Source organism: Ambystoma mexicanum, chromosome 8, assembly GCF_040938575.1.
Source record: "Ambystoma mexicanum isolate Mex_15411 chromosome 8, UKY_AmexF1_1, whole genome shotgun sequence".
Lineage (NCBI taxonomy): Eukaryota > Metazoa > Chordata > Amphibia > Caudata > Ambystomatidae > Ambystoma > Ambystoma mexicanum.
In genome coordinates, this window is record NC_090929.1 from 1,335,570,525 (window position 1) to 1,335,642,613 (window position 72,089).

The window sequence follows — 72,089 nt, forward strand, 5'->3', positions numbered from 1 at the left end:
GCTGCATAGCTAGTGTCACTGTTATATTAATGTGTCAAGACAAAATGCAGAGCGACAATGAAAAACTACCTGTACAAATATACTTGGACCCAACGAAAAATTGGCAGACTGCCATAGATGAGCACACATTACGTTTTTATTTAAAAGAGAAAACATGCAAACAGAATATTGCTCCTAAAACAGATTCAGAAAAACACATTACCACTCTGGCAGAAATACACATGGAAGATGAGCAACCATGGGTTCATGTTGGTATAAATGACTATTTTAAAACAATAAAAGCCACTTTAGCGCTTGGACATGAAAGGAGTTTCATTAATGAGAAATTATTGCAAAAAATAATGGAGAGGGAAGAAATCCCGAAATTTCGGATTAAAAACCAATATGTTTCTGGGTTGGACAGTCCAGACTTTGAAAACCGAATTGCAGGCAGATGCATGCTTAAAATTAGCACTGGGCAGAAAACAATTTACCATAATGTATGGATAGTGAGTGGAGCACAAAATGTATTTTACATGGGCAATGACATCATGCACAGAATGTGTATGGTGTTAGATTTCCTTAATCAAAAAATATGGTCACACCTAGGTGGTCCGGCACCTCAATTTGAAGACAAAAGAAGGGCTTATCATTGTGCACAACTGGTTCCTTATGCAATCGAATTACAAATGAGGAAAGATACTATTATTCCTGCATTTACAAAACAGGTTGCAATAACACTGAAATGCAAAAATGGACAGCAGATGAAAGGCTCTGATGCATCAGTATGCCTGAATGAATCCATAAAACAGCAAGGCCTGTATTATGAATACATTGCATTGGTAGACATTGGTGAAGGATCTGTAAAAATTATGGTAAATAATAAAGGTTGTCAGGATATTCATTTAGAGGAAAACTCCCCATTAGGAATGGCCATACAAAAATCACATTATACGGCAGATTTAAATAACATGGTGATTGGAAATATCCCTGAAAAATGTAGATGCCAAGGGTGAGTTGCCAGAACACCTGGACTCTCAGCCCAAAGGAATATTTAAAATTCATTCTGTGTATCCTTATGATTCAAATGAGACAGTGTGCTGCCATCAAGAGGATTGCATAATATTTAATTTAAATGAAAATGAAACAGAAAATCAGCCCATTGAAGTGGAAGCTGATATGGCAAAATATTTAAAAGTGGCAGCTTTACAAAAAGACACAGCCACACAGTTAGAGGAAAGCGCCGAGATTCCCTTACCAGAAGATTTTCCAGAATTTTCCAAAATGGTAGAAGAGCAGATCTCCTTAGCGGATGCGTGTGAAAGCAATGAGGATAAGGACAATCTGAGGGAGATATTTATGGAGTTTAAGGATGTATTTGCAAAAGATGCTTATGATTGTGGTTTAACTGATTTACATGTGGCCACACTACCAGAAGGGTGTAGCAGAAATCCAGTGTTTGTACGCCAGTATAGACTACTGCTGGCATGTTTAGAATCATTGGCAGAGATTATTAAAAATTTGGAATCGCGGGGAATCATCAGGCCCATTCATAGCACATCCAATACACCTATTTTAGGTGTGTTAAAGCCAAATGGTCAATGGCGGCTATGTGCAGACTTGAGAGAGTTAAATAAAAGAGTGTATCTAGATGACCACTGCCATTCATTGATCAGGGCCTAGCTCAGGTACATGGTTCAAATGTATTTACCACATTAGATCTCACCTCTGGATATTTGTGCGTGTCATTGGCAGAGGAGATACAACATTTATTTTCCTTTACATTTGACAGGACTCAATACGCCTGGCTTAGAGCTCCGTTCGAGTACATCAATAGTGGGAGTGAATTTGGCATATTTTTGAGAAAGGCCATGCCGGATGCAGCGGAAAGAGGAACAATAGTTTACGTGGACGATGTCCTGATAAAAAATGAAAGCCTGAAAAGCCATTTTGATGAAATAAGACATGTGCTTGGCCAATTGCAGAAAGCAGGCGCCAAAGTATCTTTGCAAAAAGCACAATGGTGCAAGAAAAAAGTGAACTTTCTAGGGCATGAAGTGACTGAACATGGGCTAAATCCACAAAAGAAGAAAATAGAGGACATACAAAGATTAAAAGATCCTAAAAATGTGAAAGGAGTAAAAAGTTTATTAGGGATGACAGGCTATAACAGAAAGTTCATTGAAAATTATGCAGAAATCACTCAACCATTGACTAAACTGCTTAAACTGAATACTCCCTGGAAATGGGAAAAAGAGCAGTCTGATGAGGTGGCTAAATTAAAGGAATGTCTTGTAAAGGCACCATGTTTAGCATATCCCATAAAGGACAGGGATTTCTTTATAGAAATAGGTTTTTCTGAACATTGTATATGAGCAGTGTTATCACAAAAACATGATTTGAATCACAAAACCATTGCCTATGCAAGTAAGGCATTTTCCCAAGTTGAAATGAAATTTAATGAATGTGAAAAGGCCCTATTAACCACTGCGTGGGCGCTAAAACATTTCCGCCCCGTTGTTTAGGGAGAAAAGGAGATTATTGAAACAAATCATCAACCTTTGCAATTTTTAGAGAGTAAAAGAATTAGATCAGGTAATCTAGCGCAGTCCAGAATCACTTCATGGACGCTGGCATTACAAGGTTTTCCCGTAGAAGTGAGATATGGACAAAATAAAAAGAACCCAATTGCTCAAGGGTTAGCTGACTTACATGACTGCGCAGCTGAACAAATACCAAATGAAATGGAAGTGGAAACTAGTTTGCAGGAATTTGAACAATCATCACACAAAGCTTTTGATGAAAAAACATGCAAGGATTTGCCAACTGTATATGTGGATGGTTGTGCTTTTCACATTGAAAATGACAGTAATAAACAATTAGTGGCAGGAATAGGAAATGTCTGGTTGAAATGTGAAGGCGTCCCCAGTATAGGGATGAGGATTGGAGCTAGGAGCAGTCAGGTGGCGGGATTGGCAGCCATTTATAAAGCAATTGCTACTGCAGTTGATAAAAAGTTCAGTGAAATTGTCCTGGTGACTGATTCCGACTATGCACGGAATAGCTTTGTGGAGTATTTGCCTGGTTGGAAAGCAAGAGGCATGGTTACATACAACAAAAAGCCACTTAACCATGGAAAAATGATACAAGCCATAGACAAATTGGTGTCAGAGAATAATTTAACAATATACTGGAGAAAAATTCGTGGGCATTTAAAAACACCAGGAGAGGATAAGGAGGGAAATGATAAGGCAGACCACCTGGCTAAGATTGGGGCTTTGATGGGAGAATTGCTACCTATTGATTATTTAATGGGTGAAATACAAATTGATGCAGTAACACGTTCTAAAGCACCAAAGGAGGTAGATCAACCAGTGGTACAGTGGAGTCATGACATGCCAGATCAAGATTTGATTGAGGCACAAAAGAATGATCGATTTTTGGGAATCTATTATAATCATTTGATAGATCCTGAACAAAATCCTTTATCAGAAAATGATTGTATGGGAAAAGAAGAGTTGAGGTTGCTATTGAAGAACAAAACACAAATTAGATTGCAGGATGGACTCATGATTAGAGAGTCCATAACAGGACAAATACAGTGGGTGGTACCCCTTTCATTCAGAGGGCTAATGCTACACCATGCACATGATGCCATAACTGCAGGCCATAGAGGTTCACAAAAAACATTAGAAATACTAAAAGATTATGCTTACTGGCCTCATATGTCCCAAGATGTGGAATTATATACTAGAGGATGTCTAGTATGCGCCCAATTTAAACCTGCTTCACCAATGCATAGAGCACCATTGATGAAAAGAGGCCTAACTCTCCCATGGTCAGATTTGCAAATAGACTATGTAGGTCCTTTAAAAAGGTCGAGCAGGGGAAACCGTTATATTTTAAGTGTGGTATGTTTGATGTCGAAGTGGATTGAATGCATTCCTGCACCAGATTGTAGTGCGCAAACAGCAGCCACATTGCTGGTGAACCATGTGTTCTCAACGTTTGGGTTGCCACAAAGAATTGAATCAGACAGAGGAAGTCATTTCACAAGTACTCTAATGAGTAAGGTATGGCAAATACTAGGTGTGAAAAGGAAACTACATATCGCATATCTGGCAACGTCTTCAGGTACAGTTGAAAGGAGCAATAGGTCTGTTGTGGATATTTTAAAGAAATTCGTGGCAGAAGCAGGTTCCAGCTGGGATTTACGTTTACCGTTGGTTTTGATGGCAATAAGATCAACTCCTGCCAAAGCAACAGGTGTTAGCCCCCATGAGGTCTTGACCGGTAGGAAAATGGTGTTACCACAACACCTACTATACAGAACACATGAGCAGACACTTGTGAGTGCATCCACAGTTCATGAGTACATTGATGAACTGAGGAAGCATTTGCAACATGCATTTGCTTTTGTGCAGAGAAATCTGGAAAGGGCTGCTGACAGTGCTAAAACATACTATGATAAAAGAACATCAGTGAGAGAATACAGTGTTGGGGATCAGGTGTACAAGTTTCATTTTGGAAAAAGTAAACAGAAAAATTCTAAATTTCTAGCAGCCTGGCAGGGGCCATTTCGAATTATAGATAAGGTCTCTCCTGTAGTTTATAAAATTTTGAAAAATGAAGGTGAAACGGCAATAGAGCAGTTCGTCCATGTAAATCAAATCAAACCATGCCATCCCAGACATGAGATCAGGCAGCTTGAGCATGTAGAAACAGATAAAGTCCCTTGAACACAAAAAGAGAAAATAAATGGGTACAATCAGGAGGCAGTGACAGAGAAGTTAAAAAGTTGATTGTTATAATGGTACATAAACACTGTAATATATGTAAAATATATAATATAAAATAAGTAAATAAATAAATAAATGGTGAAGACAAGATAACCAGAATGCCAAAAAGATGACTCCTATGGATCCAAGATTGCAAAGATGAAAGTGTACTCGAATGAACCAAATAACATTGCTGGTCGGGACATATCAGAGGCAGACAAGAGTTCTGACATATGGAGTTCCACGTATTTATTATTTTAATTATTTATTTTAATTTGTTATATTAATTATTTGTTTTAGTTAGTTGTTTTATTTTATTGTTTTTAATTGACTTGTAAAATCGAAACTTAGAGTAATGCCACTTCCACTGAGAAGGCAAATGTAGAACATTTTGTAAACTAATGAACTCAGATGAATACTGTGTTGATTGCAACTTTTTCATTGATGCACATGAATATTCATTTTGTTGGATTGCTATATTGTGAAAAGAAGAAAAAGAACAAGTTGTTTTTAGGAATTGGCTTGGATCGTAGCCAAGTTCTAAAAACAAAAGGAGGGTATGTAAGGGTATTTGGCGTGTTACAGCACAGAGTAGAGCACTACTGCACAGGTAGCATTTTTTTTTGATGCAGCACCACCACATGGGTGTGGTGCATTGCTATATGTGTTGCCAGAGTAACATGGACATATAAGTAAAGACAGGCTATTCAGTCAAAAACGATTTTTACATATAAGATGCAAATCTATTTTTACAGTTAAAATCACACATGTGCACATTCAAACTGCACACTATTTTTCACCTGAAATGCCTATGTTGCAAGAGACACATTTGAAAATTAATAACTAACTTTATTAATAACTAACCTGACTAATAAAACTTCATTTAACATAACCCACTAATACAAATGTGTCTCCACTGCAGAATTAGGCCTACTCTGAAAGTGAACTTTTAAACGCACATTCATTTTTTTTCTCTGCTGCTCTGTCCACATAACTACAGGAAGCAAAGAGCTCGAAGGAACAGGAAATCAGTTTGTTACAATTTTTACTGTAGAAATGAGCCATTGTGTAGTGAGGGAGGAGATGACATGATTGATTCTGATTGGAGCAGCTTCATAGCAATTATGATGCTAGAGGCTGTGATTAGAGTTTCGCTGGGGAAGCTTGAGGAGAGGGGGAGATCAATCGAGATCTTGCAGAGCTGGGAGAAGGACCTGTTTCCTGGGTGAGGTATTCCTGCTGCAAAAGCTGAGAATTCCAGGCAATAACCCCGGTTTGAGAAAGGCAGACGCTTGTTTTCACTGGGGTTAATCTTCAAGGGAGCTAAATTCAGAAAGAGAATAGCCGGAGAAAACAGATAAGGTAATTACAGAAGCATGTGGGAGCTGTGCGAAAGTGTGCGAAACTGTTCAGTCAGTGTATTCGAGGGAGTCCCAGTCACTTATCAGCATATTTAATGTTACCAATTGAATACATTCTCGCAGCTCTCTGTTCATTTTATCACAAATGATGTTGTACCATTTCATTTATTTCTGTAAAAAAAGTTAAACTGTGTTAAAAAAAAAATTCTATAATACAAAAATATCTGAAAACAGATAGCTAGTGTGTATTATTTCTCTCTTTCATTTTGCATGGGAAAAGGTTTAAATGTGGGTAGATTTTTAAACAATGCAATTGTCATTTTAAAACAGATGTGTGCATGATTATATTCAGTATGGACAGTTGTGAGTGACTGTTTATAGCATAGCCTGTTGGAGGTACATGAGCCAACGGGAAGAGTGACTCTCTGGAAATAGGTAGTGGAAATTACCACAGAAATACCACAATAGCCCATGGTGGCACACAACACTAACACTGAAAATGTGGTATCCCTAAAATGTAGGCCTGAGGTCTCTCTAGTGATCAAGAACAATCTAGATAAAAAACAAGGGATGTTGGATATTGGGGCCACAAATAAACCAAATACGCAAATTACCGCGCACATCATCTAAATAGGTCTGAATTCTGAAATAATGCAATGTATTATTGGTATGTGTGACCCAATATGAATACAGAGAGTGATTATTGCTAAAGGTATTTTGGCGGTAAGAAAATACCGCAAAGCCCCAAATATCCACAAAATACCCAACATAACTCAGCAGATTCAATATGCATGTTTGGGATTTGTCTAATATTAAGAGATAAAGGCTACAACCCCGCCTTTGGAAAGGGGGGAGTATCTGTCACATCTAATGCTGGCATAATTCTCCGATACTGCTAGGGACAGGGTAGGGCCAGATGCTGCATGTAGCCATGTTTTCGTAATGGCTAGGAAATCCAGGGCTTCTGTTTCGATAAAGTCAGTGATGTCTAGCGTGTGAGCTGGGATAGATCTAGCATTGACATGGGCACATTTCATCAAGGTGTCTTTTGCCTGGTGCAGAGTATTGTTTTGAGTCCCAGGTTTTTTTATACGTGACTGTCGGAGTAAGTGCACTTGAGTAATGGCAAGGTTTAAAGGTGGACGGCGAGGGGATGTGTGGTAGTCTAAGGGTAAGTCTAGAGCCTAATCTTAGGTTCTTGTAGTTAATGAAGTAGGGTTGGTTAGGTGTTGGTTTGGTTGTTAAGTGTTTGATCAATAAAGCTGGGTTATTCAAGTATTGATTAGTTCTGGCCATATTAATTGCCTTTCCATAGTGAGAGGGAGCGTTGCAAATAAGGGTAGGCCAGAAGGGGTGCAGGGCCAGTTATGTTTGGTGCCTAATGTGTAACATGTGAATATAGTGGTGAGGCACAGTATTGGGAGTGGTCCAAAGGTTTGACATGCACGGTACATAGTGTACTATGGGTGGACAGGTAACCAATATAATCAAGTGGGATAATGGGACTAGTGAGTTTGGGTACTAGTCAGTGCTGGGTGGCAAGGGCTGGTCCTCACTAGTATAATGTGACCTGGTGGTTAAGTACAGAGGCAAGTCCCAAGATGCAACAGTAGGCCTAATGACAAAGAACAAGATACAAGTACTAGCTCATTCGTATTGAGATATGCAAGTCTATCAGTGCGGTCTATTACATACGGTGAGACAACAGTAATGCAGTGTCAAAACCCACTTTAGCGGTAAACTAGGTTAGCAGTAGAGGTCTAGAGATAGGAGGCAAAATGCATGTACTGCATCAATGAAGTGGCACGGCTGAGCCGGCATACAGTGTGGTCGAGTAGTTGGGTACCTCGTCTGATCCTCAAATTGTGGCACCAGTGCCTAGAGACAAAAAGAAAATAATACATGTTCTACTAGAATCGGCAGTAATAGGCCTAAAGGTATGGTCTAATACTCAAGATAGATCAACCATGCAGTAATCACAAGACAAGTTTAGCAGTGGATAAAGCAGGACAATTATGAGATAAAAATCAGAGGCATTCTAGTACAGAAGTCTAGTGCTGAGCAGGGTTAGTGCAATGCTTACCATCCAGTAAACTGATCTAGACTAGGCAATGCAATAGATACAGTGGCTAATGCTAAGCAGGCGGTGAGGCAATGTAGGCCTTATTATGGTGTTGCACAACTGCAATACACAATGCAAGTATCATAACGTATTAGATCAATATAGCAAGGGCATCAACCAATACATTGGGTATGATGTTATCAATGGCACGACAATTGGCTCAGGACAACAAGTCGTAAGGCTAGTACAGCATAAAAGGCAAGGTCTGGGCGTCGCATACATGTTAGGCACGTCTGCTCCAAACTTGATTGGGACATGCCACGTGTATAGCGTGCAGATGTCTATGCAGCGTCTTTGGTTAATGCTGTTGGTGTTCAGCAATGGTGGTGGCAATCAGAATATAACGCAACGTCTTCGGATGTAGTTGCGACATGATACTCATTATTTTATGATCCAAAATTAGCAATTTAAAAATATTGTACTTCTACACTGCATGCTGCAGCCATTGCCTATGTGTATGCATAATTAGGTTCCTCTATTAACAACACTCCATTATTATGTTTTGTTGAGATGAGTACATTCTTTAATACATTAAGTAGTTCATGATAGATCTCCCGATCACCCCGCCCATCTTGTTACTGCATTATAAACACAAACCCTTTTAAAGACTTTTTATCACAAATAATTTCATCTGTGATGTCATCAACGACATTTGTGTTGCCTTCTTTGATGTCCTGGGTGTTAGTCTTAGCAGTGCACAGAGGTGGGGTGAGTTATGGTTGCTTAGTGTACCATAACTGATGACTTTCAAGGGTTTTTCAGTTTTACTTGTCACCATAATATTCCTTTAACAAAGAATTTTCAGTGAATATATATATATATATTACATGGCCACGGTAGTTATGGTTGAGTTGCTGTTTCCATAGGAAGAGCACTTTTTGGGCGGCTTATAACTTCGCTCTCCCTGGATGGATCCTCACCAAACTTTGCAAAAAAAGTAGTTGGGTCACTCTGAATTGCAAAGTTTGGTGAGGATTCGTTCAGGGGGGGAAAAGTTATAGGGGGGGGTCCCAAAACTTTTTTTTTTCCCATAGACTGAATGGGAAAAAACTTTGCGCACGGCTACAGCCCGAACCGCTGGACGGATTTACACCAAATTTGCGGCAGGAGTGGCGGCCTGATCCCAAAAGCGTGCTTTTGTAAATTTGGTGTAAATCTGTCCAGTAGTTTTTTTAAAAATGACCAAAATGTAAGGCAAAAAAATTAGTGACATCTGCGTTCGCTTCGCGGACGGACTTCCCTGTTCGCTCCGCGGACAGCACCCCGATTGGCCCATGGGCTTGCGTCATGTCCGCGGACATGCGACGTGTTCGCTGATTGGACGGCGAGGGGCGTGGAGCGCGTCAGATTTTCTGTGGCGCCCGCCATCTTGTATTCGCAGTCGACCGCGTACAGCGCAGTGAAACGTGGATAAAAAATTGTATTTAGTGCCGTGTGTTGGTGTGTAAGAGTGTTTGGGGAGGGTTGGGGAGTATGAGATAGGTTCAATGCTTTGTTTTTTTATGTGCTAGACCTTTTTGTTGCGTTTGATTTGTCCGCGGAGAACATGGCTGTTCTGACATTTTGTAAATAAACTAAATGGTGGGGTGTTTAAAGGAGTATGTATCATTTTTGTTCGCAAGGAAGGTAAAAATGAGCTATGAACACTCGCGGTGTACTTAATTGTTCGTAAATACACAAACTGGGGGTGTCCTCAGGACGCTGTCCATATTGTAATCTGTCTAGTTGAATGTGTTCTAAGAACACTCGCAGTGTCCCGAAATGGTTGCAATTACACAAAATGGGGGTGTTCTGAGAACGTTGTTTGTATTGTTCGTTGTCAGGGTGTCTCCGTGACGTTACAGGGTGCGTAATGAAATGCGCCCAGTCGTCTCCAGTACTACGCGACTTTACACAGAACCCGGAAGACAACACACATTATGTCACAACACAGCGCGCCACAATTCGGAATATGAAACTGTGATTTAAAAGCAAAGAGCAAGATTGTAAATGTTGTAAAGTACATTTATTTGACATCAAATGTTTAGAGAATATTCAGCAATTTGCATTTGTCTTTGTTGTCGATCCGCAAAAGTTCATGTTGAGACACGCGATGTTCCTTTGCGGTACAGAGAGTGTTAGATCAGCTTACAACTCAGTGCGCCACAATTCGGAATATGAAACTGTGGTTTAAAAGTAAACAGCAGGATTGTACATTTGGTAAAGTACATTTATTTCACATGAAATGTTAAGTGAATATTCAGCGATTTGCTATTGTCTCTGCTGTCGATCAGCAAAAGTTTATTTGGAGCCACGCGTTGTTCCTTTGCGGTAGATAGGCTGTTGGTTTATGATAAAAGCAGTAAATGGTCTCTCTGATAATCGGAAGGTTGCTCCAACTACGAGCCATTAGACCACCGTATTGGTTGGTATGTTGTTTGTAGCCGCTAGTACTGCGTAAGGGCATATTGGTCCTTGGCAATTGTCCCATAAAATGGTGAGGGTCATGAAGTTGCATATTTGGACTTGCACCTGGCAGTTGAAGACCCCATCCGCTGGAGTCTGTAAATCGTGACATAGACAAAATGGGGCCACGTACCTGTTTTAAAAAACATAAATTAGTCTCACCAGCCGATCTTCATTAAAAATCATCATTTTATGTATTAGGGCGTGAAACTATTTGCTATCGAAGATAGTGCAACAGAGTATGTTAATAATAAAATAATAATATTTTCCCATTCATATAGCGCTAAGAACTGTGAGGTATGTAAGCGGTGCTTATTATTAACCACGGTGTGTGGTGCTCATTTATCGACCACGGAAGGATGAAAGGCTGAGTTTCGCCTTGCCGGGATTCGAACTTGCGTTAGCAAGCTGTGCACGGATGTCAAAGCGAGCGCTGTACTCGCTGTGCCACTTGACAGGCTACAGTGAAGTGGCACAGCGAGTAGAGCGCTTGACCGCCTATAGACCGGTCAAATTATTTATATTAACCCACTCTGTGTCGTCTGTCTTTTTCAGAGCCCTCTAAACGACAGCGGATCAATTCGGCGGTGATAGTGCGCGGTAGAAAACATTATGCCATTTTCAACGAACAAGTTCAACTTCAGCGCTCTTTAATGCTACGCTATTGTAATTATATTTGGTATGAAGTAATCTAAAGGGTTACTTACAGTACAATTGCAATTTCCATTGTTTACGAGTGGTGCAGTCCCACAATACGACTCCGCGTGTGCCAACAATCTTTCGCATAGTGATATAATATGTAAAAGTGGTTTCGTTTCAGAAATTTCATCTTTATCTTCTCTTACGTTTTAGCAACACTCCTTCAAGAGAAGTCTTTCATCACAATCTCTGTCTGTCAAGGTCAAAACACAATACAACCTTATAGTCTGCTTCGTGAGCCTCTCCGGGGCCCGAGAAAAAAATGGAAGCAGCTGACCTTCACTGTGAACGAGCATAAATTCCTACTTTGCAACATTCTGTGTAAAGCCATCTGTAGACGTTGGTTTTTGCACGCCATGTTTGTATATTGTTTGCGTGATATTAAAAAAAGTTTGTTTAAAGGACGTTATGGTTCTAAGTACAGCCGAAAGACCCCTGAAAATAGCAAGTTATGGTAAGCTATGAAAAATAACTCGCGCCAACACCATGCACTGCTAAGACTAACACCCAGGACATCAAAGATGACATCGCAAATGTCATTGATGAAATCACTGATGACATCACATGTGTATGTACTTTTCATGGAATTTGTGTACTAGGGATTTTTATTATAATGTTCCGAAAAAAGTGTCAAGGATATTGTAATAAATATCATACCATTATTAGTGCTTTGAATGATGCATTTATATCAATAAATAGCATTGTATTATGGGATTCTCTGTAGTATATTGAGCTACTAATGGAGAAAGATAGCATTGTGTGCAGAGTACAAGATAAAAGTATAATATTTGTAATGTTAATATGTAGAATAATGAAATGATAATTGTCCTGAAATGTTCGAAAATTCACAAAATGGGGGTGTTCTGAGGACGTTATCCGTATTGTGTGATTGCTTAGCTGTATGCAATGAGGGAATAGTACAGAGAGTAAAGTGGACGCCGTCCGCGGACACCGCGGCTGTTCGTGGACAGGGCGTGGTAAATCCGGGTTTTCCCAGGAAATCCAACATGGAAAGAAGACTGTACGGATCAGCCAATCAGATGTCGAGCTTGTGGATTTGTGTTGAAAGAGACTGTGTGTGGTGAAGATGGCAGAAGTGGAGAAAGTCAGGGTGTTGGTGCTCGGAGATATGTTTGTGCATGGTTTACAGCAGTACGCTGAATGCAGGCATGTTGCAAAGAACTTTGATGTGAAAGGAGTAGATGTGGTGTGGAGCACTGTGCCTGATTGCTATGTACAGGGAATTGTACAAGTTTGTGCGGATATGGCCACGATGAACAGTCCGCATGTGGTAGTTTTGCACTATGGTGCTTTCCATTTGGGCAACGTCAGTGCCCCTACTTTGTTGGCTGATTTGGAACGCTTGGTTCAAGCCGTAATGAAGATCCTTCCAAATGCGAAAGTAATTTTTTCTGGATTACTACCTAGGGCAATATGGGACAATAGTTCAGTTTTTTGTCCTCAGCAAACATTGCTAGATGTGTCATCAACCGAGGCATGTGTGCCTTCATGCTTAGAGCTGGTATGTTCTTCTGTAACAATGAGAATATTGATGCCAGTAATGCTGTTAATTTTAAAGAAGATGGCATTTCTTTATCTTTTTACCGGAAATGCCTTTCTATTTTGGAATGTAAGGGTTGCTTTGGAGAAGGTTATGTGAAGATTTTAGGAGTAAAGTAAGAAAAAAAATATAAAATAACAGGTGACTGTCAAGCATCTGTAAAAAAAAAAACGGCACTTTTCAGAGCCAACTTCAAAGGGGAAATGGGGCACACTATTTAAATTTACATTCACCACGCTCAGATTTTCGATGTGTCCGCGGACATGGCGGTAGTCCGCGGACATGAAAATCACTACGAGGGGGTTAGTATGTTCTATGTTACATGTCAGGGATATTATGGTTAAGTTGTGCTACTAAAAACCTATGAAATTCAGTGAAAAAACTTTGTTAAAGGGACGTTATGGTTCCAAGTAAAACCGAAAAACCCTTGAAATTCGCCAGTTATGGTAACATAAGCAACCATAACTCGCGCCACCGTGCACTGCTAACACTAACACCCAGGACATCAAAGATGACATCACAAATGTCATTGATGACATAACTGATGACATCACATGGCTGGCTCTCCCTTTTTATCCTTTACTGACATATCGAAGCCACATAGTTTTCTACAGTAACAGTCAGGAAGTAAAAATTGAAAAGGTACTATATTTGTAGACTTGGGGTCCTGTCACATCATATGAAACATGTACATAGCGGAAGATACAGGCTTGAAAGAGAGCAATCCTTTCTGTGCATGAAGATAATCATTATGGTTATCAGCACTTTGTCATAGTTTTATTTTTATTACTCTACCTTCCCTCTATATGCTCATATTTGTATACATTATACTCACTCTCCATAGAGTGAATGGGAACATTTTTTTGCTCGCGTCTACAGCCCAAACCGCTGGACGGATTTCCACCAAATTTGGACCAGGAGCATCGGCTTGGTCCCGAAAGCGTGCTTTTGCAAATTTGGTGAAAATTCGTCCAGTAGTTTTTTTTTTAAAATGACCAAAAAGTAGTTAAAAAAAAATTAGTGATATCTGTGTTCGGTTTGCGGATACACTTCCCTGTTAGCTCCGCGGAAAGTATCCTGATTGGCCAATCGTCTTGCATGATGTTCGTGGACATGCAAAGTGTTCGCTGATTGGACGGCGTGGAGCGTGAAGCGCGTCAGATTTTTCGGTAGCACCCGCCATATTGGATTCGCGGACGTCCCCGGACAGCGCGGTGAAACTTTGTTCAAAATGTGTATTTTGTAGAGTGTGTTGGTGTGTAGGAGTGTTTGGGGAGGGTGGGAGTGTGTGAGATAGGATGAACGTTGTGTTTTTTATGTGTTAGACGTTCTTTTTGTGTTTGATTTGTTTGCGGACATCACGGGTGTTCTGAAATTTTCTAAATAAACTGACTAGAGGGTGTTCTAAGGAGTCAATATGTGTCCGTTTTGTTCGCCAGCAAAGTGAAACTGTTCTAAGAACACTCGCGGTGTCCGGGGAGTGTTCGTAGGTGGTGTCCTGAGGACGCTGTCCGTATTGTTCTCTGTCAAGTTGAATGTGTTCTAAGAACACGCGCAGTGTCCTGAAATGTTCGCAAATAAACAAAATGGGGGTGTTCTGAAGACGCTTCTAAGAACACTCGCGGTGTCCGGGGAGTGTTCGTAGGGGGTGTCCTGAGGACGCTGTCCGTATTGTTCTCTGTCAAGTTGAGTCTGTCCTAAGAACACTCGCGGTGTCCTGAAATGTTCGCAAATAAACAAAATGGGGGTGTTCTGAAGACGCTTCTAAGAGCACTCGCAGGCTCCAGGGACTGTTCGTAGGGGGTGTCGTGAGGACGCTGTCCGTATTGTTCTTTGTCAAGTTGAATGTGTCCTAAGAACACTCGCGGTGTCCTGAAATGTTCGCAAATAAACAAGATGGTGGTGTTCTGAAGACGCTTCTAAGAACACTCCCGGTGTCCGGGGAGTGTTCGTAGGGGGTGTCCTGAGGACGCTGTCCGTATTGTTCTTTGTCAAGTTGAATGTGTCCTAAGAACACTCGCGGTGTCCTGAAATGTTCACAAATAAACAAGATGGTGGTGTTCTGAAGACGCTTCTAAGAACACTCCCGGTGTCCTGGAATGTTCGTAGGGGGTGTCCTTAGGACGCTGTCCGTATTGTTAGTTGTTAAGTTGAAAGTGTTGTAAGAACTATCGCGTTGTTCTGAAATGTTCGTAGGGGGTGTCCTGAAAATGGTGTCCTTATTGTTCGCTGGCAAGTTCAAAGTGTTCTAAGAACACTCACATTGTTCGAAGACATTAAAAGTTTCCCATAGATCATAGTTGAAATGTTTGACTCTATGGATGTGATATGCTGCGGTGGTTGTTGCCAGGGCATAGAGGCATATGGCCATTTGGCCATGCACCCAAGACTCTATGCCCTGGCAACAACCACCGCAGCATATCACATTCATATTTGCTTATAACTTTGGGTGAAAAACAAATGTATAAGGAACAAAGGTATTAGATACTATGGATGTGATATGCTGCTATGGTTGTCCTTATTATTGTATACTTACTGTTTGGTCTAGTAATGGGAGTCCATGTTTTTCTTCTTCATTTCTGTGATGAAAGAAAATAGCATGTTAGTATTAGTAGTTTGTAATGACTTATTAAATTGTATAAGCACTATACTTTTATTTTTTTTCGACCCTCATATTTAGTAGAGTACAAATCAGAGTACTGTGCAATTTGCTCAGTTTCTGTATGTGTTGCTAAAATCATTGGGCCTGTGGGAGAAAAAAAAATCCATATTGGATTTAAAAAAAACCCTTTTTCTGTTATGCTACAGTTTATTTGTTTGTTTGTTTTCAGTGTTCACTTGTTGTTTCTGGCTAATGCTTTATACTTTGCTTTGTTGTATTTTTTTTGGAGCAGTAACAGATTCTTCATTTGTTTTGATATTATAAAATTTTGGAGCAGTTAGATACCAATTGGCATATTCTAACTGTCTATTTTTTTAATATATTTTAGTGGTTTTGATTTACCTATTTGGATATTGTTAAATTTTGGGACAGTTAGATACCAATTGTCGTATTCTAACTGTGTATTTTTTTGGCCTAGTTTAGTGGTATTCATTTATCTGATTAGTTGTTGTAGAATCTTTGAGCTGTTAGATAGCTTTTGGAGTATTCTAACAGTTTATATTATTTTAACACACATTTATAATTTTTGGACAGTTAGATACCAATTGGCATATTCGAACTGTGTATTTTTTGGTCTAATTTAGTGGTATTCATTTATCTGATTAGTTGTTGTAGAATCTTTGAGCAGTTAGATAGCTTTTGGAGTATTCTAAGAGTTTATATTTTTGTAACACAAATTTACTTAAAGGTTTAAATACAGTTTATTTATCAAATTTTCGTTTTAAGAACATCAAATAAGCGTTTGTAAGATTTGCTGGTAATCTCTGCTTTAGAGTAATGATACTATCATTACATTCAAACCATCCACATTTCTTTTTTATGTATGCAGTGTAGTGCCCTGAATTGGTTGTGGCTCCTGCGTGGTATTATACCTATTGTTGTGAAGGTTTTCTTACCAAGTGATATTTGACCATGTGTGAATCCAGTCAGCTTGCAGTTGTTTTTGGTACCATCTGCATTGTAACGTAGAAGCATTAGTATTACGTATTTACTATGTGTTTGTATTACTAACGTGGAGCGATTATCTGAATTGCAGGTAGAGCATAATCTACCATGGTTTGCATTTTATACAAGTTGCTGAAATGGAATGGATTCACAATTTGGTATTGATATATATATGAAGCGTTGATTGGGGATTTCTTCTTGTGTCACATTATTGCAGAGTGCATGTATGTTTCCACATGTATGAAATCTGAAAGATTTCATTTATAGGTATGTTTTTGTTTTCCAGTACTTGTAGTAAGTACATTAGAAATTCTTGTGGATCTTCCTGTGAGTTTATAGTGAATTTCACCATTCCAGCACAGTAGTCCAATTGTCGTCTTATTCCAAAAACACTATATGTGTTGTCAGGATTGTTTGCTGCATTTCTGTGAAGTACTAACATTTGCAAACACAATGGGTCTGTACTGTGTGAGTAAATGTTGTCAACAATTGGTGGTAATTGAAATAGAATATTCATTGCTACATTTGCATAGCAACTTACACCAACTATATTTGAGAATTTAAATGGTCCAGGTAGTTCTGTATCTAATTGCTTTTTTTGGAGTTTGTCTTCCTTCTTTAAAGAAGTACCTGGTTTACTTTCTCTAATTGATTCTTTTTTGTTTGTGGTACTTGATGAAGTATTAGTTTCTTTTACTCTCTTTGGAGGATTTGCAGTGACGTCCTGTTGCATTTCTGTTTGATTTAGTTTTCTTTTACAACGTTTTAGTTTTTGTGGAACAGAATATGTGTTTAGATGGGGAGTGTATAGTGAGCGAAGTCTATTATATTCTAAAATGCAAGGAATATCAGCGTTTACTTTACTTGCATCAAAGTTGATTAGAAATAGACCGTCAAGTGTACGTAAGCGTGATAGTGCTACGTAGCTCATGCCTTCTTTAAAGACTGTGTTACCAATATCTATCATTGCTTTGTCTAGGGTAAGACCTTGTGATTTATGAATTGTGACTGCGTATGCAAGAGTTAGAGAAAATTGTTCTCTGCGTACATACATATCTTTGAAGAGAAGGAATCTAGCTGTTGAGCGTCCTATCCGTTTTACTTCTGAAAGTTTGTCAAAGAGTATATTGACAAACTGAATTTTGTTGTCACGTGGGTATGTTTGAAAGCCAACAACTGTACCCAGTGCTCCATTAAATAGTCCTTGGTCCACGTCAAGGTTGCGTTTAAGCATTATTCTGCAATTTAAGGATAATTTTAACATCTTTTCTAAGCCTGCTGTGTTTGAGATTGATTTTTCTAAATTATTTAGTCTTGTTGTGGCTTGGTCACACATGGGTAGTGTCATACCATGTACATCTAGTTTTTCTGTGGCGCTAATTTCCATTATTGGTTGCATTTCTTTACTTAGCATGATTTCATTGAATTTGAAACAGCTTGCAAGAGTTGGCATTAAGGCCATACAATTGACATTTTTGTGGGCTAATTGTTCCATAACATCTGTAGCACATGCATTATCGCCATAAAGTGCATTAATGTGCTGGGTTTTCAATGTTGCTTCTGCTTCTTTAGAAAGTATACCAACTCTCAAACTTTTTAAAATGTTGGCATAAGTTAGATCTGCAGATTGGCGCATGTTTTCTGTTAATTCTCTGTATTGGAAATGTTGCCAAAGGTTGACATTTCCAATGCTGCCAACAGTTTTACGGCAGAGTTTGTGCCCTAATGTTTTAAAAATAGGTTCACCTTTTACTGGTGTTAATTGAAGCATATCTCCAAAAAAAATAATGTGTTTTCCTGCAAAGAGCTCTTCATAGTCTGTTTTGAGTACTTCTTGTAATCTGAGGTGAATCAAAGCTAACATCAGGTTGGAGACCATGCTCACTTCATCTATTAGAAGCATTTTCATTTGTTTCAATACTCTGCGTAATTCCATTGCAGCTTCTGCAGAAAGTTTGTAATAGTCTAATTTGTTCTGGTGTTCTACTGGTAATAGTAGTAATCGGTGTAATGTAACATCACCTTTGTTGTAGGCAGCTAAACCTGTGGGGCAGTGACAACAGCTGACAGTTTGTTGTTTGTCAATTGTTGAAGGAACTTACTAATGATTTTGATTAGGAATGTTTTGCCAGAACCAGCTTCACCACTGACGTACAGTAGTATAGGTTTATAATTATGGCAGGAACATTCTTTATTTTCATGTTTTACAACATGTGCAATTTGTTTTGTTACTTCTTGAAAAATGCTACTTTGCTCATTGTTTAGTTTTGATTGTAGTATAGTTAAGTCTTCCTTATCTTCATACTGAAACATGGTGTTTTCTACTTCTATCATAGCTAATTCTGCCTCATTTGTTATTAGTGGTTCTCCCAGTGGTTCTTGGCTTCCTGTTACAGAAGGTTGACTACTGTCAGGAGTATCCTTATCTAGTTGAGCTTGGAGTTCTTCTTCATGTTGCTGTTCATTGTGCAACATTGTTTTGTACTGTGTAAAGTTTACATCAGTTATAGTGCTTTCATTTGCTTTGAAAGCATCCTCATATGAGTCATAGTTATCTAGTAATTGTTCTTCTTTTCTCCATGGTTTGAAGAGTTGTAGCAGGGACATGTAATATACTTCTTTATGTTGAGGAGTCTTCAATGACAATTTGATATGATTAATTAAATTTGGTTTAGTGAGTTTAACTAAGCTGCCTTCACAGTCTGTCACTCTATATTTACCTTTTTTTTCATCGGGTTTCATATTATTTTTGTATGTGTAGTTTTGGGCTTTTTGGTATAGACACATGTTTTCCAAAGTATTACTTCTGTTTGGGTAGTATGTGTCCAATAAATTGTTTTTTAAAATGTCTTGGCTGTTGGGATCATGTTTGGCTATTGTTTCTATATCTTCATATGATTTTAGAACTCTTTTTCTAGATTTAGCTGGACCAAGACTTAGCCATACTATATTTTCAGATTTACCATACAATGAAGTACCAGTTAAACAATCAGCTGCTTCATAAGATCCACATTCTCTATGGGTGAGCATTTTTATGCCCAAGCTGTATAATTTCTGAGATACTGTTTTATCTGATGACAGGTCATTCCAGAGGTCTTGGAGCTCTGTCTTTTCTGCTTTAGTTAAGTATGCTGTGACATATCGTGCAACTGCAGTAGAATTGTCTGCAATGTACTGCACATCTATGTTTGCATTCCATAAGTGGGCAATGATTGCATTATAATCATTGATATATTTTTCTTCTTCTTTTCTTTTTATGTAATATGTATTTTTAGGTGACTTTCCTTTAACAGTATGTCTAACTGAAGACATGAGGTTGTTTGCTTGACCTGTATTTGTAACTGGTCTAGGGAAACCAAATCGGCATATGGTGTAGTATTTGCCTTTGTTTTTGTATTTGCGACGACAATATTTTCCACATTTGTGTCTTTGAAATTGTAAAATGTGTGCACAAAGATCACTATTTGTGGCTTCTGATGGAATTTCACAAGTGACATATTTTTCAATAAACTGTAAAACAGTGGCATCACTGTCTTGGCCAAATTTAGGAGCATCTTTAATCCATGAAAGCATGTGGATACGTGGTGCTCCTCTGGCTTGGTATTCTTTTCTCCAAAAGAAGTGTTGCACTTCCAAGGGGAGGAACAGTTTTATTACAAATAAAATGTAGCATAGCAATGAAGCGATGGTGAAAATATCTTGAAACATTAACAGGGTCCAAAGAACAGAGTTCTCCAGGTGTTAGAATATCTATGTTTGTTTTGTTTTTATTTGATATGCGTAGGAAATCATGTAAATCTTCCCAAGCATATTCTGCACAACTTAATGTAACAAACCAAGTGGGTGGGCCAAGGTTTCTGATCATACAACGTACATCTCCATGACGTCGAAACCAGTACTCTTTAGTACCACGCATATTTGCTAATAGATTTGTAATATTTGATTGAAAAACCTCATCCTTTTGTTGCACTTTCTCTAATAATTGTGTAGCTGTTGAAAGTGTGATCCTGATTTTAATATGTGTGCAACTCCGTAACATAAAGTTGCTAGTTCACTTTCAAAGAGTAGGTGGAATATGTATTCCACATTTTGTCTAAATCTGGGATCTTCAGAATACATCCGTAATGAGCGGTATTCTGAAGCTGATATTTGAATAGGTCTATCATCATACCTTCCTCCTTTGCCAGTTGGAAAGAGTAGAGGAAAAGCATGTGCTTCTATACTTTTTTCCCATATATTGATTGGCGATCCTTTTGTTTGACGCATTTGGTAAGTTTCCAGTACATCTTGTACGGTGTCATTACAGTGCAAAGGATGAATTGTATACTGGTCTAAAGTATTTGATATTGTAGCAGGATCTAGTAGCTCAAATTGACCAGCTTCTTGTGTTTCTTGAATTATTTCAGTTGTATCTTTCAAGTTTTCTTCAATATTAATTTCTTTGTAATATTCATTATTCTCTTTAAGATATTGGAAGGCTTGTCTAACTTTATATAAGTCTACCAGCTGTTGCCATATTTTTTTGTCTTTTGTAGGTACTCCATTTACTAATATAATTAAAGATTGCTGCATTGGACGTTGCACTCCTAGAGTATGCACATTTTCTTTTAGATTTAATGGTAAATAAACTACTTTTCCACGAATGCCTTTTACCAATTCAGAGGGAGGTAATTTTGCTGTTTTTGGTTGAAGGCGTATTATTGCTTGAAATGGGTGTACTGTTTGAATTATGATGCTCTCATATAAATTAAGTTGTTGTAGAGGTTTTGGTACTGGGTATAATTATTTGTGATAGAACGTGAAGGAGTTTGGTTGTTGTCAAGTTTTGTAGTGCAATAACTGCAAAGTATTAAGGGCTCAGTTATTTCATATTTGTTTTCTGCTAGAAGGTAGAGAGCTAATTCAAACCATTTAGAATCTTCATTGTCTTCTATTTTGTATGATAAGTCCACAGTTTTTGTGTTACTTTTATAAAAAAATTCTACGGCAACATACACATACATGGTTTGGTACTTCAGCTGATGTACTTTTAAATTTTAGTATTTCTTTTTTGTATGTGTTTAGCAAAAGGTTGCCATGTGTAGAATTGTTGCTTAATTGGTTTAAAGCTATTTCATTCTGTAAATGGCTTTCACTTCCAAAATATTTTTTCTGGATATAGTGAATTTCTTCAAGTAGGTCTTTTGCTGTACCATGTAGAAGGATGTTATTTAACTTTGCTAGTGCTAAAGCAGGACTTTTAGCATAGTACAGTTTATAGACTAGATTTCTTATAGTTGAATGATGTGTTGATATCCTTTTGATATCATGGAAAGTGGTTTTACAAGTAGGTCCTGTAATGCAGGCCAATGAATGTCCTTGTAGTCCTGTGTACTTGCGCACTGGACAGGAATCTATATTTTGCAGTAATTTAATTTTGATTTTGTCTTTGCTTTTTACATATTTATTGAGGAATTGGTGTAAAGATTTGAAACATTGTTTGGGAATGTTACACATTGACGTGCATGGCCATTTGTACACTAGACGTTCTGATTCAGTTGAATGGAGGGGTAATTCTAAGTTTTCAGGGCATATTTTTGTAAGGAGTACTTCTTGTTCCATTATGGTATTATTCACTTTTTCATAACCTCGACCGCTGCTATTTATGACAATTGTATTTGTTTGTTTTTGTTTGTATGCCTCTCTGTGCTACTTTGGAGACAGAGCAACATCCAGACATAATTGTAATTCATTGTGGAGGGAACAGTTTAGGGCATGTGACTGGAATTTTTTTGCAATTTGCTATGAAAGAAGGACTGAGGAAGGTTATGGACATGTTTCCTAATTCTCAAATGATATTTTCACGGATTGCGCAGAGACAAATGTGGCTTCGTTCTTCTTCATTTGGTCCACAAATGGAAAAAGCAAGGCACAATGTTAATAAGGCTGTTTGTGGTTTCTAAGAGATTTTGGCATGTCTTCTTTTCACAATGAAAATATTATGTTTTGTAGTACATACATTTTTCGCAGAGATGGAGTCCATCTTACTTATGCTGGCAATCAGATTTTTCTGAGAAATGTACAAAATGCATTGCAACCTTTTTTGGAATTACAACAACGATTTTGAAGTAGATGTTAAGCATTTACAATTTTTGACTTACAAACCCCAACCAAAGGCTCTTTTCAGAGCCACCACTTCTTTCCAGAGAAAATTACAATGTTTGTGATGGAGTAGTAACCCAATTTTTTTAATGTTCGCGAACTGTTCGTGGACTTCTAAAAAATACAAAGAGCCCTGCTTCATTTATTTTCACTTCTATTTTTTAACTGGGAAAGGCGGCTCTGAAAAGAGCCTTATTTTTTTTTGATTTTTGTAATTTTGTATTTTTTTTGGTTTTTCAGACACGGCACACTAGGAGAGGAGGGTAAAGGAGGGTAAAGGGGGGACACCAACCACAGGGATAAGAAAGGGCGAGCTGAGAGAGGAAGATGTAGAGTGGGTTTTATTTGGGTAATGAGCAGGTCTTCTCGTGCTCTGAGACGATAGTCTCAAAAGCACTCCAAAGTCGCTCCCCCCTGCAGAGTACTGTGTCACAGTACATACATACAACTGTGACCCTCGAAAGGTAAGGGTCATCAGCATTCTGTATGGCCTGTGAGGCAGCTTGAGAAAGACGCTGTCCCAGAGAGGTGGTCCTTGTGGTGACAGGATCAGAAACAGAGGATGAAGTAGAGGAAATCAACCTGCTACGTTCTTCGCAAGGTACAACCCTGCGAATAGCCCCAGAGTGAAATGACCTCAGGTGTCGCTTCATAGTAGTGGTCCCAAAGCTGTAGTTACTGTGCTTCCCGCGACTGAGTATCATTTTGCACTCATTACAGGTAACATGGTTCGCACAAGCCTTAGGACCATTCCCATGAATGGTAAATAACTGCCACACCCAAGACTCACGCCTAGTGCGGGTACTAGGGATTTCCTCTACCTCATTCTCATCATCCTCTTCTTCCTCCTCCGCATCCTCAGTCCTGTTCCCCTCTTCAGGCCCTTGGGGAGGTGGTGGTGGTGGAGGGGGTGGTGGTGGTGCTGAAGCAGGTGCAGCACCAAGTGGCAGTTCAGCAGCCAAGGATGCCATGTCGATGATGGTGTAGTCTGCAGGTGGCAGCAAAAATCACTGTGTTATGAAGAATAGCCAGAAACACAATGGGAATAAGCTCTTGGGCGTGGTCTTTTATAGGGGTGCTTGTGCGCGGTCCGCGGACATGCGCACTCTGCGCGGACAGATCGAACACAAAAAAAGGATCGGAAAGTTTCAAAAGGTATATAGAAACTCAAGATTGCTATGTGGGACTTGTGGCATGGTGAGATTTTATTGAAAAATATTATGGATTAACTGAAAATGTACTTTTAAATTGTTCGGGGACACGAACAGTGTCCGCATTTCAGGACACACGATGAGCGTGGGCCCGGTCATATGATCTGTTTGCGAACTTGTCTGCGAAGGAAGCGCCTGTCCGCAGGACACCAAGTGCACGGAGATTGGTTAGCGCATGCGCATTGATGTCCTACGGACACTGTTCGGGTTCTGAAGTAATTAAAAGTGCGTCACACGTGAAACGAACATTTCAGGACATCGCGTGTGTTCTTAGAATAGTTTAAACTTGGAAGCGAACAGTAAGGACAGATATAGTGTTCTTCAGGACACGTGTAATTTAGTTTATGTATAAACATTTCAGGACACCAATTGTGTTCTTAGAACACTTTCAATTGGGTAGCGAACACTACGAACAGTTGTACTGTTGTTCAGGACACATCATTTTTGTTTATTTACGAACATTTCAGGACACCAATTGTGTTCTTAGGACAGTTTTAAGTTGATAGCGAACATTACAGACAGGTATAGTGTTCTTTAGAACACTTTAATTTTTGTTTCTTTACGAACATTTCAGGACACCACGTGTGTTCTTAGAACAGTTTCAACTTGCTAGCGAACAGTACGAACAGGTGTGGTGTTCTTCAGGACACCTCCATTTTCGTTTATGTACGAACATTTCAGAACACTCGCACTGTCCGCAGACACTTTTATTCTTTTTAAAAAAGAAAAACAGAAACTATTCACAATACAATATAAAAATTAAACTTTATTTAACATATTAATAATTTATGACAGAGAAGGTGAGGCAGAAACAGAAACAAAAACAGGAGATTTGGGGTTTCAACATGATTGGTATTAGGTGAGGAAGGGATGGAAATCTCATCAAAACGTTTTGGATTATGGAGAGGGTTTGGGGATAATTGACTGGGATATGGTGAGGAGGGACAAGTACATGTGGGGCCATGGTATGACGTTTTTGTTTTAAAATGATCTTCAACAAAAGTTTTCAAATTATTAAAATTGGTCAACAGTAAATCAATTTTTTCTTTTATGTTGTCAAGCGTGTTTTCCATAACAGCTTCTTCAGAGGTAGTTTCTATTTTGTTATGCTCTGTATAAAAAAAATATATATATGTTAAATGTATACAAAATAATAATATTTAAATGGTTTATATTATAAAGTGTTTACCATTAGTTTCACTATCTTGTGACATTTCTTCATGTGGGAAATTGTTCTCTAGCCATTCCAGAGTACTAGACATTTCTGTGAGAAAAAAAAAAAGATAATATATTTTTTAATCTAATACAGAAAGTTTATAAATATATGAGTAAAATGAAGTAAACTTACTATTTCTGGTAAGATAAGTCCTTTGTATTCAGTGGGTCTGGTCTTGTTCTCAGTTCTGTTGTGTCTGTGAGGTAATTATGTTGGAAGCCAATGTATGTTCTTGTGGTATATTCCATTTCAGAACATATTGTATTTAAATGAATGGTTAGTGTGTTACATATATGGGTTACATTTCTTATGTATTACTATATATAATGTGTTTGTGTGCTGCTTTTTGAATTTGTTAATTGTTCTTATATTATGATATAACAATCAAACATACCCCCCTAACCCCCCCACCCCCCACAGTTTTTAGGTAGTGGTACTGTCCACGAACATTAAATAAGTTCGCGGACATCAAGTTCATAAGAAGTTCCATATGACATGTATATAAAGTCAAAGTCATTATTGTTAAGTTTTGCTACTAAAAACCTATGAAATTCAGTGAAAAAAACTTTGTTAAAGGGACGTTATGGTTAAGTTGCGCTACTAAAAACCTATGAAATTCAGTGAAAAAACTTTGTTAAAGGGACGTTATGGTTCCAAGTAAAACCGAAAAACCCTTGAAATTCGGCAGTTATGGTAAGCTAAGCAACCATAACTCCCGCCGCCACCGTGCACTGCTAAGACTAACACCCAGGACATCAAAGATGACATCACAAATGTCATTGATGACATCACTGATGACATCACATGTCTGGCTCACTATTTTATAATTTGCTGACATATCTAGGCCACATGGTTTTCTTCAGTAGCAGTCGGAAACTAAGAATTTTACTTTATTTATAGACATATCCTTCTAGTAGGTTCTTACAGTAATTCCCTTAGAGTACAGTCACATCATATGAAACATATACATATGGGAAAACACAAGCTTGAAAGACAGCAATCCTTTTTGTGCATAAAGATAATCACTAGACTTATGAGCACTTTCTGATAGTTCTGTTGTTTTTTTTATGGCTGTACTTTCCCTGTATATGGTCATATTTGTATACATTGTACTCACACTACTTTCCTTAGGGTCCAATCACATCAAGTGATACATATACATAGGGTAAATAGCAGCTTTGAAACAGAGCAATCATTTATTTGCATGAAACTAATCAGTTAAGTTATGAATTGTTTCTGCTACTACTTGTGCTTTTTTGCTAACTTCACTTTCCCTGTATATACCCATATTGGTATGTGTTCTTGTGTCTTTGTGTTTTGTCTATAGTAATGCAATTATGTAATACATGGGTTTTATTAGCTACTTATTACATATTTCACAGTACACAAAAATCTGTTAAGAAAACAATTATCATTTCATTATTCAACATATTAACATTACGAATATCATACCTTCATCTTGTACGCTGCACACAATGTTATGTTTCTGTATGAGTAGCTTAGTATACTAGATAGAACCCCATAATAGGATGCTATTTATATCAATGCATCGTTCAATGCACTTATTAGGGTATATTTCTTCCAATGATTCTTGACACTTTTTTCGCAACATAATAAGAATCCCTTCTACACATATTTCATGAGAAGTACATACACATGTGATGTCATCAGTGATGTCATCAATGACATTTGTGATGTCATCTTTGATGTCCTGGGTGTTAGTCTTAGCAGTGCACGGTGGCGGCGTGAGTTATGGTTGCTTAGCATACCATAACTGCCGAATTTCAAGGGTTTTTCGGTTTTACTTGGAACCATAACGTCCCTTTAACAAAGTTTTTTCACTGAATTTCATAGGTTTTTAGTAGCGCAACTTAACCATAACGTCCCTTTAACAAAGTTTTTTTCACTGAATTTCATAGGTTTTTAGTAGCGCAACTTAACCATAACATCCCTTTAACAAAGTTTTTTTCACTGATATATATATATATATATATATATATATATATATATATATATATATATATATATATATATCTTTCAAAAACTTCTCATAGTGGCGCTCATGTCTGCTTAAGCGGGTGCTTGTGTGTCGGTTATAGGAGAGAAACCATTTTTAAATACACACACTGATTGTGAGGTGGTATATTAGGTGTTGTTGGGAAGGTGTTGCGAGTAAGAGTCTGCAACAGAGTGTGTGTTGTAATGGTGGTGTGTAGTTGGGAATAGTAAGCGTGTGAATGGTGGAATTATAATGGGCTACAGTGAAAGAAATGTTGGTTTGAAAAGAGTAGTCTGGGGTAATATATAGTGCAACTGTGCTGCTGTAATTACATACATATACATGTACTTACTTTGTTGGATACCAAGGGTATTTGTTTGTCCATTGTTGTCTTTGATAATGTTCTTCTTTCCTGTAATTGTAAAAGAAAGTTAGTGGGGATATGTGGTAATGGCGAAGTAAGCAAGGTTCATATTTATGAAGGAAGGAGGAGTGATGGGGAAAACAGTTAATACAATTAGTGGACGGTTAAAAATGGTTGCTTTTAGGTGCATTTTCATGAAAGTTAAGAAATGCATATGTGTATTTGTAGATCTGTAATGATTTGGAAAACAGAGAAAAGTTATTGGAAAAGAATTGTAGTACACTTTTAAATGGCAGTAGATGTGTGGGGAAGTTTAATATGTTAGGAGTATATGCATACTTGCCAACATGATTCATTATAATATGTAGGCATTTATGTAGTTCTGGATTTTTTGTTTGTGTTCTGGGACTTGTAGTTCCACTTTTCCATTGTGAAAGTTGGAGAACAAGTCACAGAATGTAGCGAAAAATGTACAACTGCATAAACAGCTGAAGATTGGAATGGGTTATGTTAGGAAGTATACATGTACAGTTAATATGTTAAAGTGCGACACACTGAGTGCTAATTACAAATGGTGTACACATCTATTTTATCTGCTTTTACTTTCTTTTATGAAAAAGTGACACAGTGCTACTGTAAATGCAGATATGCATGTTTGAACTTTCTTCAAAAGGCTTCCAAAAATATTTTGAAAAACATAGTATTTTATATGTTTGATATACATGTCACAGTTTTGAATTTTGAAGTTAAGTTGTGTTTTTTTTCATTGCATTCTCGGACTTGTAGTTTGAGTTTTATAATGGGCAAAGTTAATTGGGAGTGACAGAATGCAAAGGAAAAATTAAAGACTTAATAAGCATGCATAGATTGGAATGTGTGATGTTGGGATGTAGGCATACACTAAGTGCCACTTAAAAATGGTCTAAAGATCTATTTTATATGCTTTTCTTTTATTTTATAAAACATTGACACAGTGCTGCTAGTCATGCGCATATGCATTTTTTAACTTTCATCACAATGATTATAAATAGAAACATTTTGAAGTGCACAACAATGTAATTGTTTGCTGCTTCATGTGAGCAGGTAATGAATAGTGCTTCTTAAGGAAGCATCAGGATACGGACTGGTGCATCATGGCCCACTAAGACAGAGAAAGACCCTTAAACTCTGTTTTCAGATTTCAATATCTAACACTAGCAAAGACTGCTATGAAAAAACTTGGTACTCTGTGAAACCGCACCCAAAGGAAACAGTACCACAGGACATCAAATTGGACATCACTCCTGATGATCCGCTAAAAAAAAGTGGTGAAACACTTGTTGAGAGAGACATTTTTAGTATTATGAGAAAGGAAAAATAAACCCTTCTTTAATGAGTATTTGAAAACGGGACCAAAGTCAAAATTAAAGCATTTAACTAAAACTAGCAACTGTCTGTTTTCTTAAAAACAACTGGTTGGCACAATAGAATGTAATCCCTCCCCAACTTATTAATTATTGCATGGCATTTGCTAGATTGGTTAAAAAAAGAGAATACGCTTCTTGAGAAGTGTATTACAAGGTAAGTAGCAGGAACCATTTATATAATTGAAGATGAAGTCTAAATTCAATCCTTTATTTCAGCCTGGCGGACATATTGAGTCTTTCCAGGATCTAGTCGTCCAAAAAGGCTAGAAGATAGAAGAGCAAAACCAGGCCCAACCTGTCATCCAAAGAAAGAGATACGTTGAAAAAATTACACAACCTGAAGAATCTGGTGATTAATGCCTCAGATAAGGGTACTAACATAGTTATCCAAAACAAAGAAGACTATGTCAAAGAAGCTCTAATGCAGTTAATGGATGTTGGTTGCTATGAAAAACTGATCGCAAATCCAACTGAGGAAATCAACACTAAACTAGAGCTCTTTCTAACCAAATGGTCGGACTTAGGGATTCTGGACAAAGACAATTGCAAGTTCCTTTTCAATAAATTCCACACCATACCCACCATTTACTTCCTTCCCGAAATTCATAAAAATCCAACCTGTCCCCCTGGCAGACCCATCGTCACCCTTAATGGAGCATCCTTGGAGAATATGTACAAATACGTAGATCAATCTCTTCTGCCCTTTGGTATTCATTTTACCATCACATCTTCATGATACAAAAGATTTTCTGAGCAAAATCGATGGAATAGTATGGGAGGAGAATTTCATTTTTGCCACATTGGATGTAGTTTCAATCTGCACCTCCATACAACATATCTATGGTAAAAAGGCATGTAAATATTTCCTGGACATTAAATCCTTGAACTACCCCACACATGGACAGATGATCACGGAGATTGTAGACATGTGTTTAATGAATAATGTATTTCTATTTGATAACAACTACTACTACCAACTACGTGGGCCCGCCATGGGCACCAGTTTTGCAAATTTGACTATGAGATGGTGGGAGAAGTTTGTGGTGTGGACGGAGGCCAATGCTCAATATACAAATCAGGTTGTCTTGTGGCTAAGATTCGTTGATGACCTATTCATCCTCTGGAATGGGGAAGAAAAAGATAGGATTAATTTTGTGCACATTTGGAATGTAAATAATCTCATCATAATATTCACAGAGACGCACAGTAGAGAGTCCATAATATTCCTGGATGGTGTTGTTAAATCAAACCAAGAAGAAATTATCACCGAACTTCACCGGAAAGCAACTAGCTTTAATATGCCACATTTCTCTAGCAGTAACCATCCGACATAGCTTAAGTGGAGCATACCATATGTTGAACTTGTGAGGATTCGACGAAACTGTACCAAAGTGGAATGTTTTGACAAAGAATGCAAATACACCACCATGAACTTTGTCAAACAGAGATATCCAAAGGGCATTTTAGCAAAAGCTAATTTAAAAGCCTGCAGCCTTAATCGGACCTCTCTGTTATCGACTAACAGAATGCCAAAGGTACCAGAAAAGGACACAGAAACCAGACTAATCTTCATGTACGGCAACCACTCCGATATTGTACGCAAGATACTGCATCGATATTGGCAAGTGTTGGAATCAGACAAAGGGCCTCATTCTGACCCTGGCGCAAAGGGATACCGGGCAACTGTAAGGACACCGGTGCCAGTAATCCCTTTGCGCCCTATTCCGAGGTCCCCCAATGGGACCCGTAAGGTATGTTTGGTCAGACAAAACGTACCTCACGGTTCCCGTTAGGGGACCAGGGCGCAAATAATGGCCTTGGCATGCGCCGGGCCGTTATTTGTGCCCTCCCCATTCCCATTGAGCCCTATGGGGGCTCAAATGGGATATGGGATTGCCATTTTCAATGGGCACTTACCGGTCCTACAAAGGTCGGAATAGACCAGTAAATCCCCATTGAACCAGGGCGGACTCAGTACCGTTATTGGAAGCAGTCATGACCCTAATAGCACCATGACTACCTCCAATCTCGGAATGAGGCCCAAAGTCTTGTCATCAGTTCTAGAGGAACGTATTAACATAACATTCAAGAAATCAGCGTCCATCAAAAACTCATTGGTAAGCCGCTTCATGCTCTCAACTACCAAACCCCAAAACTTCTCTATGGCTCAGCACAAACTCCACTGGCTTCTTCAAGTGCATGCCCTCAAAAGCAACTATCTACACCCCTCATTGGGCCATATAGTCGAACTAAAAACTAAAATTACGTGCAATATGGAATATGTTGTATATGCTCTTGGTAGCTGTGGCTGAGCAGTCAGACTTCCCTCAAGAAGAGTTAGGCAGTATGTGGAGTATACAATATAGGTCAATTTACACAGTAGAACAAGCAAACACGGAGCAAGGCTTCGGTGTAAAGATATAAGGGTATTTATTTATAACAACACATCTATAGAAAACACTCCGGCACTAATACGGCAAACAATTTCAATCACAATTACTATACGAAAAAAAAGATCAATCCCCCTAACAATAGTTCGACAACTCTAGGTTCATCGGCATCACTTATTTGCAGACAGAGGTGTATGCTTTAACCTAGATGACACTCTAGTATTCGTTAGGTCGGGAGAGAAAAATAAGGCAGGTTACGAAATCAACTCGGTACCAATACTTTACGGACAAATGAAAGGCAAGTAGGCAGGGTCTACTGCAGATCACTAAGTTCAGAGGCCAAGCCCACTCGGAGAGAGGCAGGGCGATATGTCCCAAAAGTGTCTCAGTGGAAATGCGCTTCAAGTCTTTATCTCAAATTGTTATGGAAAGGTTGGACCAGTTCAGAACAGAAAAGAACGCTTGGAGGCAACCCAATGGAAAGGCGAGGATTCAGACACCTCACGCTATCCGGCAGAAAGCAAAGCCAGGCGGGTATGGTACCTTGTTTGTGGAGAGTCAGCTCCGGCGGGGGCAGTTGTTCCTGGTGGTGGATGCTCGTCGGGTCTTTGCCAAGAGTAGAGATGATCTCGTCGTCGAAGAAAAGTGAAGTCCGGTGCACCACCAGGCAAGAGACCAGCCGCGGAGTGCTCTGTCACAAGGCACCACCTTTTGGTCGTGGTACAGGGGTAGTGGCTAACCGGTTGCCGAGGTGCTCTGCACGGGCAATTCGACCACTGCGTCCTGGAGCGAAGAAAAAGCAAAGGTGACTGGTTTTTCCCACCAGTCAGGGGAAGAGACTCTCCGGCAGGGAGATCTCCTCTGTTGTCGGGAGGTGGTGAGTCGGTTCAGCAGGGCTCCACCGGAGGTGTCGTCGTTGCAGGTCGGCTCAGCTTTACCCTTGTCGGATTCTTAGGTCCTGTGGCGACTTCTCAAGATCCAGTCCCAAAAGCCCTGCTTTTATGCAGAAAACCCCCATTCATTCAGCCTAGCTGTCACTCAAAACACGCTAAGTGGTGAGCGGGGAGGCTCAACACTTGGGCCAATCACACCAGAGTGCAACCGGAGTTGGCAAGGCAACTCGGTCCAGGGTGCCTAAACCCCCTCCCACACCCCTGTGGTAACCCAGACAGAATGGCACCACTTTGGAGGGTCTCTGTACAGAAGCCCGCCAAAAGTGGAACAAAGGGCTCAACCTTTGGTTTAGGAGTCACAGAGACGAACACAGACCGCATTTTAAAAACTGAGTTCTGGCAGAAAATACCATCCGATAGACTTATTTAAGATAAGTAGACCGGTGGTATGTTAGAGATTAACGAGAAGAAGTATCAATCTCCAACAATGGGAAGAATCCCATAGGGTTATATTCGGGGTCGAATATGAGAAGTAGTTTCCACTGCCACCAGCCAAAACTCGACGAGGGGGGACGGGACAGTGCCCCCTCGAATAACAGACCCAGGAGTAATCGAATTACCCTTACTAGTACGTCCACAATAGGATGGTTTGTACTAGTTCTGTTAGTAAATTTAGGTCTAGTAAAGCCAATGGTGACTTTACATGCCCGGAGAGACAGTAGTCAGTCCCCGGGTATGGAGTCTATGATGGAGGTCTGCTAGGACGCCCCAGTGTTACGGCACGTAGGGTGCGGTGTAACACACATAAAAAAAATATGAGACCCTATGGAGTAAAAGAACCCATAGCCCATAGAACACATTGACATTTAAAGGAGTTACACACATTCATGTCCAAGAGTGGGAGAAAAAGAGTCTCACTCTTGGCAGGATGGAAAAAAACAAACACCAGAAATCCAGCAAAGCTGCTGGGGGACTCACTAGGTTAGGAAATTCAGCCTAAACAGAGAATTCTCCCTAACAGCTCCCATGTGTTTGTGTAACCTTTGGTACATCGGAAGCACCATTCGGCAATTAAAACTTCTAATCTTACAACACATGAGAGCTATCAAAAACTTTGATCCTTTGTATCCCATGGGCGTTCATTTCAGAGACATACATGAGGGGAAGTTAGAAAGCTTAAGGTTTTTGGACTACATCATGTCAAGGAAATTCCCTGAGAGGGCAATCGTGAACTTGAACTGCGCCAGATGGAAACAAAGTTCATCTTAGACCATGAAACAAACAAACCTAAGGGACATAATCTCGATGAAGAGCTTTATACATTTCCGGGGACATAAAAAAGTACAGATTGAAATGTATTTTTCTTTTCTCTAGTCTGTCTGTAGTTACTATCAGGGTGTATGTCTGTAATTACACAAAGGTCCATAATCCTCAGTAGTTGGTGTTTCTTTCATGCAATTCTTTGGCCTCACCAGATGTGCATGAGACTGCGCAGTCCCAATTAGATTGCGTTGTTTTTTTAAAAAAACGTTTACATTTCTATTTTCCCCAATTTCTCTCTCCTGTTATCTGGCGTATTATCTCACAAATACATACCCCTTTCTATCTTGTGTGCCCCGTGTTCGAGCAGACCAGAAGATACCCTACAATATTATATGGTATGCTTTGAAATCCTTATACGTTTGGCATTTTACGGCTATATTACTGACCCTGTAGCAAACCCATTGTATTACAGATTAGATCTAACAGTCTATAATGTGGCATTCATGCATTAGGTAAACACATATGCACTATGCATTTTATCGTTATGGCAAGCCGTTTTGCTCTACCACCATGCAATCTTTCATTCAAAAACATGGCATTCATACATTATAAAGTACCATGATAATAGAATGCACTATGCACTTTACTTAATTTACTGTAACATCCATGCATTATGCACTTTACTGTTTAAGCACTTTATTGCCGGAAACATATGTTGGCAGCTATGAACTGTATGCACTAATCACCTTGGCAGATTGTAATTGACATTTTGTTAAAACTGTTTTCAAATCTACAAACTCTATAGCATTTTAAATTGCTAAACATGAGATATTGTATTTATATTTATTTGATCTTTTATGAAATAGAATACTTTGATATAATCATTCTTATTATAAACAATTGTCATGCGTACCAGTGATCGTGTTACTGAGCAAACCGCCTTACTCATAGGCTTTGCATTCCAATGTTATCCATTACAAAATGGCCACTGCCCTTTACTGTTTCTGAAACACTTGTTTTTTAAGGCACTGAGAAGAAAGGGAAAAGGAACAACAAAACGAAAAAGAGAACCATATCAGTGTATACGCATATATTTTATGTCACAGACTGATCACGTCTAAGTATGTGAACAAGCAGCGGGACCTCTGTTAAAGGCATTGTACCATGTTTTACTCTTCTTTCTGACTACATGTCAAAATTAAAACTGGATACTACAAGGAATCGATCCTTTGTTTGGCTTCATCATTGAAGGAGCATTTCTGGCTTTTAATCTTCTGTGAGTGCCATCCCCTTGGGAGGAACTTTATTGGTTTTCCCTCTCTTTGCCAATATATATATATATATATATATATATATATATATATATATATATATATATATATATATATATATATATATATATATATATATATTTGTGAAAGAGTTGAAGAATTTTTTGTTGTTAAATATAAGCATACCTCTACTATGTTTTGTTAGATACAGATCTTGTTGAATCTGGAAATAGAAATCTTGGACAGTTGCACAGTAGTTTTGATGCAGATACCTTTCATTGATAGGAAATGTGTACTCTGAGAGTTCAAGCGTACATCTGAAGTGTTGCAGTGAGATGACAGGGTTAGGTGTAGAGTTTTTGGATGTAATTGGTGGATGGATGTGTTACTCTTTGAAAGCAGCCAATGAAGGAGTGTTGAGAACATGAAAGTGGAAAGGGAAGAAGGGCTGCCTCTGTTTTACAGGGTCTGTGGACACTGTGGTAGTGTGTGGATGGCCTTTTGCGGATGCCTGGTATTGAAAGGGGATTAGCCAATCAGGTTTGCTGGGTGTGGTGTACCGGAAGAGAGGTTAGCAGCAGTACTGTATGCAGGAGTTGTGAGAGCACTGACAATGGCTATGGCTATGTGTTTGAGAAGGCAGACTTTATGGATTTTGGGGGGACTCATGGAAAATCATGGCATCCCTCAGAAAGGATTGGCAGAAGTTGGACGTTTTGTGGTATGCAGTTTGTGGCTTAAACGGGGCACGCTTGTTTTCATTCTGTGAGAGTATGGCTCACTTTAAATGTACAGACATTGGGATTGTGCATTGTGGAGGGGACAGTTTAGTGTTTGTGACTCCAGTGTCTTTGCAGGTTGCCCTGAAGGATTTCCTTAAAAGTCTAATGCAACTGTTTCCTGCTGCTAAGATCATTTTTTCTGATCTAAATCAGAGACAAACATGGAGATGTCCAACAAACATTTTCAGTCCACAAATTGAAGAATCAAGGCAGCTTGTCAATGAAGCTGCATCTGCTTTTTTATATGCTGCAGGAATGTCATCCTTTGAGAATGCCAATATAAGCTCTGATGGTGTGAGTTTTTTTTTAGCAAAACAAAAGAGGTGATGGTTGGAAGGTTTAGAATAAATCTCAACCTCTGGCATTGCTCTGGGCAACCCTCCAGACCATCGTTCTTCGCCTGCCAAGCCATTACAAAAGGGGAAAGACCACATGCAAATCAGGCTTGGTCCCACCCCCAAAGGGGTAGTCCAGCCCGAACTGCTAGGTCACATCCCTTCTGCACAAGACCACAAGCATCCCCAGACATGTTTCAACCTTGTTGGGCGTCATCAGTGAGGAGTAGCTTGGGTCTCTAGGCCCAGCAGGCACGGGACCCACGTCTGGGCATACCCGTCCCACTCGGGGTGACAAAAGCAAAACAAAAGAGGTGATGGTTGGAAGGTTTAGAATAAATCTCAACCTCTGGCATTGCTCTGGGCAACCCTCCAGACCATCGTTCTTCACCTGCCAAGCCATTACAAAAGGGGAAAGACCACATGCAAATCAGGCTTGGTCCCACCCCCAAAGGGGTAGTCCAGCCCGAACTGCTAGGTCACATCCCTTCTGCACGAGACCACAAGCATCCCCAGACATGTTTCAACCTTGTTGGGCGTCATCAGTGAGGAGTAGCTTGGGTCTCTAGGCCCAGCAGGCACGGGACCCACGTCTGGGCATACCCGTCCCACTCGGGGTGACAAAAGCAAAACAAAAGAGGTGATGGTTGGAAGGTTTAGAATAAATCTCAACCTCTGGCATTGCTCTGGGCAACCCTCCAGACCATCGTTCTTCGCCTGCCAAGGTACTCTTGTTCAGAGGAGAATTGCCTCGCATTTCGGTGCTGGACTGCCCCAGGGCAGGACAAAGACTGATATGTTTGGGATATTTCTTCTCTGTGAAAGATAGTGAGCTAAAGACTCTGGGTAAGTCTCTCGTAACCAGGACTAATGTCTGGCAGAGGGACTCCCAGGACCCCCCTTGTTAAATCTGCATATTTAAGTAACTTTGGGTCTCACCCTAAGTTACTAGGGGAATCCAGACGTGGACCCCTTGCTCACTATTCTTAGAGAGGCACAGATCCACCCTACTGATGAGGTCCAACCAGACCGAAACACGTGTCTGGGGTTTCTGTTGGTACTCTTGTTCAGAGGAGAATTGCCTCGCATTTCGGTGCTGGACTGCCCCAGGGCAGGACAAAGACTGATATGTTTGGGATATTTCTTCTCTGTGAAAGATAGTGAGCTAAAGACTCTGGGTAAGTCTCTCGTAACCAGGACTAATGTCTGGCAGAGGGACTCCCAGGACCCCCCTTGTTAAATCTGCATATTTAAGTAACTTTGGGTCTCACCCTAAGTTACTAGGGGAATCCAGACGTGGACCCCTTGCTCACTATTCTTAGAGAGGCACAGATCCACCCTACTGATGAGGTCCAACCAGACCGAAACACGTGTCTGGGGTTTCTGTTGGTACTCTTGTTCAGAGGAGAATTGCCTCGCATTTCGGTGCTGGACTGCCCCAGGGCAGGACAAAGACTGATATGTTTGGGATATTTCTTCTCTGTGAAAGATAGTGAGCTAAAGACTCTGGGTAAGTCTCTCGTAACCAGGACTAATGTCTGGCAGAGGGACTCCCAGGACCCCCCTTGTTAAATCTGCATATTTAAGTAACTTTGGGTCTCACCCTAAGTTACTAGGGGAATCCAGACGTGGACCCCTTGCTCACTATTCTTAGAGAGGCACAGATCCACCCTACTGATGAGGTCCAACCAGACCGAAACACGTGTCTGGGGTTTCTGTTGGTACTCTTGTTCAGAGGAGAATTGCCTCGCATTTCGGTGCTGGACTGCCCCAGGGCAGGACAAAGACTGATATGTTTGGGATATTTCTTCTCTGTGAAAGATAGTGAGCTAAAGACTCTGGGTAAGTCTCTCGTAACCAGGACTAATGTCTGGCAGAGGGACTCCCAGGACCCCCCTTGTTAAATCTGCATATTTAAGTAACTTTGGGTCTCACCCTAAGTTACTAGGGGAATCCAGACGTGGACCCCTTGCTCACTATTCTTAGAGAGGCACAGATCCACCCTACTGATGAGGTCCAACCAGACCGAAACACGTGTCTGGGGTTTCTGTTGGTACTCTTGTTCAGAGGAGAATTGCCTCGCATTTCGGTGCTGGACTGCCCCAGGGCAGGACAAAGACTGATATGTTTGGGATATTTCTTCTCTGTGAAAGATAGTGAGCTAAAGACTCTGGGTAAGTCTCTCGTAACCAGGACTAATGTCTGGCAGAGGGACTCCCAGGACCCCCCTTGTTAAATCTGTGAGTTTTTTTTTGTCACGATGGAGTTCAGTTCACAGATGTCGGAAATGCAATTTTACTTTACAATGTTAGGAATGCATTGAAAAAAGTTCCCGTAAGAATATTGTAAAGGAACATGTAGAGTGTACAGTACTACTGTACATAAAAGCAAAAAAAGGAAAAAAAAGGTGTTTGTTAACAAACCCCCCAAAAAAGTTTCTTTTCAGAGCCCCCACTAAAGATGAAATAAGTTAAATTGTGTTTAATTTTCCCACCCACCCCTTTCAGTGGCCACAATGTCCGTATTCACTGCGGTAGTGTAGCTCACTGATTGCACATGCCATCTCCCGGTCTTTTAAGTTTGTCTGGCATGGAACGGGGACTGTGGAGACCGCGGACAGTCATGTTGTCTGTGGACATCAGACCATCAGCCAATTAGTTTTCCTGGGTGTGGTGTACATGAAGAGAGGGTAGCAGGAGTTTTGTTAGTAGGAGCTGTGAGAGGATTGAACATGGCCATGGCAATGTCTTTCAGCAGGCAGAGTGTTTGGATTTTGGGGGACTCTTGGGTTCATTGGTTGAATGTGTATGCCAAGCATTATGCAAAAGCCAAAAATCTTGGATTCCCTGAATTGGAAGTGTTCTAGCATGGAGTGCAAGGCATGAAGTGGGTGGACGTTCTCCCATTTTTTGCAAGTATGGTTGAATTGAAACATCCAGACATTATTATTGTTCATTGTGGAGGGAACAGTTTGGGGAACGTGTCTAGAATCTCATTGCAGTTTGCAATGAAGGACACATTGGGAAAGTTGAAGGAACTGCTCCCAAATTCGAAAATTATTTTTTCACACATTGCCCAGAGACAGATGTGGATGCATTCCAGTTAATTAGGTCCGCAAATGGAAAAATGAGGAACTGTGTCAATAAATCTGCATGTGCTTTTGTTTGAGATGTTGTCATGACATTGGGCCTCATTACAAGTAGGGCGGTAAGGGATACCGGGCACCGGTAAGGAGAATGGTGCCGGTAATCCCTTACTGCCCAACTACGAGTTCCCTTAGCGGGTCTGACCAGGCGTTATGCACGGGAACTGTTAAGGGAATTCAGAGCCAATAACGGTACTGCAATTTGCGATACCATTATTAGTGCCTTCCCCATTCCTATTGAGCCCTATGGATGCTCAAATGGGAATGGGGAATGGCTTTGTCAATGGGGAATTACTGGTCCCGCAAAAGTCGGACTGCACCGGTAAGTCCCCATTGAACGAGACTGGTGCCGGACACGTTATTGGTGGCAGTCATGGCGCAAATAGTGCCATGACTACTACCAATCTCGTAATGAGGCCCATTGTTTCATAATGAGAACATGAGCATGTGAAAGAGCCAAGATTTTTCTGCGTGATATGGGTAATCGGCTTTTTTGTGGAAAACATTCAAAATGCTTCGAAGCAGTTTTTGTGAAAGGGAGAGGAAATAATTAAGTTCAGTGAAAAATATAAAAGCCAAAAACACAAAAAAGTTGCTTTTAAGAGCCACCCTTTTTTAACACAAACAATTAAAATGATTTCAATGGTCCCGCACACACCCAACATTTTTTAGAAGTCTGCGGACTACTGCGCTTTTCATTGACTATAAAGGCTGCACAGAGGCCTGTGACTTTTTTTCTCACTTCTATTTTTTAACTGTGAAAGGAAGTAGTCCCGTAAAAATACAAGCCAGGTTTCCCTGACACAGTGCATCAACCCTTGCTTGCACAAGCCTTTGTGACATTTCCAACGGTCGTGAAAAATTGCCACAGGCAGGAATCACTCTGAGTACTGTTGACAGGAACTTGCTCCAGTTAATCCACTTCTCTCTCTTGATCCTTCTCTTCTGTATCACTGCAACTGTTCCCCTTTCCAGGCCCTCCAGATGATGATGGTGTGGGTGGCTGAGAAGAACCAATGGCCATTAGAAATGCCATGGTCTCCAAGAACAAGTTCTGCAAAAAGAAATGTGGCCAACAGTGAAACAGGGGCTCTCTCCTGGATAGCCAGATTGAGAATGAGGAAAAGTAATGGGTGGGTTCGTTCTAAGGAACCGTCTGTGGCCAGTCGTACTGTCCATGGACTACCAAGTCGAAAATATGTCTTGAAAAGTTGTAAAAAGTTGCCAGATCAGTGTAGAATGGGTCTTGGTGCTGGGCATAGGTAACATTTCTGATTGAAACACCCTAGATTGGCTGGTAAAGCACTTTTAAACTATCTGCAGCCACAGACACCATTTATGGACACCAGCGTCACGACGCATGGGTACGGTCACATGATGACATCTGCGTCCATCAGCAGTCATGATGGCCATCCACAAACACCCTTCGGCAGAAATCGCAGGGTGCATGTGCTGTATGTCCGTAGAACAGGTGCAGTGTCCACAGACTAATTAAAAGTGCATCACATGAAAACAGACATGTCCGGACATTGCGCCTATCCAGGGGCACCTCCATTTTGAGTGCAGACACCCCAGACAGTCATAGTGTACGCAGACTCATAATTGGACTCTTAGGTTTGTGATTGGTGCATTCCATTGTAATGTGTGTTAAATAAAACTTATTTTTTAAAGTCATTGTTTGTACACAAAGGTATATTTGTATGTTGTAAACATTAGTTGTAATTGTATGTATATCTGTTTGTTGATTGATCCTTTTTGGGTCTCCCCTAAGATTCTGAGCCTTGTAAAAGCTGCACAATATCATAATATAAGGGACTTGTAGCAGATTAAAGGCGCACTAGTAAAAACCCATGAAATACACTGAAAATCTTTGTTAAAGGGGTGTTATGATTAAATTGCATTAACAAAAACCCACAAAATTCAGTGAAAAAACTTTGCTAAAGGGACGTTATGGTTAAATTGCAGTAACAAAAACCCACGGAATTCAGTGAGAAAACATTGTTAAAGGGATTTATGGTTACAATTAAAACTAAAAAACCCTTTTCACGCTATTCCACACACTTCTTAGACTAACACCCAGGATATCAAAGATGACATCACAAATGTCATTGATGACATCACTGATGACATCACACGTGAAATTAATTTTGATGAAAAGTTTTGATAAGGGGTTGTGTTTTTAATGTTAGTAACAAGATGTCAGGGGTGATCGGGAGACCTATCATGAACTACTTACTGTATTAAAGAGTGTACTCATCCGAACAAAACATGAAATTGGAGTGTTGTTCTTAATAGAGGAACCTAGTTATGCATACACATAGGCAATGGCTTCAGTAAGGTTGAAAGAAACAACACCACCAAAAATTACACTTACATTAGACTTTCTCATGAAGTACAGAAATTATTTGTGTGTTTGAGGATTGGTTATTTCTCCATGTATGTGTACCATGAACTGAGGCCAAATCCTAAGGAAAGTGCCTTAACAACATACAACAAGGTAAATGTCTACATATCTAACACCTTTTGATTTTTAAGCTTGTCTCTATCAGTGAACAAACCCCGGTGGCCTAGATATGTCAGTAAACAAATAAAAGTGGCACAGATATCTGATGGCATCAGTGATGTCATCAATTACATTTGTGAAGTCATCTTTAATGTCCTCAGTGTTAGTCTTAGCAGTGCACGAAGGTGGCACAACTTATGCTTTCTTAGCGTACAATAACTGGTGAATTTCAATGTTTTTTTGGTTTTACTTGCAACCATAACATCCCTTTAACAATGTTTTTTCACTGAATTTTATGTGTTTTGTTACTGCAACTTAACTATAACATCACTTTAACACATTTTCTTCTATTACTTACATGGCCTGCAGTAGCAGCTGTGTAGTTATGGTTAAGTTGCTCATCTCATAGGAAGAGCACTTTTTGGGCGGCTTATATCTTTGGTCTCCCTGGACGAATGTCTACCAAAGTTTGCAAAAAACATATATTGCCCACTCTTAATTTGTTTGGTAAGATTGTTGAGGTTTCATCAAGGGCGGGTGGAAAAGTTATAGAGGGGGACCCACATTTTCTTTTCCATTGACTGACTGGAAAAAACTTTGCTAACGCCTACAGCTCAAACCGCTGGATGGATTTTCACCAAACTTGCAGCAGGAGCAGCAGATTGGTCCCAAAAGTGTGCTTTTGTAAATTTGGTGAAAACCATTCAGCAGTTTTTTTTAAAGACAGGCAAAATGTAGGTCTCTAAGAATTTGTGAAATCTAGGTCTGCTCCGCAGACAGGACTCTGATTGGGTAGGATGGTGGTGTAAAGTCTGAGGACATATGACATACCCACTGATTGGCTGGAGGGAAGCGTGATGTGTGTCACATTTTCCTGATGAGCCCACCATGTTGAATCCGCGGAACAGGGCAGAAAACCAATTTTGGGGAATCTGCTATGGGAAAGAGGGGCTGTAAAGGGTGGGGGAGTGAAAGATGGGTCATATGATGTATTTGTTTAGATGGAAGAAGGCTGTGCTTTGATCACAGTGTCTGAAGACACTGTGGTAGTTTGCAGATAGAACCTTGGGCGAGCAGCCTATGTGGTGACTGCAAGTAGGATTCATTAGGGTGGGGGAATGGAATGTAGACAATATGAGGAAGGGTATAAAAGTGGACAGGGATTCAGGTGGCTGGATTATGTGTGTAGGTTGTGGCCAGATTGTTGGATGCAAGGGTGTGTTATGCTGCGTTCATTGTGACCAACTATTACAGTCTTGGTTGCATGGTTGGAGGTGATGCACTGAAGAGTCCAGTAGTGTGGCCACTTGTTACAGTACTGTAATGGTATGTGTAGAAAAGTGTGGAGGGCCTCAGTTGGCTGGCTTATTGGACTGAAGAGTGTTCTGACTAGTTGCACATACTTGAATGGTATGTGTACTGTAGTAGACAGGGCTTTAAGTGGATGCCTTATGTGTTTGGGTTGTGGCCACTGGGCAGATTGTTGGGTATTTCATTATATAGAGTATTGGGTGGCGAGCCATGCAATGAAGAGTTTGTCCATTGGCTGCAAGTACTGTAATAGTACGTCAAGTGAAGTGGATAGGGCCTGAGGTGGCTGTGTTATGTGAGTCTTGGGTACATGCCCAAGAGTCTTTTCAGTGGCTGCAAGTAGTGTAATAACATGTGTCCAGAAGTGGATAGGTTGTGTGGAAAGTGGTTTGTTGGAGTGGCCTGTGTTTTTTGGGCATATCATAGACTGTGCAGTGGGTGGGAGTAATGTTATACTATGTGAATTGAAGTGGACAGGGGTTTAGGTGGATGCGTTATGTGTTTGGTTTGTGATACGGGTGTATGGTTTGTACAAATATGTGTACAGAATGAAATGTGTACATTAAAAAGGAGTATGACACTGAAGTACCGGAGGAAAGACCAGGAAATATGTGCGAGGTAAACAAGAATGTTTATTTAACTACTAGAACTAAAGTATATGTGGACAGGCCCCACCGACCATGGGCAGCAACTGACAGCTGCATTTGAAACGCTCGTTCTTGTCGCGTCATAACATTCCACTCGTCCTTCCATCACGAGGTGACCTTGCGCAGCGCCTCGTGATGAAAGGACGAAGAGTGTATTACATTACACATCTCCCCTCCTTAATTTCTTGCTATTATTTGAACAAAAGTTTGATAAGATCTCTTCTTCGTTCTGCATACTCCGTATTCTTAGACAAAGTCCTTCATGTGGTCTGGTTTGCGGATTATCCTTCCTGTTCTTGATACACGTGAAGAATCTGATTTTACTTTTGGCAAGGAAATTAGTGACATTGCCTTTCTATTCAACATTGGTCTCACATGTTCACCATTCTCTTTCATGTCTTCACTACTACTATGACTTGGTTGTTCTCTACACATGGTTTCTCCATTCATCCCACTTCTGCATGATTTCATCACACACACCCTTTCCATATTCCAAACTCTGCCATCTTGCACCCTCACCGCGTGTTTGAAAACAATCACACTCACTGGTTTGGACCATTTGCAAGGTCCATCTCTTAATACTGGAGGCAATTTAATTCTTACTAAACCACCCACTCTTGGGACCTCATTCTCTTTACCTTTCTTTACATGACTGTCATGAGCTACTTTCTTCTTAATCTGTGTATCCCTGATGTTTTCTACCGCTTCTCCAAAATCTTTCCTCACCACAGTCTCCCTCCCCAACCAGGATGGGGTCAATTTGGTATTTGCTTTGCGTCCTCTACTCAATTCAAAAGGTGATAAACCTGTTGTACTATGTGGTGTGAAGCGATGAGCAATTATTTTTCTTCTTACTGCTTCTTCCCAGCTAAGCCCATTAGCCCACGCCCAGCGAATGGCGTCTTTGAGAACTTTGTTGAATTTCTCAACTACTCCATTCGTTTGTGGATGGTATATTGCGCTTGTTTTGTGTACAATGGAATTATTGGTACAGAATTTCTCCATTTCTCTTGACCTGAACTGGACACCATTGTCCGTTAAAATGCTTCTTGGGAAACTTTCTCTGTCACATATTTCTGACAGAAATTCTATAACTACCTTTGCATTCATGTTAGGCCTAATTAAAACTTCCACCCATCTGGTTAGAAGGTCTATGACCACTAAGCAAAATTGTTGCTTACCATCACAATGAATAGGTCCCAGTATATCCATGCCTATCTCATCCCATACCTTTCCACTCTGTGAACTTTTAAAAAGGAGGATATTTGAATGGAACATAGAATGTGAGGAGGAATTTGAAAATATCAAATTGGAATTAAATAGGGCACCATCGTTGAAGAATTTCAAGAGTGGGAGGAAGACCATAATTACAACAGATGCAAGCAACTTGGGATTAGGGGCTGTTGTCACCCAAGAAGTTGATGGAAAAGAAGTTTTAATTGCTTTAGCATCAAGAATTTTAAAAGGTGCAGAAAGGTCGTACGCTGCAATAGAGAAAGAAATTTTAGCCATCAAGTGGGCGACAGAAAAATTCAGAAACTTCATCTGGGGAGTGGAAGTAGAGATTCGCACTGACCACAAACCATTAATACATGTCATTATGAATAAGGGTTTGGACAATGTATCTAATAGAATCAAAAGATGGGTTGTACTGTTGCAAGAATACAATTGTAAAGTAAGATATGTACCAGGAGTGAAGAATCGTGCTGCTGACTGTCTGTCGAGACTTACCAATACTTCTGAAGCAGACGACGAAGGTGAAAATAATTCAGAAGTGGTTTTGAATATAGAAACATTATCTATATCTCAAGCTGAGTGGGAGGAAGCAGACAGGCAAGATGATAATATGGCCAATTTGAAACAGATTATACAAAACGGTGAAAACCTGAGGAAAGTCAAATTCGAGGAATCCAATCTCATGGAATACTGGAGAGTAGCGGATTAACTCAATGTGACGAATGACAGAATCATGAGAGGAGATCGAATAATTCCACCTGTGGGCCTACGACAAAGAATCGTTGAATTAGGTCATGAAGGTCATCAAGGGATAGTGAAGACTAAACAGAGAATACGTGATGATTTCTGGTGGCCACACACCCTGGCTTCTATTTTTTCAATTATCTTCTGATCTTCCAATAATTTAATTTCCTTTTTTACTTCTTCTCTCATAGAGTGTGGGATGCTGCGCAACTTCTGCACTACAGGAACATGGTTTGTCTTCATTTTAATCTCATGAACAAACCCACGTAAGCATCCAATTTCCTCCCTGAAAATTTCCTTCATTATGTTAACATTATCTGTGGTCTCTTTAACACTTTGAATTTCTCCAGTACCACTTTCAATAGAATATACTGCTTCGTCAGATGCAGCATCTAACTTCACTTTTAATTGGCTCTGGTGAGTCCAGCTTAACAAAGGTGTTCTCCCCTTCTTTGTTATGTATATATTTCCGTTGGCTCTCCTCTCTTTGAACTTGAGTGCTCCCCAGAACCAACCAATGACATCTATTTTAACTTCCCCATATGCTCTGGGTCTTATGTCTGGTTCATGTAAATACTCATGTCTCTTTCTGTCCCAGAGACTTTGTGCTATCAGAGTGTATTTAGCTCCTGAGTCGATCATCATGTGCATGTCAGTACCATCAACACACACTACAGCCTTGGGACTTTCCATCTCTTGCTCATTTTCTTCATCTGTTACAACAAATACACATTCTTCTCCATCTTCATCACTACACTTGTCGTTTCCTATCCAATTAGTGGAAGTGTTCTGCATTCTGCAACATCGAGCATAATGTCCTTTACCTTTACATTTCCCACATATAATTTTCAGGGAAGGGCATTCTGGATTATCTGCCCAATGATCTATGCTATCACATCTAAAACATCTCCCTGTATTCTTCTTTCTAGGTTCATCTCCTCGTCTGCGTGGACTTTTCTTCCTCCCATCTCCATTGCTGACTCTTAGGCTAGGTTTCTTTCTTTTATCGTCATTCCAAGGCAGTCTTCCACTCCTTTCTGACTTGTATCTTTTACCGGGATTTTCTGTCACTTGAGCAATAGACTCATTATTCTTGATCGCTGTAGGTATAGTAGTCTTATCTTTGGAGATTTCATGTTTAATGTCAGTATTTTGTAGTCTGTTCTCCAACTTCTTGACACACTTTTCGGTGTGTTCCACCTCCTTGGCCACGCGTAAAACTGTGTCCAAAGTGGGGTCGTCCTCAGCCCACAACCTTTCTCTTACTTTACTGCTCCTACACTCCAACATGAATTGATCCCTTAATCTCTCATCCAGTTGGGCATTAAAATTACATGTTTTAGCCAATTTCCTCAAATTTGTAATGTATTGTTCTATACTTTCACCTTCTCCTTGAGTCCTCTTCCCAAACTTATAACGTTCTAGGATTGTGCTCAGTTTCTTTTCATAATGCTTGCCCATTTTCTTTACTGATCGTTCGTATTCATTCAGGTCGATATCTTCATTGGGAAGTAGATCCGGCAGGTCTTCAAACTTCTCCTGCCCTGCTGGGCCCAAACAATGCATCAAAAGGGACTTCCTCTTTTCCACGCTGCAGTTTTGGCCACACACAACACCAGCGTAATGTTCAAACGATTTAATCCATCTCTTCCATGGAATTGCCGGTTCGCCAACATCTGACATAAAAAACATGGGCGGTGGCACACTACTGAAAGCCATGTTGTAAGAGATTTGTCATACAGGTGTGCTGGGAAAATTATGTGTGTGGCTGTAGAAAATGGATTTGCTGCAGAATTTATTAACAAAATTCAGTAGCTGTACTACCAATATGCTGACAAAAAAAATATATATGTCCAGCAAATTGTGCTTGGTTTAGCACAAAACAATTGCCATCTGCATTATTGTCTTCACAAAGTCAAATACAGCTGTATTTGTAAATTCACTTGTCCTTATATGCAGTATTATACGGTAAGAACCTCTTGAATTATAAAACTGCCTGTCCTCGTGTACTGCGTAATATGGTAAGGATTCAATGCAGTATGCAACACATCCGGACGACATGAACTTGAATAAACATACGCAGCACAATGAAAACAATTTGGGGCCACGCAGGCACTCACTGCGGTAACGTTCCCGTGCTCAGGATCACGGAACAGGAAACCGAAGGGGCGGAGTGGCCACAGCTTTAAGTACAGCTGCAGGGCCTGCTAGACACCCAATGCACAGCTGACAACCCGAGCGGGGCGGCCACTGTTTCTGACAACTGCGCAGCCTGCTACACGCTCAAAGATGTGTCACTGGAAGTCGTCATCGCCGAAGGGAGAATCTGGAGGAAATGTGCAGGGCGGTGGGGCCTGAAGTTTATCCTCGTCGCCACTTGAAGTACCGGAGGAAAGACCAGGAAATATATGCGAGGTAAACAAGAATGTTTATTTAACTACTAGAACTAAAGTATATGTGGACAGGCCCCACCGACCATGGGCAGCAACTGACAGCTACATTTGAAACGCTCGTTCTTGTCGCGTCATAACATTCCACTCGTCCTTCCATCACGAGGTGAGCTTGCGCAGCGCCTCGTGATGAAAGGACGAAGAGTGTATTACATTACAGACACCAATCATTGTATACTTACTGTTTGCATTTTTAAGGCTCTCTGCATTTGTTTGCATGGTATGTGGAAATGTAGCAGAAATTGTTCTTTCATTCTGTGTGATAAATGAAAGCACAACATGTTATGGTAGGTACTTTGTAATGTGTTATTGCTTTGCATTGCAGACATTTGTCTACTTTGTGGACCCTCATAATTAGTACTTCACAAGTACTATGCTTCAAACAAGTGTACTGTGTAATGCGCTCAGTTCCTGTGTTTGTTTGTATAATCATTGGGTTTGTGAGAAAGAAAAATCCATGCAGGATTTGTTGTCATGTGGCACAGTCTGTTTCGTTGATGTGTGCACTAATTATAGCAATATTTACGGTGGTCTATTGTAGTGGAGGAATTGAAAAGGTGTATGATTTTTGTTTTGGAAGTGGTGGTACTTTGGTTGCAGTTAGATAACAGTTGGTGTATTCTAACTGTTTTTTTGTTTCTGCCTTTTAGCAGTATTTCTTTATGCGTGTGTGTTGTTGATGTTTTGTAAGTACTGTGGTATTGCACAGAAATGTTGCAGAATTGTGGGGGCAGTTAGATACCTGTTGGCGCATTCTAACTGTTTATAGTTTTGAAGTTGTTGATGGTATGTTTACACGTAATAAGTGTTGAAGGTTTCCTCAGAAAAACTTTCATTTTTGCTGGGGGATTGCACATTATGTAGTAATTGGAAGTTATATTGTAGTATTATGGTTGCAGTCAGATACCAGTGGACGTATTCTAACTGTTTACAGGTTCTCACTTTTACAGGGTATGGTTTCAAGCACGTTCATTCTTGTTGGCTGATGTACATTTTTCACTCTTGTGAAGTGGTTTTGCAGCAGTATGCGTGTAGTTACAGTAGATGTGTATTAGTTACATTGTGCATTGGGTTGGGCATTGTTAGATAAATGTTGCCTTATTCTACCTGTTGGTGGTTTCAAAGTTTATTGAGGACAGTTTGTAGAGACTCATACTCCGATTAGTGAGTACAGTTTGGTTCCAAGAATATTATGTAGGCGTTTGCAAGATTTGCTGGTAATATCTGCTTCAGAGTAATGGAAGTATCATTGGGATGTGAGATCATGTGTGTCAAAATTAGAACTAACCGTAACATTACACTCAATATTCTATTGTTCTATCGACCCCCTGACACCATGCTGGACTTTTTAGTATATCTTAATACTTTGATCCTTGCCCAGGTAAAGACTCAAGGATCAAATGGATCATATTGGGAGGTCTAAAACTTTGGAAGGATAACACAAATGACAAAACATCTAGTGAACTTGTCAGATTTACAAGGAATCTTGGTTTTACACACCATATACATGCTCCTACGCATGTCAAAGTTGATATATTACATTGGGTCTTTTCAGCAAATATGGAAATTAGTGCACTCAATATATCAGAGTGTCTATGGTCCGATCACTCATTTATTGAGTTTGATGTGGACAAGCCAACACAAACTACGTTAGAAAGCCCTACTTATAACTGGATTACCTCAAGAAATATGAAGAGGGTGACTCAAGAGTCCATGAGGTAGTGGATAATTCCCACAATCCAAGATGAAGTCCCTTCCGCTATGGGTGTAAAATAACTAACAGATAATCTACTAGACACATTAGCGGATGCCATAGAGGTACTAGCACCTATGAAACGACGTAAGGTGACCAACCACATAAAGAACACCTGGTTCATGGAAAACCTCAAACAATTTAGAATTAAAAAAAAAAGCATTTTATAAATGGAAGCAGACCAAAACAGAGGAGCATAAACTTACCTATGCAGAAGCTGCCCCTATTTTTTTAAAAGCAGTCATCAAAGCAAAAAAGTCATCCTATGAGGCTCGAATTTTCGAGGCCCAATATGATATTAAGGACATTTTTACGATTCTAAGAGCATTGGAAAAACCAGAATCCACACACCAAGTAAAACTAGAAAAAAATCAGGCCTGGTGTACATCAATTCAACATGCCATGATAGACAAGACCACCAAACTAAATGAAGGAATTGAAAATAACAAAAAAAAAACAGTTACAGCTAATGTCATAGAAGGGGCTCGAATCACCAACAAAACACAAACCAAACCGCAATTAAATTTTAAGGATATATCAGAGGATGATCTCCGGATCACGCTTGCTAAATTGAAGCCATTGTCATGTAAGGGAGACCAATTTCCTGCTGTATCTTTTAAACATGTCCGAACTACTGATTGATTCCCTTACCAAAATCAAAAACACCTCGTTTAGTGAGGGTATAGTTCCTAACAAGCTTAAAGGTTCTTGATGACTCCTCTTTTAAAAAAAGCTGACCTAGATCCTGGAGAGGCAAAGAATTACTGGCCTATTACCAACTCTCCTTTTATCTTAAAAATGATGGATAGAGTGGCATGTGGTCAACACCCTATCCTTAATAACAGACAATCAGGTTTTCATCCGGGCTATAGCACGGAGTCAGCCCTTCTGGAACTCAAATCCAACATGATGACAAAAAATAATGAAGGATCCACAATGCTGCTCATGTCCTTGGACCTCTCAGCTGCATTCAATTTAGTGGACCATCAACTCCTCTTGGAAAGATTGGAGGATAGAGCGAATTTTAGTGACAATACGAGGAAATGGATGCTATCTTTCTTAGGCTCGAGAACAATTCGGGTTTGCAGCAAACAAGCACAGGCAAACCCCATAACCATGAACTATGGAATTCCTCAGGGGGCAGCATTGTCACTGATTCTTTATAATCTATTTACCATTCCGTTTTTTGATGATTTGGAGAATAAAAACATATGCTTCTGCAATTACGCTGATGATTCTCAGTGTCTTATCACATTGTCAGGGAACTATGATTAGGATGTCATGACTGTAGCGGAAACGTATGATCGTATTCGTAAATGGATGGATGCAAACGGCATGGCCCTGAATCAATAAGTTGACATCAGATTACCAAACCTTCCGTATTGATAATCATGTGATTCAAGTCAAGGAAAAAATAAAAATTCTAGGTATCACTTTCGAACAATCATTGAGTATGTCAGCCCATGTCAACAACCTAGTATCCTCGTCTGCATACTATATTCGTCTTCTGGCACATATAAGACCTTTATTATCACAAGTAGGATAGGAAACCATTGCCAGAGCCATTATATCCGCAAAACTAGATTATTGTGGCTCTTGCTCATTGGCTTAAATAAAACTAAACCGAGAAAGCTCCAAGTAGTACAGAATAGTGCAATAAGAACTCTCATGGGTTTATGAAAATATGACCATGTTTCTGAGGCAAGAAGGAAGCTGCACTGGCTACCAATTGAACAAAGGGTGGAGTTTAGACTTCTCACATCACGTTTAAGGCCTTATCTGGTGCTGCGCCTCCATATATAACTAAGAGGCTAAAAATCAAGCAAGCAAAACGCTCACTTCGTTCTAACGGGGACCAGAAACTTCAGGTACCTAAAACCTCCTTAGAAATAGTGAGAAAGGGAGCATTCTGGGCAAGGGCCCCCATTATATGGAATGCCCTTCCACCTATTATAAGAACCTGCAGAACAATTAAAGAATTTAAAAACAAACTTAAGACTTATCTTTTCAGATAAACAGGCACCTGTACGTTCCTCTGGGATGAATATATCTTTACGATCTGCACCCGTATGCTCCCGGCCGATTTGGTTGCGTATAATACATAAATAAATAAATAAAAATAAAAAATTAAAACCACCCACATTTCTTTTTAATGTATGCAGTATAGTGACATGCATTGATTGTGGCTCCTGTGCAGTAGATTATGCCTACTGTTGTGAAGGTTTTCTTGCCAAGTTATACTTGTCCATGTGTGAAGCCAGTAAGCTTGCAGTTGTTTTTCGTTTCATCTGCATTGTATCATAACTGCATTACTATTACGTACTGGCTATGTGACAGTATCTGTAAGGTGGAATGTTTGTCTGAATTGCAAGTAGTACATAATATGCCATGGTTTGCATTTAGTACCAGCTGTTGAAATGGAATGGATTCACAGTTAGATATAGATACATACACAAAGTCCCCACATGGCTGCAGAGAGTGCATGTATGTATCCACATGTATGAAATCTGGAAGATGTCATTTATAGGTGTGATTTTAGACATTCTTGTGGATCTTCTTGTGTGTTTATAGTGAATCTCACCATTCCATTCCTGTACAGTAGACCAATTCCTGCCTTATTTCAGAAACACTGTAAGAGTTTTCAGGATTGTTTGTTGCATTTCTGTGAAGGTGTAAAATTTGCAAACACAATTGGTCTGTGCCGATAAAGTAAATGTTTTCAACAATTGGTGGCTATTGGAATAGAACATTGATTGCTACATTTGCATAGCAATTTACACCATTTGTATTGGAAAATTTGAATGCACCAGACAGTTCGGTGTTTGACTCATTTGATGGAAGTGCAAGTAGTTTCTTTGACAAGGTAGTTTTGTCTTTGTTTGTGCAGTTGGGTATGCATTTGTTTTTTCAGTACACAGAAGAGTCGCAGCTTCAGCTCATTGATGAGGCCCAACAATGGTGAAACACTTGTATGGGGTTGATGTTGGTACTCTTGTTCAGAGTGGAATTGCCATAGCATTTCGGTGCTGGACTGCCCATGTGGGCGGGACAAAGACTGATATGCAAATGGATATTACCCATCTGTGAAATGTACAGTGAGCAAAAATCGTGTGCTGCAAACTCTCATCTCAGAACAGGTTATCATGCCATGTTCTTTCTGGAGAGGAGTGCCTGCTACCTTTTTTGAAGTGTTTTCAGTACACCCTTGTTTGGTTGTGGTAATTGATTAAGTACCAGCTGCTTTTAATTTCTTTGGTGGTATTGTTGCGAGATCATGTTAAATTGAGTTTGCTCTAGTTTTCTTTTACAAAGTTTGCCTTTTTGAGGAACAGGGTACATTATGAGATGGGGTGTGTAGAGTGCTATTGTGCAAGGAATGTCAGCAGTGATTTTACTTTCATCGAAATTGACAACAAATAGTCCTTCAAGTATGCATAGGCATGACAGTGCTACATGCCCATGTCTTCTATAAAGACTGTGGTGCCAATATCAATCAATGCTTGATCTAGGGTTAGACCTTGTGATTTATGGATAGTGACTGCGTATGCTAGAGGCAGAGAAAACTGTTCTCAACGTACATACATGTCTTTGAAAAGAAGGAATTGCGCTGTTGAGCGCCATATCCTTGAAAGTTTGTCAAAGTGAATATTGACAAACTGAATGCTGTTGTCGCGTGGGTATGTCTGGAATCCAACAACTGTACCTAGTGCTCCATTAACCAAACCTTGCTCCACGTCAAGGTTAAGCTTTAGCATAACTGTACAGTTTAAACACAATGTTAAAATGTTTCTAAAAAAAACAGCTGTGTTAGAGATAGTGTTCTCTAAGGTATGTAATCATGTTGTGGCTTGTTGACACATAGGTACTGTCATACCATGCACGTCCAGTTTGTCTGTGGAGTAAATTTGCACTAGTGGTTGCATTTCTTTTGTCAACATTGTATCATTGAATTGTGCACAGCTTGCTAGAGTTGGCATTAAGGACACACAGTTTACATTTTTGTGTGCTAATTGTTCCATGACATCAGTAGCACATGTGTTACACCCGTATAGCTTATGGATGCGTGTTCTATTTAAGATAGACTTTGCTTCCCTAGAAAGTACACCAATACGAATGCTTTTCAAAATGTTGGCATAGGTGAGGTCTGCAGACCGATGCATGTTTTCCGTCAGTTCTTTTTTAATTTTTTATTTTGTTTTATTATTTTATTGTCCAGTAGCCAAAATTGACTTTTAGCACATTTAGACAAAACTATACATTCAGAAATTAAAAGAAATAAAATAAAACCATCAATGTACATACTCTGATTTCAAATACTTAAAACAAAATTATACATCACTAAAAGCAGAGTAGAATAAAAATATTTAAAGGAACAAAAACAGAAGAGAAAAAAATGTGGGAAAAAAAACAACCAAATCTCGCTCCAAATATATTTCACCGAAATCAGAGGGAATGGAGCCTCTGGATTTCCTCCCTTATCAGATCTCCCCTAGTGTCCCAATCTGTTATTAACTCTAGTTCCTTTAGGACTCTGCCCACCTCTACCGAGAGGGACATCTTGTAACCCGAAGATAGTCTCGCCCAAAATTCATCGGTATTTAACCAAGATTCATCATGAACAAATGTACTAAAACCTTTAACCCTCATACTCCATGTCCCAAGGCATTTAGACAGTAGGTGTCTAGTAGTCTGAACTTCATTACTATGACACTTATCACAGTTTGGCAAAATCTCCCCTTCCTTATCCCTAGTAGCTAGTATTTCTAGAGCAGGAAATAGATTTAAGCAAAATCTCAAAAAAGAAGATCTGAACTGTGGGTTAGGAGACTTTTTTAAGTAGGCAGGTACAAACGACAGTCATTTATCCATCACTGTCACGGAAGCTGATCTTTTAGCTTTCTTCATATTATCGATCGTGCCTATCCAATCACCCAACTTCATCTTTTCTTTCACCTTTAGTGGATTCTGAAGGAGCAAGTCAATACGACAATCACATCTAGACAATATTTCCAAACATGTTTGCCTAAATCTAAACTGAAACCTGTTCTTCCTAGATTGCAACTCAAGAGCCACTTCCTCAAAAAGGGAATTCTTTGGTGGATCTAGGATTAATCTATAAAGTAACAACCACTTCCATTACAACCATGAACTAAGTGATGGGAGACCAAGTTTATATTTTAGGCATACAATGGGTACACAATCCGGTAGGCTAAAAGTTGGTTTCCATAACCTGGCTTCTATTCTATTTGTAATCCATTGAATTGTAATCCAAACCGTACAGGACTACAGGAACTACCTTTCGTATATAGAATCTGAGAAGGGGAAGGATGGAAAATTTACCAAACTTGGAATTGATTTTTTTCATTTGGGTACCTAATTTCACTATCTTTAGGTCACTGGATATCAACAAGCTTTTCTTTGTTGGAATAGATCTTAGTGTGGCTCCCAGTGTCGGAATCGAAATAATATTATGCCTCCTATCGCATTGTTTGAATGTGTGTTGGCCTACGCCAAGTTGTCTAAAAACATTGTGTAAATAGATTCCGCGGCAAGGTCTTGACCTTAATGTATTGTGCAAATCGCCATCTTGGATTGAGCCGCCATTTTAGGTTCTCTTGTAGTGTGGAAGTCACCCTGAACAACAAAATGGAGGCCGAATGACATTTCGAGTGGGATTCTGGCCGTTGTGACCTCCGCACACATGAATAAGTAATATGCCTGCAGGCCACTTGTTGGGGTCGCGAACTGGGACCTGGTCCTCTCCCTGACCCATGTGTAAATGAACAACTGTATCAGCGAAACTGATCGAAATGCATACATTATGGGATCGACCTGGCAACGAACTCTAGGCCTGGTTCTAAGGAATGGTTAACCCGCGAGGGGGTTGGCCAGAGCTGGATAAAAAGTATAAAAACCTGAGTATCCCAATGTACGGTCTCTCAAACTAACACGGCGAACTACCGTTGATAGTTTGTTCTGTTATTCTGAGGGCCGAATAGCTATCCGTTTGTCAATTGACTTTTGGTAATTGTATCTTTGAATAAAGCGCTTTGTATGTTCTTTGTAACCTGTGTTGGTGTGTTTCCTTTGGGCTTCCCGGCCTCATATCAATTTTTCTGTTTCCACATTTGGTGCCCGAATAGGGACCCTCAAGATTGATGCCGGATCATTGAAGGTTGACGGAGACTATCGAACTGGGATCGGACGGTGTGATTCTGTGGGCCCGACCGATCGAGACACGATACCTCGGCAGCGCTGCACGATCCGATCCTTGGACGATAGTCGTGTGGTCTGACACGGCATCTTGACGAGGGTCCAATTTTGAGGCGGGCAGATTTGCCGAAACCACCAAACACAAGGTAAAATTCGTTTGGTAAGTTCTTTGGTAAACCGTACGGTCCTCCTTAGGTTTGGTCAGGTGCAGTCGTGACCCGGCTCTTAATTTAACCCTGACAATTTGAATTTGGCGTATTGTATCTGCAGACACAATTATTGAACCAGGTAACACCAATTTTTTGTGAAATGCCTGGGAAATTGTCTAGCTGCTTTAGGGCTCTGTTCCGCAGCGATCGACAATCCTTGGAATTTAGCCGCCCGGCACCACAGGAGGGGTCGCCGGCGTGCACTATGTACTGTAAGTATGGCATTGGAAGTTTAGTATTTAATGATATTTGGCACAGACAGACCAGACATGCCTCCGAATTTCAGTGGCCAATCAATGGTAGTTTTGAGATCCCCGTATTGAATACTTAGAATCGATCTTGTTAAAGAAAAAGGCTAGACCAGCAGCCTTTGATGTGTTACAGAATTGGAAGAAAGAAGCATTACAGCAGCTTAAAAGTAGGGATAAACATTCACGTCGTCATAAAACAAATGCTGAAAAAGCATTATTATATGATAAAGAAAAGCGGTCAGAATCAGTTAAAAATATGGATAGAGCCTTTTCACTCGGGATCCAGAAAATATACCCCTCTAAAGATTTCCATGTTTCTGAAGAATTTATTGAGAAGTTATTAAATGAACGCAGGCCTGATGCCTCAGCGCCACCTCCGTATGCTCCTATTTTGGGTGCCCTGCCCGTTCCTGTTGTCGCTCCTGTTGTTATTCCTGTTCCCCCTATACAACCTATTGTTCCTAGTACTTTGGTTGTTGTTCCTCCGCCTGTCGCACCGCCCCTTCCCTCTGCACCGATAGTTGCACCTTTATTAAATTTACCTATACCTCCGCTCCTGAGTGGCCCCGTATTGACTGAAGTCGATCCAGGTCCAGGATCAAAGATTGTGACTCGTAGTACTGTTTCTGCAGATAAGAAACAGGAATTGTTTGCATGGGCTAAGCATTGCATGGAGAAAGGTGATCAAGTAAAGATTTTTTCCACATTATCTAATTTGAATAGTTTTCCCGAGAAAAATGTTTTTATCAAAGGTTTGGGGACTCATTTGTGTGTGATGTGGGGTAGATTACAAAATTCAGATCTTCCACAAGGGGTGAGAGATCTGAATGCATTGGCACTTTCAAGGGACACGGAGCAGAAGGTATATGGACATGTTGAAAAATTGTTTGAGTTTAGGAAAGATTTTGAAAAATCGCGAGATGAGGACGATGAAGATGATAGAATATATGTACAGACACGGTTCCTTCCGTGCCGTAGATCGGCACCTGAGGAAGTATGAATTTGTACTAAAGATGCGGTTCGATGGATCTCGGATTCATCGATACCGCCAGACGAAGTGTATGACACGTATATTAAGTATACAGTAGAAATGCAAAGAAAGGTAGTTCAGGTGATGGTACAGCACCTGCAAGAGGAATGTGCAAGGAAGAGGGTTAGTTGCCCCATAGAATTATTGGGGATTTGTAAAAGGGCTTTTTCGCCCGACACTTCTACAGCTGCCTTAGCGCTCGACCTGGCTCTATTGCTTAGTAAGCGGCCGGAGGTACCTATATCTCAGTTGCCTATGAGAGAGGTTCCTCCGACCTTTGTCCCAAAAGTTGAGATCCCCGCCAACGCTGGGACTGGTGCCCCCGCTGTGGATATCCCTGCACATTATGTATCGCAATTTGTTCACGTCCCGTTTTCACGACAGGAAGTGAACACAATTAGACAATCAGTTCCCGACATTAGGAAAAACCCGACAGGGTTTTATAAAGAAATAGAGTCTGTCTTGCAGTCCTCTGTGTTCACCTTGAGTGACATTGACTTGTTATTCCCTGTACTCCTACCCGTAGATGTATGGAAACAGGTTCGGACAATAGACGATGTGCCGGGGCTGGGAGATACGTGGGCAAATATGATTAGAATCGATGGAGAAAGGCCAGCTGGCGAGAAACCACCACAGGTAATACTTACTTTACCTGATAGGATAGTTACGAAACTAAAAACTATAATTCCAGAGAAAAGGATTATTTGGGACAAGCTTACGGCATGTGTCCAAGGGAAAACTGAAGGCGCCACCAAATTTTTTAATAGATTCGAGCAGGTATTTTCTGACTTCAGTGGACAGGATTTAGGTACAGAGTCGGGGAAGAGGTTGTTCGTGGACAAATTTGTACGTGGATTGTTATCTGACATCCAGTCACAAATTATGTCCTCTGAGAGCGCTTGGCAGGCAAAATCTCAATCTGAGGTTTTGCACATGGCTCAGTATTATGAGAACCGTGTTAATAATGAGAAGGAGAAAATTGAAAAGAGAAAGGGAGATTTGAAAACCAAAGTATTATTGCAGCAAATTGTTAGAAACCCCAGAGGAGGTACGACACAGACTGGAGGTCAGTACGTCCCAAAAGGAAATGCTCCTTTGAGTCCTGTGAATATTAATCAATGTGCTTATTGCCGCCAGGAAGGTCATTGGCGAGCACAGTGCCCTGTCCTTCGCCAAAGGTCAAACAGTACGTTTGGGGGTATGGGTAGACGACCTAGGAGCCGCCCTGGAGCAGGGGGCCCTGACAGAGGTCAGCTTTTACAAGATTCTCAGCAACCTTTTTCACGGGAAAATCAGACCTCGAGTATGGACTCGAGAAACCTATTTGATCACGCTTCTGCTGCCTACCTTTCTGAAGAGCTTCCTTCTGACGAGGCTCTGTTCCATTAGGATTGCCCGAAGCAGGGTTTGGAAACTTCGCCTATTCCCGTTAATCAGAAAGGCCCCTACGTTGAATTATTAGTAGGGAATAGGAAACACCAGTTTTTGATTGATACTGGAGCACAGAAGTGCTCCATTGATCATTCTCGGGTTCCAAACATCCCATGTCAGGGCAAACAAATGTTTCCGTAGGGTTTTCTGGTGTACCAACTGTCTCTCTGGTTTCTGCACCGGTATCCGTTTCTTTGGGTCCCTTTTCGGACCATTGTCCCTTTCTTCTCACTTCAAACTGTGGAGAGAATTTGCTGGGGTTGAATTTGTTAAAGAAATTGAACGCAGTAATCCATTGTTCTTCGGATGGAGTACAGCTGACGGTTTCACCACAGCAACTTCCTAATTCTCAGTTTCTGATTCGACCTTTACCTCCCGAGTTTAGCATTGTCCCGGAATGTTTGTGGGCGGTGGACGACAATGATGTCGGAGTGTTACAGATTGAGCCCGTTAAAATAGTCCTGAAACATGGGGTGAAACTGCCACGCATCCCGCAGTATAAAATATCAGTCGAAGGCGAACGTGCTTTGAAATGCATTGTCTCCGATTTTGTACATCGTGGGGTGATCGAGGAGATTACAGGTAGTTTGTGTAACAGTCCGATCCTGCCCGTATATAAGAAAGGCGACAATGCAATTCCATACCGGTTTATAATTGATCTTCGTGCTATTAACCGATTGGTCGCCCCACAATTTCCAATTGTGCCCGATGTGACGACGATATTGACAATGATCCCTGCTAAGGCTACGCACTTCAGCATTGTGGATTTAAAAAACACTTTCTTTAGTATCCCTATACATAAAGAAAGCAGATATCTGTTTGCGTTCACCTTGGGGGGACGCTCATTTACATTTACAAGGGCACCTCAAGGGTATACTGAAAGTCCCAGTATTTATAGTAGAGCTTTAAAAGAGCAGTTCGACACCCTTGAATTGCCACCTACTTGCACGCTGCTTCAATATGTTGATGATTTGCTTTTGGCTGCAGATTCTGAGAATGCCTGTAAAGAAGGCACTATACTGTTGCTTGTTCATCTAGCTAAAAATGGTCACAAAGCTTTGCTTAAAAAATTTCAATATTGTTGTCAGGAGGTTGCCTATTTAGGCTACCTCCTGTCAAAGGAGGGGAGAAGATTGACACCTGAAAGAATAAAACACATTTCGGGCATGTCTGTTCCAAATACACAGAAGGAAGTCAGAGCCCTGATAGGTATGGCTTCTTACTGTAGGTTGTGGATCCCGAATTTCGGACTAGTGATAAAACCGATGTTGGCTTTGTTGACGAAGAAGGGCATTTCTCTGCAACTGCCATGGGAATCGGAACATCAACGATCATTTGAGCTTCTCAAAACCGTGCTATGTTCGGCACCGGTTCTGGGTACTCCAAATTATGACAAGGCCTTTGTGTTGTTTGTGCATGAATGTGATGGATGTGCTTTGGCTGTGTTAACACAGGAACACGGAGGGAAGAATAGGCCGTGCAGCTACTACTCCTCCGCCCTTGATCCTGTCGCATGCGCTTTGCCAAGATGTTTGCGCGCTGTCGCTGCTGCTGCCACGTCTGTAAAGCAGAGTGAGGGAATGGTCCTAGGCCATGATTTGATTTTGATGGTACCTCACTCTGTTGATATTCTATTGAACAAAACCCAAACGCAACACCTGACCTCAGCACGGTTAACAAGATATGAACTAATTCTGTTTGCCCCTCACATCCAAATAAAGAGGTGCTGCGTTCTTAATCCGGCTGAACTCTTACCTTTCCCGCAAAATACTGTTTGCGGTGACGAAGAATTACATGACTGCCTGTATACCACTGAACAAGAAACGAAGGGCAGGATAGATCTCATAGATACTCCTTTGGATAATGCAGAAGGGGAGCTGTTTTGTGATGGCTCCTGCTTCAAACTTTCGAATGGTACAGCTACAGCTGCTTATGCAGTTACTACATTGAGCAAAGTTGTCGAAACTAAAAGAATTTCGCATAACTCCGCGCAGGCCGCAGAGATTATAGCGTTGACCCGAGCTTGTGAACTTTCCCAAGGGCATAGAGTCAATATATATACTGATAGCCAGTACGCATTTGGGGTGGCTCACAACTTTGGAAAGTTTTGGTCAGAAAGAGGTTTCCTGACCTCACATGGGACCAAGATCCAGCATGGCCCCTTGATAGTGCGATGACTTTCAGCACTCTCACTCCCTAAACAGTTAGTGATCATGAAATGTGCAGCACATCGCAAGGTCATAGATGATGTGGGCAAAGGGAACGCTTTTGCGGATTTGATAGCCAGACAAACGGCCACAGACCTTAGCACGGACATGTATGCCTCGAGGGAAATGAGAGATGCTTGTATAATGGATGAAGGTATTGGGTCTGTGCAAGATATTCAAACTGATGCCACGATAGAGGAATCTAAAAAGTGGGCTGAAGGAATGGGGAAACTGGATGACGAAGGGTGTTGGGTGGATACATCCGAAGGGAAATGGTTGCTTCCTGATTCTTATGTATTGGCAATGGTTACGATGGCACACGGTCCTACGCATGCGTGTGCCCAGCAGATCACGAAAATGTTAGAACAGTTTTGGGTAAATGACAAGATTCTGGGAACTGCAAAGAGGCACGTCCAGAACTGTATGATCTGCCTGCAGCACAATGTGGGTAAGGGGACAGTGACTCCAAGGGGAAGTTTTGGGCTCCCTTCCGTCCCCTTTGAGGTTATCCACTTTGATTTTATTGAAATGGAGCGATGTAATAATCTAAAATATGTTCTTGTAATTATTTGTGCCTTCAGTAAATGGGTCGAGGCTTTCCCCGTCAAAGATGCTACCGCCATGACCACTGCAAAGATTATGGTAAAAGAATTCTTTCCTCGATTTGGACTCCCGAGGATAATTTGGTCGGATAATGGTCCTCACTTTATCGCAGCAGTAATTTTGCAAATATGTGCAGCCCTATGTATTGAGAAACGATTTCATTCAGCTAGGCATCCTCAAAGTGCTGGGTTGGTGGAAAGACACAACGGTATTTTAAAGAATAAACTTGCAAAAACATGTGCTGATACCAAACTAAAATGGCCAGATGCTTTGCCTATTGTGTTATTAGCTATGCGTACCACACCTCAGACTAGAACTGGGCTTTCTCCATTCGAAGTAGTAATGGGGAGACCTGCTAACATTTGGGGTCTCCTGAAACCTAAAGCCCTGAGAGAGGTGGAAAATGTATTGCTTGTAGACTACTGTAACCAGTTAACTAAAAACTTGTATTTCATTTATCATCAGGTGAATTCTGCTTTGCCTGTATGGTTCACTAGCCCAGGACACGATATACAACCTGGAAGTTGGGTCCTCGTGAAGGCCTACGAAAGGTCTTCCTGTTTTGTGCCTCACTGGCGGGGACCCCATCAGGTGTTGTTGGTCACCAGGACAGCAGTGCGAGTGGCTGGAAAGAAGAACTGGATTCACGCGACGCACGTCAAGAAACTTCCTCACCCGACGCCACACATTACAGAAGAAGCAGAACCCCTTGCTGATGCTACAGTCTCTGATCTTGGAGTAGCAAACAGCGCTGTGAGTGCGTCGGAGAAGTTCTCTGAGCCTGACGAGCTTGGGGAACAGTCCATTTCGTCTCCGCACTGCTTTGAAAAATCACTTCCGGAAAACACTGTTTCGAGCTCTGCGACTTCCGTCGCCACCGACACGTCGCTTCCCTCAGGAAGTGACGATACTTTGTTTCCGGACCAGACAATTTCGGGTACCATCAGGTACAACCTTCGACCAAGGAAATAGAACTACGGCACGAGTTTCGTGCATCTGGAAAAAAGGAAGTGATTGGAAAATTGTCTTGTTATGAGAAAGTTTTGTTGAACAAAAGGGATTCTGCTGGCTAGGGTTGGGAAGGACTAAGAAATCACGCGACCGTAGTGTCGCCAGCAACGAACATTGGGGCCGTCGATTGAGAAACTACGATGCCTGCCACCTTCACCGCTGCTCCCCGTACTGAACTTGTAAATAAGGGGGTGACCAAATTGAACAATGAACAATGTGCCTGGGCCCCGACAACGTACTGTTGTGTTTTGATAATGATTATTGTTATTTTTGCAACTGCTGCTGTAGGACTTTGGTATTTTGAAGAAATCTATCCTTTGAAACCTTTATTACCGACCGAGATCGTACCAATTGTTTTGACTCCCTCTGTACACCTTCACACTCTGTCCCCTAGAGACTCCCAACATAGACAGAAGTATCATAATAACACTCTGATGATAGTAATGAATGCTACTCATGCCATTTTTAATAAGAGTAATTGTTGGATTTGTACTCATTTACCGCAACATGGGAACAAGGGACTGAGATGGTATATACATCCTCTACCTTTAACGACTGCTTGCTATGCCTCTCTTAGAGCACTATTCTTTGGCCGATGGAATGATAGCATCTCAGGGAACTTTGATGGAACTAATCTGAATGATTTCGAGAAACGTGAATTGACTCCCCTGGGATGCTCGCTTTTCGCAAATAGAAGTAAACCTAACGTCGCTTCTATTAGGCCGTCTGACAAACTATCTCTTCCTTTTCAAACTCTGATTTCCTTTAAAATGGCTCTGATAGGCAATAAGGACGCTGAACCTCCTTCTTATTCTATAAATCATAGTCCTGACTCGGTTCCCTTCTGTGTACAGAGAAATGGCACTAGGCCAATGGGAGATTTTGAAGCTTGTAAAAACGTTGTAAATTTGACTGGGGAAAACAGGCCTCTGTATGTAGGGGGCCTGTTTATTTTGTTTGTGGTAGCTTAGCATTTCCCTGGTTGCCCAAGGATTGGCAGGGAACTTGTTATTTAGGAATATTGTTACCCGGGGTATTTGTAGCAAGTACATTAGAGATTTCTAAGGCTCGCCCGCGGCGAGACGACAACGTAGATACCCCTGGGCAAGTATTGGGGGACATAGCTAAATCAGTTGTGCCCTTTTGGGGACAAATAGCAAACTCAGAGAACATTAGGGGATTAGCAAGGGTACTGGAGAGAATGATCAACCGGACCACGGACATACTCTACAATATGACAATAAGGCAATAAGATTGGTAGCACTTCAAAATCGGATGGCAATAGATGTCATTTTGGCGGAACGAGGTGGAGTATGCAAATTAGTGGAGTCCGCTTGTTGTGTTTTCGTACCAGACTCCTCACCAACAATTTTTAAAGCAATTCAGAACTTGCATACTCTCAGTTCTGAAGTCCATATCCCTGTAGGAGACTGGAACCTTAGTACTTGGTTCTGGGATTCATTGCGATCTTGGGGATAGAAGGTGCTTTCCGTTATTCTGGTTATTTTAGGGATTCTGTTATTCCTTTGTTGCTGTTTTCAATGCCTCCCAAGTATGTGTGGAATGATAGGGGGATGTTGTGCCCAAGCAGTGAGCGCAATAGGGCATAAAATATATACCCCAGATACAGCATCTAAAGAATTCATGTTGCAAGAGGTTTTTATGAACGACCTTATGGCTATAGATATTACAGACAATGATGCGGAATCTATGGATGATAACACATGGAGTTATTTTCAAAAGTATTAGGAATGATGTTTTAGCACTGGGCATAGGCCAAAAGGAGGGTCTGTCGGAATCGAAATAATATTATGCCTCCTATCGCATTGTTTGAATGTGTGTTGGCCTACGCCAAGTTGTCTAAAAACATTGTGTAAATAGATTCCGCGGCAAGGTCTTGACCTTAATGTATTGTGCAAATCGCCATCTTGGATTTAGCCGCCATTTTAGGTTCTCTTGTAGTGTGGAAGTCACCCTGAACAACAAAATGGAGGCCGAATGACATTTCGAGTGGGATTCTGGCCGTTGTGACCTCCGCACACATGAATAAGTAATATGCCTGCAGGCCACTTGTTGGGGTCGCGAACTGGGACCTTGTCCTCTCCCTGACCTATGTGTAAATGAACAACTGTATCAGCGAAACTGATCGAAATGCATACATTATGGGATCGACCTGTCAACGAACTCTAGGCCTGGTTCTAAGGAATGGTTAACCCGCGAGGGGGTTGGCCAGAGCTGGATAAAAAGTATAAAAACCTGAGTATCCCAATGTACAGTCTCTCACACTAACACGGCGAACTACCGTTGATAGTTCGTTCTGTTACTCTGAGGGCCGAATAGCTATCCGTTTGTCAATTGACTTTTGGTAATTGTTGTATCTTTGAATAAAGAGCTTTGTATGTTCTTTGTAACCAGTGTGGTGTGTTTCCTTTGGGCTTCCCGGCCTCATATCAATTTTTCTGTTTCCACACCAGGTAGGTTAATTCTGAGACGACCTCTATCGATAACTGATCCAAGTTCCATGTATTGGTCTTAAATATCTTTTTCGGTGTCTTGAATATTAAAATCTTGGATTTTTTAGGATTAATGGTTAAATTGTTATTCCTAGTATAAGTTTCTAATGCGGTCAAAAGACATTGCAGTTTGACTTGAGAGTAATCTAAGACTACTACGTCATCCCCATAGGCTAACCAATATACTTTTGTATTGCCAATGGATGGTGATATTAAACCTATGTCCTGCAGCCAAATCTCTAGACCTGCCATTAAAAGGATGAAAAGAAAAGGAGCTAATAAACAACCCTGTCGTACCCCTCTAACTATCCTTATCTAGTTTGAGAGCTGGCCAGATCTACAAAGTCTGACCCGCATGATATTGTTACAATGTAACTCTCTCAAGATAGAAAGCAAACTAGGGGGAATCCCCCAGGCATCCAGTTTTTTCCACAGTAAATTCCTATCAATCATATAAAACGCCTGGGATAAGTCAATCCAGGCTCCAAAAAGGACTGGGCTTCCCTTCTTCAACAACTTTGAACTAAGGCAGTTTAGGGCTAGCCCATGTAATGATGTAGATAGGCCCTTCTTAAAGCCTAATTGCTGCTTTGGTATTATACCCTTGACTTTAGTCCAGGCTTATAATTCCCCTAATATGAGGCCCGAAAATATTTTGCTGTCGGCATCTAGAATGGAAATCGGCGATAGTTTGAGGCCAATAATCTATCGCCCTCTTGTAGATAGGAATAACTATGGACTGTTTCCATGAATCTGGTATTCTCATCTGAGTAATGATGTTGTCAAAAAGTTGTTTTTAAAACCTTCGCCCAGGTGAGTGGGTCAGATATGAGGATTGAATCACTCAAGCCATTTGGGCCAGCCGCTCTTGAGGATGAGGATTTATTTATTAGCAATTCAAGGTCTAAGACGGTAAATTCAAGAGACCAACTATGCTTTGTGACCCCATCCAAAGTCAGTACCTCAGAGTCATAAGCCTTGGAAAAGTGGTCGATCCAGACCCGCTCCTGGATAACAGAATCCTGCTTCTGATGTTGAATTACTAATTCCCACCATTGACTAAAAATGTCTAGATTTCCTAAGAGAGAGTGCATAAAGCATTCTCTCTCCATCGTGCTGGAACACTAGATGCCTATGGGCACAGAGCCAATTTCTATAGTTGTTTTTAAGGTAATTAACACCTTCCATTTAAGCTTTAACACTTAAGTGTGATCGCTTTAACTTCGTTCTTTGATGTCTTAGTTCTTACTTTTGAACTATGATTTGTACATTAAAGGAGTGTTTGTGGATCTTATGAGATTTCTGTGAGAGATGCTCCAAAGGGGCCAAATCAGACAGAGTGCAAAAAGACCCCTGGGCTACAACAATCTGACAGTTGTTGGACAGATAGATGATTCACCCTCTTTCTCAATTCCTCATTTAGCAATGTTCCCCCTTTAGCAAACCTCCTGATAGCATTGCCTGCACCGTTAGTAGAAAGCTTTTGATCATAAAACAGAGCCACTGGATCACAATCATAGCTCAGAGACACCTTCAATATTGTGTGATCATCGCTATTTCCATCCTCCACGTGAAGACTAAAGCAGCTCTCAAAGATATTTCTTGAACCAAAGAGGTAGTCAATCGTAGAGAAAGAGGTACCTCTATGCCAAGAAGGGGCATTTGGAATATCACCCTAGATGTTACCATTCAGCATGCAGAGATTCTACTCTCGCATGAAATCTACCCATATTATTCTGTTGCTGGTCTTTAAGGTTTCCCGACTTTGGATCCACAGTGGAAATACATTGAGAGTTTAAATCCCCAGCAATAAAGATATCATCTGCTGGGAAAAGCAAAGAAAATTCAACTAGACAATCTGAGAGTGCTTGGAGGAAGTCACATAAGGAGAGAGCACCAGGATTCCAATACACATTTACTACTATCCAGCTCAGGCACTCTATGACACCTCTTCTTGTCAATCTCACCATAAGGATTCCCTGACTTCTACTCGATATAATGGTGGAGGTTTTAAACACTTTATTACTAGAAGCCACCAAAAGGCCCCCCATTGTTCTACCACCCTCTGAACCCAACGGCAACTGCTGGAAAATAGAGAAACAATCAATTCCCACTGCACAAGTTAACCACGTTTCTTGAAAGAAAATTAAATCAAATGTCTTAAAGATTTCCATTCTTCTGGGTTCCTGAGAGAAGGAGGCATAACCTCTAGTATTGCAAGATACTGCATTAATCTGTTTCTTCCCTAGAGCTTCGGATGGGTCATGCCCATCTTAAGAAAGACTTGTGAGATTATTTCAGGGACCATATCCCACACATTCAGTTGGTTTGCTGCAGGGCCTTCCTTATTTGTTACTCCCCATGAGTGCTCTTGGTTAGCTGACTGCAGAAATTGGACGAGAGTTGGTACTGGGCAGATCTGGGAGATCTTCAGACCCCTCTGGTGCCAAGATAATTACCAAGATAAGATAATTGCAGTCCCAGATAATTACTACATCCTGAGACAAGATCGTCCTAATTCTAGAGGGGGAGGTGTTGCCATAATCCACAAATGCAGATTTACCATGAGACTAGTAACACCCACCATCGTCCCATCATGCGAAACACTCTCAGTCAAAATCCCACTTACCAACACCCAAACCCTCAACATCCACCTGATCTACCGCCCACCAGGCCCCATTGGTACTTTCGATGAAGATATTAATACCATCCTCTCCAGTAACCTTACCAGTTCTACCCAAGTCCTCACCCTGGGTGACTTCAACATGGGCTACAATGATCCTGAAGACCATTCCGGCAGCACCATAGTCAACACTCTCCCAGAACTAGGTTTCACGAAAAGAAGTATGGCACCTACACATGACAAAGACAGAACACTCGATTGGGTAGCTGATTAAAACTGTCTAGCGAACATTACAAACACCTCACCCCTAGTCTGGACCGACCACCACCTATTATCAGGGCCCCGCCCACCCTCACAAGAAATAAGAAGAATATGACAGCTGAAAGACTCATCCCGAACCTACTCCCTACACTAAATTCACTCCCAGACAACCTAGACCCTGAGACCTTGGTTGAAGAATATAATAAGATCATGGCCACCTCACTGGACCTAATTGCCCCCCTCAAGATGAGACCCAGCAAACCAAATACACACCTAAACAAATGGTATACCCGATTCCTTAAAAATTTAAGGCAGCAAAAAAGGAATTGTGAGACCACTTGGAAAAAATCCCCCTCATCCGTGAATAAACTCAAACTTTCCAAACTAGCCACACTCTACAGAAAAGAAATCTACCTGGCTAAACGAACCTCCTTTGACTCTCGCATATCCCAAGCGAAATCAAACACGAAGGAACTTTTCTCCATCCTTAAAGAAGTTGAAACCCCCATAGTACCTCCTGACACCTGTACTAAAGACAAAAACTGGTGTTCCGAAATTCAAAGCGCACTAGCTAACAAAAACGCGACCCTCCAAAGTAAAATATCCCAGAAAAAAGTGTCCCTCAACGACGCTCTTCCCTCAAAAACACCAAACACGCCCACACTCACAGATCTCCCTCGCTTTAACTTCTCTAAAGTCACGATTCTCGAAGTAGAAAAAATCATCTTGTCTCTGAAAACTTCAAACTGTCAGGGAGACCTGTACTCAGCACAGCTTATTAAAGATGCCGCCCGAGACCTCTCCCCCTTCATCACGAAACTGATTAATGCCTCCTTTGCCACTAGCTCTATCCCCACTAATCTGAAACAATCATGGGTACTTCCACTATTAAAAAACCCCACACTCGACCCAGCCACGACCACTAACTACAGACCCATAATGACTGTTCCCTTCCTACTAAAAATCCTGGACAAGGTCACCTATGTACAAATACAGAAGCATTTGGAAGAACACCATCTATTAGGCTCTAAACAATAAGGGTTCCGCCCTCAACATGGAACCAAAACCGCCCTCATTGACTTGAAAGCTCAGATCGATACACTCAGAAACAACGGCCAAGTTGCCCTACTCCTCCTCCTTGATCTGTCTGCAGCCTTCGACCTGGTCGATCACTCTGTCCTATGCACACACCTCCACACATCAGCTCACTTCTCGGCCGAGGCCATCACCTGGATTACCTCTTTTCTCAACGGTAGAACCATGAGGGTCTTCTCACCTACTGCGGCGGCAGACCCCATACCCATCACCTGTGGCGTCCCACAAGTCTCCTGTGTCTCCCCCACCTTATACAACATATTTACCAAGCCCCTTTTCGATGATTTGGATCATCTCGGTATCACCTACACTAACTAGGCAGATGATACCCAGATCCTCCTTCCGCTTTCTGGAGATTATGGAAAGGATTTGGCCTTGCTAAATAGGGTATACATCATCATCCAGGCATGGATGGCCCTACATGGACTATGCCTGAAACTTGGCCCTGTCTACAACTCTTTCATGATCGATGGCAACAACATTAAGGTTGGACAAGAGGTCAAAACTCTCAGCTTTTACCTGGACTCTAATTTCTCCTTCAGAAGACAGGTGAGCTCCTTGGCCTCCTCCACGGCATATACGTGTAAATTAATCCGCACAGCTAAACCATTTCTGTCTGATACTAGCTGCCTTACCCTTGATAGAGCCCTTATTCAGTCCCGCCTAGACTATTGTAACGCCCTCTATCTGGGATCATCCAAGGCTACCACTAGCAAACTACAAACTCTCTAGAATAATGCCCTCAGAGCGGCTCTGGACATCTCCAGAAGAGAGCACATCTCAGGATTTAGCAAACAGAACAACTGGCTAACCATCAACAACAAAATGATTTTAAAAACTGCATCGCTCACTCACAAATCCCTCAATAACGCTGCCCCTACCTACCTGATAAATAGATTCCACAGACAACCTTCCCTGAGACCCACCAGAACCACTTACAAAGACTGCCTAACAGTCCCTAACTTTAAACAAGCCATCATAGGGGCAATAGTTTCCCAGTGAAAGCAGCCAAACTGTGTCAAATCTCAGAGCGGACTTACCCTACCAGAACTTCCGATCTAAGGTAGTTTCTTGGCTGAAAACATAGGCCGTCAAAGATACTCAAGCGACCAGCACAGACTGTAACCACGTGCACCCACTTGTCTATATGTATATATTATCTATGTAACTCATTGTTGATATGTATATAATTTTGGTGTACCTTCCTGTCTTTCTGTATATTCTATAACTATTGTAACTAAACTTCGCATATTCTTGATAAAGCTGTGCCCTGATATCCTCGGGTACGCTCGCGCATTACAAATAATAAAACAAACAAACAAGATGCTGCCTCTCCCATAATTAAATCCCAACCAAGTAGGGATTTCAGTAATATTTCAGCCGTATTCGTGTCGGTACCAAAAGGGAAGGTCACTACCTCAATATCTGCAGATGAAAGATACTTCAGAGCTGGGATTGACTTCATTTCAAGCAGAATTGTGGAGCGATTTAATGGCATATTATTTTGCGATGTCGTTAGTTTTCTTGAAAGAAAAACACTAAGGTCCGTATTCTGCTTGTATGGATTGGATTTTCTTTGGAAAAACTGTGCCATATGTCCGTTACCAGTCGGAATTCCAGTACTATTGGTAGCTCCAATTCCCGCTACTGGAAGTATACTTTCCTGTTGATCTTGTTGAGTTCCATCAGACCTTTGGAGAGCAGATCTTTCACCCACACAATTGATTGATACAGCGGTATTTACTTGAGTATTTTCAATACTAGAACTCAAAGCCAGGGTTCCAGAGTCCACCCTTGCTGATTATTTCAGAAAGATAGGTGCAATTTTCACCAAAGGGTTAGACAATTTATTTTTCTGTTTATCCAATAGAAAGATCAATGCAATTGTCTTTGGTTGCTTGATAGGTTCCATTTGGTTTCCCACAGTTTTTTGTTTTTTTTTTAAATTTCTTTTATTGATTTTATGCAAACAAAACAACAAAAACCAAACAAGCAGCATAATCATAACAGTTCCATTACACATCGAGTTGTCTTAATCACTGCTCCCACTACCCCTCCCTCCCCCCGTGAGCCTATTTGTCACTCTCATTCAATGTTTGGCACTTGTGGCCGGGTTTCGTTCTCTTCGGAGTCTGTTGGATCTGATATTACTCCAAACAATTCTGCTATTAGCGTTTTCCAAGCCAACAGGGTGCCCGCCTCCCCTTCATCAGCCTGGCTACTCGCTTCTTGCCATGCCACCGTTTCAGCCTCCGCCCATTTCTGCAAGTCCTTCCACCAAACATCCACCTTGGGTTTGTGACATTTCTTCCACCCCATGGCGATCCTACGTTTTGCCAGCACATACGCCAGATTTCTCAGTTTCTCAATATGCCTGAGTTTCCGTGGCCTAGGAAACCCGCCCAACAAGCAGGCCCAGGCCATGTCTGTGACAAGAGTAACCCCTTTATCATCCAGTTTCTGCGCCACTTCTCCACAAAAACACCTAATGTTCGGGCACGACCAAAACATATGTGTCATGTCAGCGTTCTCCAGGTTACATTTAGGACACACTTGTATTCCAGCGTTTCGGAACTTAGATATCCTCAAGGGGGTCATGTATGCCCTATGCGTTACATACAGCTGTATTCATTTTAATCTGGCATTCCTAGACACTTTTTTGTGGTAGCCCAGGGCACGCTCCCACACCCCATCCTCCATCAGGGCCCCCACTTCCGCCTCCCAGTCCAGTCTCAGATGTGTCAAATCTTTCCCCGCCTTAGCCATCACCATCTCATACAGTCTCGAGATCTCATGACCTCCTTCGGATATATTGTATATTGCTCCCAAAACTGCATCTGGTTCTTCTATCAAAACTGTCTCTGGCCAGGTGTTCTTAATCATCCGTACCAACCTAATGTACGTGACATATTGGCCTGTATGTAGGCCCGCCTCTTTGCTGAGTTCTATGAATTCCTTAATGGATCCCTCTTGCCAAACATCGCCTAGAGTTGCCAGCTCCACCGATTCCCAGTAGGTCCTAACAATCAC